At 39.9% G+C, this 72,089-nt stretch overlaps 3 pseudogenes across 3 annotated transcripts in view; 2 read left to right on the top strand and 1 right to left on the bottom strand.

Moving 5' to 3' along the window:
- The window catches only part of LOC306642697 (calumenin-like), a 26,544-nt pseudogene extending 21,715 nt beyond the window's left edge, over positions 1-4,829 (top strand). The window contains exon 4 of the transcript XR_013766866.1: positions 3,936-4,829. The product of XR_013766866.1 is annotated as a calumenin-like (transcript). The remainder of the gene's footprint in view (positions 1-3,935) is intronic.
- A 26,841-nt stretch (positions 4,830-31,670) lies between these two features.
- On the top strand, positions 31,671-32,045 carry LOC306642726 (eukaryotic translation initiation factor 1-like; annotated as a pseudogene). The gene has a single exon. The product of its transcript is annotated as a eukaryotic translation initiation factor 1-like (transcript).
- Positions 32,046-41,393: 9,348 nt separating this feature from the next.
- On the bottom strand, positions 41,394-43,576 carry LOC306642714 (SREBP regulating gene protein-like; annotated as a pseudogene). Its single transcript has one exon. The product of its transcript is annotated as an SREBP regulating gene protein-like (transcript).
- Positions 43,577-72,089: the final 28,513 nt, after the last annotated feature.

Consider the following 72,089-nt stretch of genomic DNA (forward strand, 5'->3'; position numbering starts at 1 on the left):
GAGTACCGTCCAATCAGTGCATACTTCCATCAGGTTTACCTCTTAAGTATGAAGAAGAGTTGTTCCAAATAGTGCAATGGTAGAAATTACCTAACTGGCAAAGTGAGATATTATATCAAGAGGTCTTTTAAAAATAATAGCTGAGAAAATCCCCCTGCTTTTTTTTGCCATAGTCTGAAAAACTTCATCAGAGATATTTAGGAGCAATGCCTCTTTGTTTGGATTTCTCCTCATGTTGCTTAAGAAATCACCTAAGATGTTAGATATGAATTCCTCAGATCTCACCCAGATCTTTGATCGGAAATCGGTAGGGAACCTAGCCATGTACATGTTTCAAAACTTCTGAAATGATTCTTAAACTCTATATCCCAGAATAGATTAAACAGAATGACACAATTAGTATGTATTATTTATTAAACCACTTCATTCAGGAAAAATTGTATGTTTACTAAATGAGAACCTGAGGATGTCAGGATCCCTACTCTCTCTTAAGCCCCCTCCCCCAGTCTTGATTACATTTCAAGGGCCACATGAATATCACCTCCCATATCCACATTCAGTTTACTGCACTCTTTGCTCATTGTTGAAACCTTAGAAATATTGACACTTCTAGCAAGCATGTGAAATTTATTATGTATTCTTACTTTTTGATAAGATAGTGAATGGCAAATTTGAAGGCATAGAAAAGGCCCTAAAGAGGTTTTTAATCAGTTAGTACTTTCTTTAGGAAGATGTCATATCCTTTCTCCCATACAATTAGTTTTTAGAAGCAAAGTAGGAGCTAAACTGTGACCAAAAGCACAAAGTCTAGAAGAAAATTTAAAGGACAAAGTAGGTAGTGATTTTAATGCTTCAAATCAAATTGTTGGAAATGTCCACTCTTAACTAAATCATTCTCAAAAGTCATTAATTTCAGAAGCAGGTGCTCAGATTCCCTTAACTGATTATTCACTTTATAGAAAAGGTACACACAGTTGATAGCTTAGTATTGACAAGTTGTTTCCTCATTTCATTTCTTGACCAAGGTGTGAGAAATTCAAATGGAAAAGAAAGTGTTTCATCAGAATAGTAATAGCAATAATAATTCTCTTGGAACTTTTAATGTCCAGATAGCAAGTGATAAGCCTTTGATAGATCATCTTATTCATAGGGTGTCAGCCACATCAGTAAATGAAAATAATGACTGTCATGAAATTAGAACAAAAACAAAAGATCAATTTTTAGAGAGGATATTTATATCAAACAATTCATCCTTTCATTGTTATGTGAGAAGGTATATTTCTGATAATTACTTATAAGCCATACTTGACTATGACCTACAGTGGAAATAAGGGTGAAAGGAAGAGTTATAAATTCAGAAATATAAACAGGTTACAAATAGTACATGAAGTGTGAATATAGTTTATTCCAGGAATTGTTATTGACTTTACATTCTCAGGAAGAAAAAAAAATGATGTGTAATTTAAATGAGATTGTCTTGAAAATCATCTGTGATCATGTGTAATGTTAAGGTACAGCTGAATAACATGACATGAATGAAATGTTTCATAATGTTTAAAACCAGAAGGCTGCTGTTTTTAAAATAAAGAGAAAGACCTCTGCAAAGAGAAAAGGGTAAAAGTAAAATTATGAAAATTAATTAAAATAGATGACTAACTGCATACATTCATAAAAATGCTGCTACAAATTGGTGAAGGACTTCTCAGTTGAAATATTAGAGTATCTGTAGGGGCCAGTGGTGTTTGAAACACTTGGAGAAGCTGCATTCTTCCATGCATCCACAGATTACATTTTATTCTTTTTTCTTCTTCCTTCCTCTCATCAGGTTTCTTAATCTTTGTTTATTCTTTTCGGTAGTTCCCTTTGTTCCTGCGCCACCTCCTCTTTCTCTCTCAAGCACCAGGAGTGGTATTGTGACCCCTGGTCTGTCATTCCTTAGGCACGTAGTGAGAACCATGTAATTTGTTGCTTGGGTTTCATTCAAACACTGAACCCAAACACGCTTATTCCCAGGAGGAAGCCATTCACTTGGTCCAACAGACAGCACTGCCCATCCCCTAGTCCCTGAGGCAGTGAGACCCAGGCACCATCTGTGGGTGTTCCCACCTGTGTGTAGCTGGTTGTGGGCCCAACAAGTCCCTTAGTCCCAGGCACCCTCTCACCTTAGAAGTTGTAAATTTCTGGTCTGATGGGGCAGTGGCCTTCCCACTACGTCCTGAATTCCCTTCTTATCCTTCCTCAGTGAGCCTGTGGATCCTGTGGATTCTCCTCAATGCATAACCCCGTTGTTCTTTGAGGTTCCCCATTTATTAAATTTAATACAGACTGTTCTTTCCAGTGGGAAAAGCCCATCTCACCATTAAGCCCAAGTTCCAAGTCTACTCCTCCACTACTCTCAGACCTGTACCTAGGCTTCTAAAAGCAAAGCTAGTGTATAACCACAGAGACTTTTCTGTGTGGTCTTATTGGGCATCCTTTCCACCATTTTGTGGAAATCCTACAAACTCACTCATTATTGTAACCTCTGTCAAGAAGCCTTTCCAAATTCTCAAGTTTCACTTGACTCTGTAGCTCATCTCTGACACTTTGAAGGCTTCTTCTGTTGCATTTGGTGGCCTGCTCCTTGTAACATGGAAGTGCAGACTTCTTTCTCCCTAATTGCCCCACAGAGCCTAGTTATGATACCTGAAGCATGTGAGGAACTTAATACAGGGTGTTCCTTTGAAGACTGTGTCACATGAACAGGTTTGCTGTATATAAGTCAGTACTCTGACTCTTGTATGTAGGTGGTAATGGGTAACGTGGATGTTCTAGGATGTGTCTCTACTACTGAAATGGCCACTGGTCAAATCCCTCCCACCACTGGAATGCAACTCCAAGTAGGTCTCACACTCTGACTCTTTTTCCTTCCTTGTCTTTCACCCTGTTGTGAGGCATGAATACAGGTCAAAGAACTTCTGGAGAAGCCGCAGCCCCTGTCCTCAGCCCTCATGTCTGTCTCACTGTCAAATCTGAGGACATCAAGATAAACCTCACTGTGCCCTTTTCTCAAGAATCAACAGCCCACCTCTCATTTTACCCCATCTCTCTGTTCCCTTACCACATATAAACCCTGACTCTTTTCTCTGTCCTTCCTAAACCCTTCTTCTTTGTCCTCTGAACTCAAGGTCACCACCTATAATTCCACACCTTCCAGCCTCTAGCCTTGCACATTCACCCCTGGCTGTTCAGACCACTCTTCCAACATGTCTCCTCCCCTCTTGAATTTTCCTGCACCGCTTTACCTCCCATCTCCCCTCATCTTCTTGCTGCTTTTCCACTATGACAATGAAAACATCAGGGGATCATTGGAATGCTCTGTTCGTAGACAATTATGTCAACTTGCCTTCAAGCCTTTGTGCCTATGAGCTGTCCTTGCTGCTGCTCATCTACATGAAGTGTCTGCCCTGGCCAGGCCATTTCCTCTACCTGCCTGCATGCTGGGGCCCACCTTCCTGCCTCTTCTTGGATCTTGCTCCTATAGGCATCTCCTTTTTCTTCCTGTATGGTCAACAAACCCCTCTATGTTGGATCATTCGCATTTACATTCAAAGATGCTCTGACATCTCCCATTTTAATTTAAAAAAAATCTCTCGATCCCTGCATCCCTCCTGGATGCTCTACATGGAGGGCCCTTCTTTGTCTATGTTCACCTCCTCCTGGCCAGTTTCTCTCCTTCCTCAGCTGGCTGGCCCCTCCTCATGACTCACCAGTTAAGGGATATTAATTGAAACAAAATAGCAGTACATCTCTTGACTTTGTCTGAAATGAAAATGATGGTCTGAGCTTTTGATCTGAACAAACAGGGCAAGGGAACCTGGGCTGTGAGGCTGTGGAGAAGGAGCTGATTGTCATGGACCTGTGACAGTTCCATATGTGCTTGTCCCTGTGCCCAGACTTTACCTTGAGCAAGCCCACAGAAAAGAAGAACCATGTACATCATGAACCTCAACTCAGCGACAAAGTTCACAATGATGCTCAGAGTTTTGATTGTGATCATGGTGCCTTGGGTGCTGAAGAAGACTTTGATCAGCTGACACCAGAAGAGAGCATGGAAAGGCTTGGAAAGATTGTAAGTAAAATATATGGCAACAAGTACAGGTTTCTCACTGTGGATGAGCTCAAAACTGGATTAAATTTGCACAAAAGTGCCAGATATACGAGGATGTAGAGCAACAGTGGAAGGGGCATGACCTCAATGAGGACAGCTTCATTTCCTGGGAAGAATAGAAAAATGCCACCTATGGCTACATTTTAATGATCCAGACCCTGATGGTGGATTTAACTATAAACAAATGATGGTTAGAGATGAGTTGCGGTTTTAGGTGGCAGACAGAGATGGGGACCTTATTGCCTCAAAGGAAGAATTCAAAGCTTTCCTGCACCCTGAGGAATATGACCATATGAAGAACTCAGTAGCGCGGGAAACAATGGAGGATACAGATTAGAATGCTCATGGTTTCATTGATCTAGAAGAGTATATTGGTGACATGTACAGCCATGATGGAAATGCGACTGAGCCAAAATGGGTGAAGACAGAGCAAGAGCAGTTTGTTCAGTTTCGAGATAAGAACCATGATGGGAAGATGGACAAGGAAGAAACCAAAGACTGGATACTTCTCTCCGACTATGACCATACAGAGGCAGAAACTAGGCACCTAGTCTATGAGTGGGATCAAAACAAGGATGGCAAGCTTACTAAGGAGGAGATTGTCAACAAGTATGATTTGTTTTTGGGCAGCCAGGCCACAGATTTTCAGGAGACTTTAGTATGACATGATGAATTCTAAGCTGCAGAAAGAGGAACCCATGTTTCTTCAAAAGTAATTTATTTTTAGAGCTTTTGTTTTCACATGAAGTTGCACTACTGAGGCTGTTATTACAAACATTTTAAGACATGAAAAGGCGTATGACATAATGAAAATCATCCCATCCACATTCCTCCTCCTCTCTAAGGGACTGGAGGGAACTGTGCTTCTGAGGAACAACTCTAATTAGTATGCCTGTGTTTGTAGATTTACACTTTGTATAATGTATAACATGGTGTGTTTGTTTTTGTATTTGTTCTCTAGTTGGGAGTATGATATGAAGGGTCAAGATCCTCAACCCACACTCGTAGGCAAAAATTAGCTCTTTAGTCTTTCTCAATATCTTATATAATTTTTGTGATTCTCACGTGTTTTAAGCCTGAGATCAATTAGAACTGTTGAGAGAAAGAAAAATTACATGCTGGATGGTTTATATTTACAAAGATAACACTTAATATTGCCTATGAAAAGTCTGACATTTTATATTGCATTCAGTTTCTATGGGTCCAGTAACTGGTCCTGAGATTATCTGCTCAGGGACAGAATCCCTGTGCTCTAAGAAAGCTTCGTTCAACTTGACTTCATTCTTTTTCCCCTGTGGAACTAGCTATTTGCTAATTTTGTCAAGCACAGCTGTAATTGGAAGTTAGGGCTAGTGTCATGACAATCAATCAAATAGTGAATGTGATCTCTTTACAGAGTTATTTCTAGATTTTTATAAGCCAGTTTCAAGCTAGAAACAGCTGGAAAACTAAAGGAAGAATACAAGTATGTTCAGGGCATACATTTATTTCTGGGTGTACATCTGTTGAAATGCTCACAACATAATTAGTTGCCTGTTGAAATCACTGGAAGTGCTCCATGAGGCTTCTCTTTCCCAGGAATTAATCTTGATGTCACTGCAGTGTTAAAATTCACTCCTTCTGGCATGGTGGCACATGCCTGTAATCCCAGCAACTTGGGAGGCTGTGGCAAGAAGTTCTCAAGTTTGAGGCCAGCCTCAGCAACTTAGCAAGACCGTGTCTTTAAAAAAAAATAATAAAAAAATAATAAAAAGTTATAAAAATATAACTCAATGGTAGAGAATCCTCAGTTCAATTCCTGGTATTAAAAAAAAAAATCACTCCTTTCCAATCATGTCATCAAAAGTGCCTTTAACAAGAGGCATGATCATTGAATGGGAATTTGGTTAAAGAACCCTAAGATCAAATGAAGAAATTATTTAGATCATCTTATATGAAAGCTTAAAACCTACCAATATAGTACAGATTTTCCCTGATTTTCTCTTTTGGTTGGTAGTTAAATAGCAGTATTAGTTATAAGCTTGGTTGCAGTGTTCTTATCTTGTGGGCTGGTTTCTAAAAACCAGGTGTTGCTGACTTTACCAGGGATCTTCATACCTCAGAATGCAAACCACTCACTATTAAGTCGGTGTTCACCCTAGAACTTGAGCTCAGATGCAAGGGTAGGAGACCTTACAGATAGAGGACTCTGGTTTGAGGACCATTGCTCACGCTTCCTGCCTTTGACCATCACACCCCATTCCCTCATTTCCTCCTCCTCTGCTGCCAAAAAACCAAAAAAGGTTCATCCTGGATCAGCAGGTGTTCTATTGTTACTAAAGATAAGAAACCTATAGAAGGTGCTGCCAGCTCCATTTTAACCATATTTTATGTAACCATCTGTCCATTTTAGTCCCTTTCTTACTGATGGACCTCTTATGAGAAGAACTATTGTATTCCAAATCTTTAACCCTCAGGTTACTAAGATAAACACACACACACAAACACATAAAAGCTTTATTGTTTCCTACATCTCTGGATAATACATTCAGGAGGTGCTGGGTGATGATTATTATCTGAACCTAGGTATATCCTTTTGTCTTCCACAATCCTGTTCAGGTGGGCTGCTTGGTGTGGTAAAGAGCCAGGTGTCATGTAAATTCACCCCTTTGCATCAAGCTCTTGATAGAGGATCCACTATTTACATTTAACCCCAGTATAGGATAATGAACATTCTCCACCTGCAGATTCCCCCATTTTATTATGACAAGAGCTAATGAGAAATGCCATCACCCTAGCTTAAATAGGACACATCATGATCTGTATGAGCCTCAAGTTTCATTAGGTGCAGAGAGCACAGGCGTGACATGAAAGTCATGCACTTAGCAAACCATAACCTGCTAGGTTGGCAGCTTTTGGATGTGGGGACTCACCAGCAAGCATTGTACTCTCATCTCTGTGAAACCCTTGGAGTGTTTTGTGGGGTTATTTGGGGGGGGTTAGATTTTGGGGGTATTTTTTGGGGGGTATTTGTTTAAATCATCCTGAGACTGTGAACCGTAGCTACACACCCAGAGTATGTGTTCTGTGAGTGCTAGTTCTCTTAAATTTGGATATTGGTTATTTTTTATAGAGTGTAAACCAAGTTTTATATTCAATAATGCAAACAGGTACCTATGTTTCTGAATGAAACCATTTACATTCAAACTGAGCCATAAACCCAGCTCCTGATTCAATCTTAATTGTGTTTTTACCAACAGAATTACAAAGAAAAGTCTAAGGGAGATGTTTGGACATAAAATACTTTTGTCTACCTAGTATGGGTTGGCATGGTAGCTCAGACACCAAGCACTGTTCCATCTTGGTCCAAAAAGGAGAAGCCCTGAAAAAAAATGATTTGTGTTTAGTGAACTGAACATTACATCCCTAATATTTTCATTGTGAATTCATTTAGCAGAGGAAGCGACTGTGTTGTGAAACATGGGTTTGACATTGCATCACATTATACCTTAATCAGGACAGTGTGTTAGAAATGGGAAGCCAGGAGAGCTGAGACGTGGCTGCCACTCTTATGTCCCTGGTTATCTCATTTAAACAGATACTAAATGTGCATCCCAGTGGTGTGGTCACCACCTGCTTCCCACTTTGTGAATAAATTGCTTAGAAGGAGTCTTTTGCATACCAGATGTGACCTAGATTTGATTTCCAGAGGCAAGGAGGAAAAAACTCTATTGTGTTAAAAAAAATTATTTCTGGTAAAATGCATGGTAAATAAGCTAATCTTACTTTTATGTGTGTTTGGGCTAATATGTTATGGAATTATTGCTTCATTTATGAAAAATAATGAGGAAATTATTCCAACAGAATTAAACTTAAATAAAGGCTTAGGGAAAGCTATTGTGTTGTCAGCAAGTAATTAAATGGTAGACAGACCAACAGCAAAGACAATAAAAATATTTTAAAATTATATTTGAGATGAGTCTGATAAAAGAGTGAGACATGGGTATGCTGTGATTTAGCTAAACATTGAAGAACAATGTGAACAATTACAGTCCTTTCAGTGCATATGAAAGCTTTCAAAAAAAAAATCAAAGCTCATCTGTCTGCTGGGTCGGATAAGTCTTACTACTCTGTTAAATGCAGAAAACAAAACTTAAATGTAACATCTTCATTACCTTATCCACTCTCTTTCCTGTTTCATTTCCTTTCACCTTCAGGAGCTGCCACTCCAAAACCAGTCCCAGAACCTGAGAAACAGACCACACAGTTAAAATTGCTGGAGTCATAGCCAGCAGCTTGCCGTTCATTATTATATCTCTTGGAGTTGTGTTGGTAATGAAGAAAAGGTGAGTTCCCAGCTGTTGCCCAAAATGTAATTTTTGTCTCATTGTTTGTCAGGTTGCTTCATGTGTGAAAGTATTTGATTACTGAATTGGCATTGATAACCAGGACACATCTGTGACTCTGTGATTGCCTACAATTTTCATTATGTAATATTCACAGCTATGGAAAAGAAATTTAGAGTAAATGATGGTGGTTTTGTTTGAATATACAAAACATATCATGCCAAAATCGTATAAGAATTATGTGCCTTATAATGCATAAAACCCTGAAAATCTTAAAAGCTATTTCCCTGCTAGGGAATTAGTAGTAATTGTTCATAAAATCCTAGTATATTTGAGACTTTCAAGAGTATGAGAAAGGACTTTTCATCATTATTTTATAAGGAAGATGAGCCCATGTTATGTGCAGGCCCCATGCCAGGGTGTTTGCTCCAAAAAAGAAAAAAATAGCAGAACATCAACACATATTAAGGACAAGTTAGTATGCTAGTTAAATGTTACAATCTGGCCCTGTCTAGCCAAGGGGTCATCTGGGGAAAGAGATCAATCTATCTGGTTATAGAAAGCTATTCTTACTTTCCATATTGAACCATTTTGCTCTGTAAAGACAAGTAAACCCATGCTTAGCAACGAAATCTTCAATCTGTATAAAAATGACAAACTTAAAATATAGAAGATACAAAAATGATAGGATAATCTCCCAAACAGAGGAAACACATGGGTCTTGTTACTTTTCTCTGTGGTTTATATACAATTCCTGTCATGGAGTAGGAGTGAGGTCATGAATGGTAAGGGGTGAAGGAGGAGAAGGTTGCCCAGGAAGGTCTTGAAAGTTGAAGGCTGGACTGGGTCCTGAAATCTTCCAGTGTCCTTTAAGCAGATAGGAACATGATCAGATTTTATGGTAGGAAGTTGAACTGAGTGAGGAGGGGAAGTCCTCTAGTCAGGAAGACCAGTTGAGTGAAGAGAAGAGGCAACCTGAAAAACAGTTGAGATGTAAATTTTATTAGCCATTTGGAGGGAGAACAAATAGTACAGAGAGAGCCTGTCTCCTGGGGTGGACAAGTTAGTAGAGACAGCACCTTTCACCAAAATGTGGAGTGGAGGAGGAACTGGAGCCCATGTGAGGAGTAAAGATTGTGAATTCAACTGTGCACATGCCAAGTTCAGGGTTCCATTAAGGGAGGTGTGCCCTGGTAGGTGGGCATGCTCCTGTGGAGGAATCTTAATTCCATAGTCCACCTTCAATTTTTCTGGAGCTGAAGCTATGGGTTCACATGAGGGAGTTATAGAGTGAGGAGCAACATCATCAAGAATGAAGGTAAAGCCTGGGGTGATAGCAGTATAGAAGGGGTGAATTGATATCCAAATATGTGCACATGTGCTGATTTCTTCTTTCTCCATGTGTATTAAAGTTCAGCTCCAGAATGAAGTATGGACCTTCGATAGCTGTACACACCACTGGTTTAGGGTCTTTGTCATTTCATGTTCTTTATACCTTGTCATATGCGCTTTATCCTTTTTTTTCCCTCATTTTTCACCCTTCATTTAATTGCTCTCATCACTTTGAATGCTTTTTTCCTTTTTATTCTAGTTCTCTGTACCTCTCTTGAAATTTTCATAACCTCCTTTTTCTCTTTTCTTCCTCCATATTTCTTATATTTAATTTTTTTCTCTCCACTTCCTTATCTCTCATCTCTTAAGATTTTTCCCTAGATGTTCTTCATCTTGATGTTTATGTAGATACCTGATTTTTGCTACCAATGATCTATCTTTATTTTTGTAGTAGTAGTATATCTCAAAACTTAAACCTAAGAAACAATAAGGTCTCTCATGCCTGGATATTCAACTGAAGATTTTAGAGTGATTTATTGTGAATTCTGGGAATGTACTGGATCTTTGTGTCATGTAGCAAGCTCTCTGTGAGGAATTATTTGAAGCTAGTAATGCAGTTGCCATTGTGACTTTAGCTAAATATTAACTAATCCTCTCAGGGTCTATTTCTGATGGATTAATTCATCTTTTCTACGTAGGTCTCTCAGGTAGTCACAGAGGTCATTTTATAAATTAGACACTTGAAGGGATTACCTACGGTAACATATGGCCTTGATACAACATTAGTCTTAGTACCCATAAGTCCAGTCAGATTTTACTTATTTACTACTCAGTATTCTTTAAAGGGCTGTCTTCACACCATGCCCCATTTCTGTATTTGCATTTTTTAAAATATAGACTATATTTTCCATAAGGCAAATTAGCTAATATCTCATTCTTAGAATATATAAAACTTAAACCTGAATAATCATGTGGTAGAAATTGTCATATTTAACAGAAATTCTTAAAACTTCTAATAGTTCAGGACTTCTCACCCAATTTCATATCTATATGTTAAAAGTATGCTTTTAAACAGAATAGTTAAAACGTGACATTGTTCACAGATAAGTTGTTGGAGTGTTACTGATGTGTAGCAAGCATATTTCATTATTTAATCCTTCCCAGAAGGTCTGTCAAATGCTCTTTTGTTCAGTCACTTCAGGCCCAGAAATGTTCATTGGTGAGTAGATGATCTTTCAGCTGTATCTCCCCCTATCCCACAATGCCCCCTGTGCCCTCAATTAAAAAGAAGCAGTGGAAAAGTGAAAAAAGGGAATGAGAGGGAAATGCAAGTACAGGCTCAGGTTATATTTCTAGACATAATTAATCATTTTTGCTGGTAGAACCTATTTCTACCAAACTGAGCTCATTCCTCTGTGGGCCTTCTTTTCCTCTACCCACAGCATTCTGAGTCAGCCAACTCAAATATATGCATTGACCATAAAGAAGTTAGAGAGAGAGAGAGAGAGAGAGAGAGAGAAAGAAGGAGGAGGAGGAGGAGGAGGGAGGGGGGGAGGAGGAGGAGGAGGAGGAGGAGGAGGAAAGGAAGGGAGAGAGGAGAGAAGTGTGTGGGGGGTGCCTTCAAAAATAGTTGGAGAAGGCAGAAAATTAAAATCTGTTTATCTCATACTAAATCCTGGAATTATTTTGCATATAGGCAATACTGACTAAAAACTGACATGATCTTCAGTTTTAATGTCCTATAAAACTCTCACGAATCAATGACAGTTTTTTTTGTTTCTGAGTATTAACTCATTTGACCCTTGCCTGGACTAATAAAATCTGCAAAACTCTTTTCTTTAAAAAGTTTTATAAGACCTGTACATTTATTTTCTTCTATAAGCAAAGCAATTTCTTATTTTCCCTATCCTAAAATATGTTGGTGAAACATTTTGATGCAGCAACTATTAAGAAAGGATGGGAGATAAAGATCTGTAATATTAAGTTTTCATGCAGAGCCCCATGGCAATATACTCTCAAAATTAATGTATATTAACTTGAGTAGTAGACATTTCTTACCATATTTTACCCATGGGTAATTAAATATATAAATGAAAATACCTGCATTTTCAACACTTTTCAAAGGAATAATTTATCTCAATTACATGTTCCACAGAAATTAGCATATAAGCATCAACAATATTACCATGATTAATTGTATTTACTATTGTTTCTAAAATTGCTATAAATCTTTCATAAGGTTGAGAACATTTGTATTACAATAACATTCCTGTCAGCCATTTTGATACATTGAAATCCTGAAACACTGTGCCCCCATCTCAACTCATTAACCAACATACATTTTACAAATGAAGCATAAATTATTAAATATTTAGTGCCCATTCTATTATATTTAAATAATACTAGTGTTATCATGAAGAAAATTGCACTAAAGATGGAATATATTTCTGAAGTTATCATGAAACAAAAAGACAAGAGGGAAAATAAGATGAGAGCATTATTTTCAATGAGATGCCTGTGGTGTGTGGCTAGAGGCAAGTTGACATTAACTCTAGTTCCCCTCCTCTGCCTGTTTACAAAGGAGACAGAATTTCACCCACTATGGCTAAGTGTGACTTGTTTGCAGAAAAAAAAAAATTTAAGTTCTGAATGCTTAATTCAAAGTCCTTTTTCAAAATCACAGTTGTTGAAACTACAAGGAGGAAGTTATGCAGACATTTCTTCCTGAATATTATTTTAAATATGTGAATTTAACATTAGTCTCCTTTGCAAAGGAGTAAGATTTATCAAACTGCTATCACCTGAGACTAAGGCAATAGTCTGTTTCCCTATGCAGTCACCTCTTCATTTCCACAGGTTCTAATTTTATGAATTCCACCAACTGAAGACAAAACCTTAGGAAAAAGATTGCATCTGTCCTAAATATGTACAGTTTTCTTGTCATTATTCCCTAAACGAACTAGTAACAACTAACCACATCATATTAGGTATTCTAAGTCATCTGAGATCATTTAAAATATACAGGAAGATGTATATTACATGCTAGTACTATGCAATGTTACATAAAGGACTTGAACATACACAGAGACTTCTGGAACCAATCCCCATAAATACCAAGGGAAAATTATGCCCAGCCCCATCTTTATGACCCATTTTTAAAGAAGATAATTAAAACAGTCTCCAGGGCTGTGAAATTTCTGAGTTGTCCAGTGTCTGTTCCATCCACAGCATTGTGACCCTACTTGGTCTTCTGCTGCTTTTGGCTGAAGCACACCAGGGGCCAGCACGGTACACGTAACACACATAGTACCACAGGCCTGCCACCCTCCCTCAGAGTTGCAGCACCTTCCAGCTGCCTGAGGGCTGCCCCAGCCCGCTCCTGAGGCCAGACCAACACACACCTGCTTGGGAGCCTGAGGGGACAGGCTTAGTTTCTGGATATCCTAATTGCTTACTGGTGCTTAGACTTCACTGACCTTATTTATATGAGCAATTGGGATTAAAAGCATACAACACAGTTCCCAGCACTATATTTACCTTATCATATAAAAATATCTAGATATTTGTGGGCAGAAGATACCTGGACAGGTTTTGAGCTCTGGGCACTGCCCTGTCTGTCATAATAGGTGGTCAGCCTCAGAGTACTGGACCACTCCATGGTCACTGAACAGCAGACTTGTCACCAAGTGTTTTCTCATTGTACTGATAGGTCTGGCATGGATGGGAGAGTTATGTTGTTCAGCTGACAGCAAGAAAATATTTATGTAATACCTGAGGCCATGGAGTGTACTGTGCTGCATTGAGCCATGCCACCTGGAGTCTTGTAGAATTGCTGCTGTCAGTGGTTATAGTAAGAAAACAAAACTGCCTTGGAAAAGCACCTCCTGCATTGTTAGCATCATACCCTGACGGTAGGCAGGATGGCCATCAACGTGGAACTAGTCAGAATTTGTGCTCAGATTATGATGATGATGCCCTGATTATTGCAATCTCATGTGAAGAAAACAGTATGTTCTCCTGCATTATTTTTCATTGCTAGAGAGCGAAATACAGATACTGTTAAACTGATGGCTTACACAGCTGTCAATTGTCTCCTTTACTAGTAACAGTAACAATGGCACAGATAATCCACAAACAGAATATGAATGTGTCCAGCATTCTAAAGTCTCACTGTGCTTCAAATCAAATCCCCAGGTCTCCCACATGCAGGCTCTGACATTGTGAAGTTTCAGTTTTATGGGTTTGATCAAAAGAAAGAAAACAAATTCAGTGCCTGCTGCCTAAAACTTAGGGCTGCTGCTCCTCTCATTTGAATGAAGTACTTGTGGATCTCAAATTATTCTCTAGTTGCCCTATTTCTTGTGCCTTTCTCTGCAGACTAGACTTGTTGGCTCTCAGTTGACTAGAAACTGTTTGAGGACTACCTATGGCTTAATCATCTTTGGTTCTTCCATTCCTAACACAGACTGGGCACTTGATAAACATTTGATCTCTTGTATTTAAGAGTGAACTAGCGGGTGCTCATGTTGTTCTGCCCATTGAGAGGTCCCTCACCCCAGCTACAAAAAGAGGCTTGACTGACTCTGACCTATTTGCTTCATCTCATTACTGAGGCAAGTCATGAGACCTTGTGTGTGTGTGTGTGTTGCTGCTGGGGTCTGACCCCAGGGCCTTGCTCATACTGCGTTAGGCCACTCCTCCACCACTGATTATATTCTCAGCCCACAATTCCAGTTCTTGCTTTCCCTGTCTACTTCATGAAATCTCTATTCCCTGGACTTCAGTCTTCTGTGAAGAAGATAGCATTGTGATAAGATTTCTTCTGCCTCCTCTGTTATGGGACACTGTGTGATTGTATATGTTACCCATGACACCAGAACAAATCTTTTTACAGAGCCCATCATTTTTTCAAATAAGTTTATTGACCACATGATCAGCAAAAAGATTAAAACAAGATTTACCTTGGGTAATTTTAGTTACTTATAACACATCTATGAATGAACATGAATAGACTTTAAAAATAGTCTTTCCATTTGTATTGCTTATTACTTCTTTGATGATAACAATGATGATAACAATGGCAGCAGCCAATACGTATTAACTGTTAAGTGTCTGCCTCATACAGGGCAGAACTGTTAAATTCTTTAATGAGAATTTTCAAACTCAGGCCTTGTAACAACTCTGTGATATATGTCCAGTTAATCTGTTTTAACTCCAAGGAATCCAAGAAGGAGAGGGAAGAGTTTAAGGTCACATGGTCAGTAAGTCACAGAACCAAGAATTAAATCTGTGTCCCCTGTCTCCAGAGCCTCCATTCTGACCCATTATGGTCTTTTGGTTAAAATGAAATAGCCATAGAAAAAGATAGATGCAGTATCTGACTAGTGAACTGGAAAGAAACCACCAGAAATGTCCATGACCTGAATGGTGACTAGTATTCCATGTTTCTCACCACAGGCATTTATAGAAAGAACAAAATTATACCCCAGATCCTGGTGCACTGTCTTGCTTAGTGATGGCCCAGTTCAAGGGCCCTACTCACTGAAGGCCAGAACACAGAGAGGATCCCTGGGTACCTCTGGATCTTTTAAAAGCCTAGGCTTGAAATATGGCACAAATTAATGGAAAGAAAGATACAGTTGATGTTTACAATCCTCGCCTTTTCATTTTTAGATGCATAAGTAGTTTTCAAGTCCCATGATGTTCACACCATAAATTCCAAATTGGTCCAGTAGCCCCTGTTAGCCAATATAACAAATCCTAGGTACCTGGAAATCATGACAGCATCCCTCCTCCTGCTTTCTAGCACTATATGGGATTAGGCCCAAGACTCCTCAAACAAAGCCTGTTCTGCTCTGGGTGCACTGCATTGTCCAAGGGGACCTGACTTGATGCTTCCCAGCATTGCCCTTACCAGCCTGGCTCACCTTGCTGACTCAAAACAGAGCAGAACTGGAATTTGCTGCTGTGTTGTCTTATTCTTTACGTGCTCACTTGATGGCTTCTGAGAGGAAAAGGGGAATGTTGCCAGTTTCAATGTGGAGTCAACTCCAGCACTGCTTCCATCATCTCTGCTCCTCCACAGACTGATGAGGAGGAGTTGCCCACCTGCGTGGATCACAACATCTGTGATCCAGAGGCAAGAAGTCTCCTGTCTGTAGTGAAAAGTTGCCATGCAGGGTGAGGGCTGAACTTCAGCAAGCCAGATACAGGTTCCTAAAGTGGGTTTGGGAGCCCTTTATTGAGAGGCACAGAGGGTTAGGATGTGGCTGTTACATGAAAAGCCAGGTGAGCTGAAAGTGGTACAGCAGCTTTTAGGTTTTTGCCCCAGATGACATAGTATGGCATTTGATAACAGCCATATGATTATCTTCCAGTGATGTACAGAAATGGCATGTATAAACCTTTGCAGTGAGTTGCACCTCTCCATTTGACTGCTGCTAGGTCTCTGTAAAGTGTGCTTCCAAGCTTTATATCTTAAAATTTGTATACTAGAAGAACATAAGAATACTCTATGAAAAACTAATAATGTCACCAATACACAGATGTCCTTTTATTAACTAGGTTTAATTTTCACAGTAAAATCCAGAATCCACAGATATTTACAGACTTGCAGAATTTAGCAGTACTAGTAAAAATCAAGGAGAGCCTTAAACCTCTTATACACTTAAGGAATACTGTTAATAACCAGAATTAGACTAAGTCAAAGTAGACAGATTCAAGTCTTTAAATGACAGTGTTTCCCTTTTATGCCAGATGAAATATATAAAAGACAGCACTTATTGCTTAAACTGAAATGAATTTTCATTTTAGAAACTTTTACAGAACATTTATATGAGACTGACAAACATTTAGTTTCAGATCTATCTATATCTCTAGTCATGTATTTCAGGTTATTCATGAAAATCAAGCTTGGTCAAGATCTTAAGTCATCTGTTTCTCTGACAAAGAAAAATCCTAAAAGCAATGCACATCACACTTTAATATTTTATAGCTCTCAAATCCTGCACAAATTGGTGCTCATCAGTGTGAATTTTTTTTAATAGGCAGAAGAGGCAGAGTAGGATATCTGGCAAAGCTGACTCAGTGTGCAATTTAAACATCTGTCCAGAAGAGAATGAATGCTTGTGTCTTAAGGGGTTATGTTCCCCTTCCCCGGGCAAGTTATTTCCTCCTAAAACAAATCTTGGTTAAGATAACATTGATCACCTTTCTCAAGGTCCTTTGGCTTTAAACATAAAGGCAACCCTATGAAGTTAAGCATTCCAATCCACTCCTTTGTCCCTGAGTGGCAGGGAAAATCGAAATGGGGGTGAACTCAAATGCAGGTTACAAAAATTTAGACTTAAGGACTAAAAGTACACAGCCAAGTAGAAAGTCATGGGACAAGCCAAGAGCCTTGGTACATTCCCAATATCTGTACAACATAGATTCCAACAACTGGCCTTAACACTTTTAATGTTCTTCAGCATGGACTCTGATCAATACTTTTATCCAGAAGCCAACATCCCTGAACTGGTATATTCAAGTGGAAAAGTTTTTCACCAGTTTCCCCCTCACATCACAGGGCATTCCACCTTTTCCCTCTCATTCAAAGCTAATTTTATTTCTTTTACTTTTGTCCTCTGCCAACATCCATGGATTTCATTCTTTGAACCCTTGAGACAAGAACCCAGAAAGAAAATCAGTGAGGCCTATAGCTCACATATGACAGGACACATGCAAAATCCAAACAGAATCCAAGCACCATGCCACACACCAGAATCTCACACAAGGGATTTATTGTCAGTAGCACACAGGCTAACCAACAAGGCTGCCCCCGTGGGGAGAGCAGCAACGTATTGGTTCTTGCAGAGCAGTTTTATAGCCTGCAATAGGAATTTTTATGCATGCTTAGTGCTTGTATCATGGGCTGGGTTGGGGTTGAACTCTTAGTGGTAGTCACGTTTTACAGGAAGCTAAGTGGCATTGGCTCAGCATCAAAAGTTAGGAACCCCCTATGTAAAATGGCTTCTGACCTAAAATGGCAGATCTGATGCCAATAACATAGATTTCATTTATCTGCAGAAGCGGCAAACTGAGCTCTGTTCTGAAACTCTGGTTTTATTCCCATGGGCACAGAGTGGCTGTAAAGCAGTACAGAGGCCAGGTCCTGTTTGTCCATATCTCTGTATAGACCAGGTAGTTTTCCTGTGGTTTTTTTTTTTTTTTTTTTTCTCCTTTATCTTAGGACTGGTGTCCCTGACCCACAGTAGGATGATTTGCAGCTGCCTGGGCCCAGGCTGAGAAGTAGTACTCAGACTGTTAGCACTGGGTTGAAAAGAAAAAAAAAGTTAAACCCTCCTTTGCTGTCTTACTATACTCACATATTAAAGGGAGCACTTTTTTGCATCTAACTTAGTATTTGCCTGTTAAGATTCATTATGTAATTGCCTACATTCTTTCACTTATTTTATCTCTGACAGACCAACTCCCAACTGTGAGATTATAAAATAATTCAGAAAAAAACTATTCAAAGACCCAATTGTTACAGGAAAACAATATTTTTTTCTTAGACATGTTTACATTTGTAGGTGGCCCATTCAGTGAAGATCTTTCCCAAGATACAATGTGTAGGATCAACACTGTTTTGCCCATGTCTTAAGGGGCCAGAAGTGATTGCGAACAAAGAACAGAGATAGACAGAGAGAATCCTCAAACCATGGCCAACAGATGAAAATCTTTAAAACATTTAGATACATGTCAAATCAGTGTATGTGGCAATATTACACATTTTTATCCATATTTTGGCCACTTCTTCAATAGAAACCAATTCTCAATTGTGAGCCAGACTCAGTGACTATACCACAATCTCACCCAGGATTAGTTTTCTAGCAAGTTAGGGAAGAGACCTCAGGATATAGTGTTCAAGGGGCATGGGCAGATAAAGAACTGCAACAGGCAGTTAGCTCAATTTTTCTATTCCAGACCTTTCTGCTTTAAATACTTTAGTAGCTATGGATAGACCTGGGAAGGCTTACACTGGGCCACTGCAAGAGAAATATTTACTCTGTGGTATTTATTTATCCAGGATATAACTTACCTGTGTTAACATTACCCCTTTGTTAGCACAAGTAATTAAGAGTTGGTTATATTATTTCAAGAAGTTGAGCATGAAACCAAGAAGCACAAGGAGGAATGCAAGCAGTCAATATTGGATTATATAATGATATGATGCCTTTACAATATTCATGCCCTATAATGTCACCACAATAAAGGGGGAATACCCTATGAGTGTTACACAATTGTATCAGAGTATTAAACTGTACAGTAATATGGAGAAGTTTATTTAGTTCACACAAATAGTTTCTCAGATCTGTACTGTAAAAAGCTAGACTGACCTAGGGGTAAAAATCCTTACATTGATAATAAAATATCTTATAGTCCCATAAATCATATATAATCAATTGTTAGGGAAAAACAGCCCATAACCATGTGGGTTTTGCAGATTTTTTAAATGCCATTTGTATTACTTTTTTTTCCAAACTGGCCAAAAAAAATGTAATCTTTTCTTTTATTATGCATTTCAAAATTCACTTATATCAATGTTTCTTTCCACTCCATTCCATCCCATTACCAAACAGGAATGAGGTAAGGGGTTAGAAAAGCATTCTTGTTTCTCATTTTCCCCCTTTTCCCTTGGAATAAACCAAGGCTTCATTAATTTTTTTGAAGTTGGAAGGATAAAAAAAATCTCAAAATTTTCTTCAAATAAAATGAAGTAAATAATAGGCATTCAAATGTCAGTAAGCTAGTAATCCCCAATATAGATTTAAGATAGTTTCACTTTAACAGGGAAGTGTTGGACCAGAAGAGAGGCTTCCTGAGATGCAATCATTTACAAAAAAAAATTATATATATATATATTTTTTTTTTAACCTTTCTTTATTTTATTTTATTTTTTTTTATTGGAAACAAATGGGATACATGTTGTTTGTTTGTACATGGGTTAAAGGCATACCGTTTGTATAATCATAAATTTACATACGGTAATGTTGTTTGATTCATTCTATTATTTTTTCCCTTCCCCCCACTCCTCCCACCCCTCTTTTCCCTCTATATATTCCTTCCTTCCTCCATTCTTGCCCCCTCCCTAACCCTAACTCTAACCCTAACACTAACCCCTCCCACCCCCCCTTATGTGTCATCATCCACTTAGAGCGAGATCATTCTTCCTTTAGTTTTTTGAGACTGACTTATCTCACTTAGTATGATATTCTCCAGTTTCATCCATTTGCCTGCAAATGCCATAATTTTATCATTCTTTATGGCAGAGTAATATTCCATTGTATATATATATACCACAATTTCTTTATCCATTCATCAACTGAAGGGCATCTAGGTTGGTTCCACAATCTGGCTATTGTGAATTGAGCAGCTATGAACATTGATGTGGCTGTATCTCTGTAGTATGCTGATTTTAAGTTCTTTGGGTATAGACCAATGAGTGGGATAGCTGGGTCAACTGGTGGTTCAATTCCAAGTTTTCTAAGGAATCTCCACACTGCTTTCCAGATTGGCTGCACTAATTTGCAGCCCCACCAGCAATGTATGAGTGTACCTTTCTCCCTACATCCTCGCCGACACCTGTTGTTGCTTGTATTTTTGATAATTGCCATTCTATTTTTTTATGTATATATATATTTTTTATTGTAAACAAATGGGATACATGTTGTTTCTCTATTTGTACATGGTGTAAAGGCATACCATTTGTGTAATCATAAATTTATATAGGGTAATGTTGTTTGATTCATTCTGTTATTTTTTCCCTTCCCCCCACCCCTCCCACCCCTCTTTTCCCTCTATACAGTCCTTCCTTCCTCCATTCTTGACCCCCTCCCTAACCCTAACTCTAACCCTAACACTCACCTGTCCCTTCCCCCATTATGTGTCCTCATCGACTTATTAGCGATATCATTCGACCTTTCATCTGGTATTGCGATACCCCCTGTTTCACTCTTTCTGCTCAGGATTACTTTAGCTATTCTGGGTTTCTTATTCTTTGAGATGAATTTCATAATTGCTTGCTCTATTTCTGTAAGGTTCGTCATTGAGATTTTAATTGGAATTGCATTGAATCTGTATAGCACTTTAGGTAGTATGGCCATTTTGACAATATTAATTCTTCCTATCCAAGAACATGGGAGAGCTTTCCATCTTCTAAGGTTTTCTTTAATTTCTTTCTTTAGTGTACTGTAGTTCTCATTGTAGAGGTCTTTCACCTCTTTTGGGAGATTGATTCCCAAGTATTTTATTTTTTTCGAGGCAATTGTGAATGGGGTAGTTTTCCTGATTATTCTTTCCAAGGATTCATCACTTATGTATAAAAATGCATTAGATTTATGTGCATTGATCTTATATTCTGCTACTGTACTGAATTCACCTATGAGTTCTAAAAGTTTTCTGTGGAATTTCCTGGTTCCTCTAAGTATATAATCATATCATCAGCAAATAGGGATAGTTTGAGTTCTTCTTTTCCTATTCGTATCCCTTTAATTTCTTTGGTCTGTCTAATTGCTGTGGCTAGAGTTTCAAGGACGATGTTGAATAGAAGTGGTGAAAGCGGGCATCCCTGCCTTGTTCCAGATTTTAGGGGGAATGCTTTCAGTTTTTCACCATCTAGAATGATATTAGCCATGGGCTTAGCATAAATGGCCTTTACAATGTTAAGGAATGTTCCCACTATCCCTATTATTTCTAGTGTTTTGAGCATGAAGGGGTGCTGTATTTTATCAAATGCTTTTTCTGCATCTATTGAAATAATCATGTGATTCTTGACTTTAAGTCTATTGATATGGTAAATGACATTTATTGATTTCCGGATGTTGAACCAACCTTGCATCCCTGGGATGAAACCCACTTGATCATGGTGCACTATCTTTTTAATATGTTTTTGTATGCGATTTGCTAAAATTTTGTTGAGAATTTTTGCGTCGATGTTCATTAAGGATATTGGTCTGAAGTTTTCTTTCCTCGATGTATCTCTGTCTGGTTTAGGTATCAGGGTGATATTGGCTTCATAGAATGAGTTTGGGAGGGTTCCCTTCTCTTCTATTTTATGGAATACTTTGAGAAGTATTGGAATGAGCTCTTCTTTAAAGGTTTTGTAGAACTCGGCTGAGAACCCATCTGGTCCCGGACTTTTCTTTGTTGGTAGGCTTTTTTTTTTTTCAAATGTGTCATTTTTTAATTTTATGGTTCCATTCTGTATGTATAGAACATTGCCATACACCGGAAACAAAACCATGCCCCAAAGGAGATTTCTTTTAAATAAGTAAGAGTAGTTACAGAAAAATTTTAGTAATAAACTCAGAGGTAGCAGCTACTCTCTTTCTGACTGAAGTATGATGTTTTCAAGTCTCTTTTGCTAACTCAAACCATGGACCACCTAATAACTGCCTATGAATGATCAAGAGTTTTCAAATTTAGGCATAGTCTTTGAATTTGAGTGTATGTCAAAACCCAACATAAAGCACTTATTGAAAAATTCTAGAATAACAATGAGAAAATTTTATAACCACAGCATAAAGAAGCTTGATATTATGGCCAATTAACACAAAATCTGGAAAGCTGCTATGTTCCCCAGACCCACCTCTCAGGGAAATTTGTTTGCCTTGAATTTTTCTGGGCCTCATGAGCTGGGAGAAGAGTTCTCCAGCAAATGCATGTCAATACCTAAAGATAGTTCAAAGAGAAAGGCCTGGGTTTCTTTCTCCTTGGCTCTTTTTCTCCCCCATCCCTGGCGCCACCACAGTGCAGAACACTGAAGCAACTGGGAGAAAAGCCCTGCAGCTCATCAAGATCAAGGCAGGCATTATATTTCAAGTTGAAGTTCAAAACAGCTTGCTTTTTGCTAAGACTTCTTACTTCCTGAAATCAGATGGCGGCTTTAGTACTTCAGTGTGCTGAGTCACAAGACAGCCAGCTACACACTTGCTCTTTCATTTGAGGCCACCCAACTGACAAGCCATCTTCCTCCATGGCAAAGTGAATACAAGGACCATGTCGAGAGCACCTTCAGGAGAGATTCCTATGAGGTGTCAAGACATAGAACAAATAGAATGCTTTTGGTTTTTTTTTTTTTTTTTTTTTTTGTACTTTTTTTTTTAATAATTTTTTTTTTAATTTGGTACATAGGGCAATGTTGTTTAATTCATTCTGTTATTTTTTCCCTTCGCCCCTCCCCTCCCACCCCTCTTTTCCCTCTATACATTCCTTTCTTCCTCCATTCTTACCACCCTCCCTATCCCTAACCCTAAACCTAACCCTAACCTTAACACTAACCCCTCCTACCCCCCCATATGTCCTCATCCACTTATCAGCGAGATCATATGTCCTTTAGTTTTTTGGGATTGACTTATCTCACTTAGCATGATATCCTCCAATTTCATCCATTTGCCTGCGAATGCCATAATTTTGTCATTCCTCATGGCGGAGTAATATTCCATTGTATATATATGCCACAGCTTCTTTATCCATTCATCAACTGAAGGGCATCTGGGTTGGTTCCACAGTCTGGCTATAGTGAATTGAGCAGCTATGAACATTGATGTGGCTGTATCTCTGTAGTATGCTGATTTTAAGTCCTTTGGGTATAGGCCAAGGAGTGGGATAGCTGGGTCAAATGGTGGTTCCATTCCAAGCTTTCTGAGGAATCTCCATACTGCTTTCCATAGTGGCTGCACTAGTTTGCAACCCCACCAGCAATGTATGAGTGTACCTTTTTCCCCACATCCTCGCCAACACCTATTGTTGCTTATGTTCTTGATAATCGCCATTCTAATTGGGGTGAGATGAAATCTTAGGGTAGTTTTGATTTGCATTTCTCTAATTACTAGAGATGTTGAACATTTTTTCATATATCTGTTGATTGCATGTAGATCTTCTTCTGTGAAGTGTCTGTTCATTTCCTTAGCCCATTTGTTGATTGGATTATTTGTATTCTTGGTGTGGAGTTTTTTGAGTTCTTTATAGATTCGGGATATTAGCGCTCTATCTGAAGTATGATTGGCAAAGATATTCTCCCACTCTGTAGGCTCTCTCTTCACATTACTGATAGTTTCCTTTGCTGAGAGAAAGCTTTTTAGTTTGAATCTATCCCGGTTATTGATTCTTGCTTTTATTTCTTGTGCTATGGGAGTCCTGTTAAGGAAGACTGCTCCTAAGCCAACAAGTTGAAGATTTGGACCTACTTTTTCTTCTATAAGATTCAGGGTCTCTAGTCTGATTCCGAGGTCCTTGATCCATTGTGAGTTGAGTTTTGTGCATGGTGAGAGATAGGGGTTTAATTTCATTCTGTTGCATATGGTTTTCCAGTTTTCCCAGCACCATTTGTTGAAGAGGCTATCTTTTCTCCATTGCATATTTTTGGCCCCTTTGTCTAGTATGAGAAAATTGTATTTATTTGGGTTTGTGTCCGTGTCCTCTATTCTGTACCATTGATCTACCTGTCTATTTTGGTACCAATACCATGCTGCTTTTGTTACTATTGCTTTGTAATAGAGTTGAAGATCTGGTATTGCGATACCCCCTGCTTCGTTCTTCCTACTGAGGATTGCTTTAGCTATTCTGGGTTTCTTATTCTTCCAGATGAATTTCATAATTGCTTGCTCTATTTCTGTAAGGTACATCATTGGGATTTTAATTGGAATTGCATCGAATCTATATAGCACTTTTGTTAGTATGGCCATTTTGACAATATTAATTCTTCCTATCCATGAACATGGGAGAGCTTTCCATCTTCTAAGGTTTTCTTTAATTTCTTTCTTTAGTGTTCTGTAGTTCTCATTGTAGAGGTCTTTCACGTCTTTTGTGAGATTGATTCCTAAGTATTTTATTTTTTTTGATGCTATTGTGAATGGGGTAGTTTTCTAATATCTCTTTCTGAAGATTCATCACTTATGTATAAAAATGCATTGGATTTATGAGCATTGATCTTGTAACCTGCTACATTACTGAATTCACTTATGAGTTCTAAGAGTTTTCTGGTGGAATTTCCAGGTTCCTCTAAATGTAAGATCATGTCATTAGTGAACAGGGATAGTTTGAGTTCTTCTTTTCCAATTCGTATCCCTTTAATTTCTTTGATTTGTCTAATTGCTCTGGCTAGATTCTCAAGAACAATGTTGAATAGAAGTGGTGAAAGAGAGCATCCATGCCTTGTTCCAGATTTTAGGGGGAATGCTTTCAGTTTTTCACCATTTAGAATGATATTAGCCATGGGCTTAGCATAGATGGCCTTCACAATGTTAAGGAATGATCCCACTACCCCAATTTTTTCTAGTGTTTTGAGCATGAATGGATGCTGTATTTTATTGAATGCTTTTTCTGCATCTATTGAAATAATCATGTGATTCTTAACTTTTAGTCTGTTGATATGGTGAATTACATTTATTGATTTCCGGATGTTGAACCAACCTTGCATCCTGGGATAAAACCCACTTGATCATGGTGCACTTTATCTTTTTAATATATTTTTGTATGCGATTTGCTAAAATTTTGTTGAGAATTTTTGCGTCGATGTTCATTAAGGATATTGGTCTGAAGTTTTCTTTCCTCGATGTATCTCTGTCTGGTTTAGGTATCAGGGTGATATTGGCTTCATAGAATGAGTTTGTGAGGGTTCCCTCCTCTTCTATTTTATGGAATACTTTGAGAAGTATTGGAATGAGCTCTTCTTTAAAGGTTTTGTAGAACTCGGCTGAGAACCCATCTGGTCCCGGACCTTTCTTTGTTGGTAGGCTTTTGATGACCTCTTCTACTTCATTACTTGAAATTGGTGTATTTAAATTGTGTATGTCCTCCTCGTTCAGTTTAGGCAATTCATATGCCTCTAGAAACCTGTTGATGTCTTCAAAATTTTCTGTTTTGTTGGAGTATAGATTTTTAAAATAGCTTCTAATTATGTTTTGTATTTCAATCGTGTCTGTTGTGATATTTCCTTCTTCATTCTGAATTTTAGTGATTTGGGTTTTCTCCCTCTTTTTCTTTGTTAGTGTGGCTAAGGGTTTATTAATTTTGTTTATTTTTTCAAAGAACCAACTATTTATTTTGTCAATTTTTTGTATTGTTTCTTTTGTTTCAATTATGTTGATTTCAGATCTTAGTTTATTTCCTGTCTTTTACTACTTTTGGTGCTGGTCTCTTCTTTTTCTAGGGCTTTGACCTGTAGTGTTAGGTAGTTTATTTGTTGATTTTTGCTTCTTTTATTGAATGCGCTCCATGAAATAAATTTCCCTCTAAGTAATGCTTTCATAGTGTCCCCAGGAAAAATTACCTTCAAATTTGACAATGAAATAAAATCCTTCCATGATAAACAAAAGTTAAAAGAATTTACAAAAAGAAAGCCAGCATTACAGAACATTCTCAACAAAAGATTCCATGAGGAAGAGATGAAAAACAAAGAAGCAAATCAGCAAAGGGAGGAATTATCCTAAAGGAATTGTCAAATAAAGGAGAAACCAAGTTACGTCAAATAAATAAGTAAATAAATAAATAAAATTTAAAAAATGAACCAAATAGCTGGGAAACCAAATCATATCTCAATAATAACACTAAATGTTAATGGCCTGAATTCATCAATCAAAAGACACAGACTGGCAGATTAGATTAAAAAGAAAGATCCAACAATATGTTGTCTGCAAGAGACTCACCTCATAGAAAAAGATACCCATAGACTAAAGGTGAATGGATGCGGGAAAACATACCATGCACATGGATTCTGCAAAAAAGATGGAGTATCCATCCTCATTTCAGATAATGTGGACTTCAAGCCAAAGTTAGTCACAAGGGATAAAGAAGGACATTTCATACTCCTTAAGGGAAGCATAAATCAGCAAGACATAACAATCATAAACATCTATGCCCCAAAGAGTGGCTCATCCATGTATGTCAAACAACTCCTTCTCAATTTCAGAAACCAAATAGACCATAACACGATAATACTAGGTGATTTTAACACACCTCTCTCACCACTGGACAGATCTTCCAAACAAAAATTGAACAAAGAAACCATAGATCTCAATAACACAATCGATAATTTAGACTTAACAGACATTTATAGAATATACCATCCAACCAAGAGCGAATACACTTTCTTCTCAGCAGCACATGGATCCTTCTCTAAAATAGACCATATATTGTGCCACAAAGCTAATGTTAGCAAATACAAGAAGATAGAGACACTATCTTGTATTCTATCAGATCATAATGGATTGAAGTTAGAAATAAATGAAAGAGTAAAACACAGAAACTATTCCAACACCTAGAGATTAAACAATATGGTCTTATTTGATGAATGGATAACAGAAGTTATTAGGAAGGAAATTAAAATTCTTAGAGGTAAATGAGAGCAAAGAAACTTCATATCAAAATCTCTGGGACACTATAATAATCACCATTCTAATTGGGGTGAGATGGAATCTTAGGGTGGATTTGATTTGCATTTCTCTTATTACTAGAGATGTTAAACATTTTTTCATGTTTGCTGATGCTTGTACATCTTCTTCTGTGAAGTGTGTGTTCATTTACTTAGCCCATTTGTCGACTGGATTATTTGTATTCTTGGTGTAGACTTTTTTGAGTTGTTTATAGATTCTGGAGATTAGTGCTCTATCTGTAGTATGATTGGCAAAGCTATTCTCCCACTCTGTAGGCTCTTTCTTCGCATTGCTGATAGTTTCCTTTGCTGAGAGAAAGCTTTTTAGTTTGAATCTATCCCAGTTATTGACTTTTGCTTTTATTTCTTGTGCTATGGGAGTCCTGTTGAGGAAGTCAGGTCCTAGGCCTACATATTGAAGAACTGGACCTGCTTTTCCTTCTATAATCTGCAGGGACTCTGGTCTGATTCCAAGGTCCTTAATCCATTTTGAGTTGAGTTTTGTGCCGGGTGAGAGATAGGGGTTTTGTTTCATTCTGTTGCATATGGATTTCCAGTTTTCCCAGCACTATTTGTTGAAGAGGCTATCTTTTCTCCATTGCATATTTTTGGCCCCTCTGTCTAGTATGAGAAAATTGTATTTATTTGGATTTGTGTCCATGTCCTCTATTCTGTACCATTGAACTACCTGTCTATTTTGGTACCAATATCATGCCGTCTTTGTTACTATTGCTTTGTAGTAAAGTTAAAGTTCGCATATTGTGATACCCCCAGCTTCATTTTTCCTGGGAAGGATTGCTTTAGCTATTTTGGGTTTCTTATTCGTCCAGATGAATTTCATGATTGCTTGCACTATTTCTGTAAGTACATCATTGGGATTTTAATTGGAATTGCATTGAATCTGTATAGCACTTTTGGTAGTATGGCCATTTTGACAATATTAATTCTTCCTATCCAAGAACATGGGAGATCTTTCCATCTTCTAAGGTTTTCTTTAATTTATTCCTTTCTTTAGTGTTCTGTAGTTCTTTTTTTTATTTCATTGTAAACAAATGGAATACTTGTTGTTTCTCTGTATATGACGTAAAGGCATACCATTTGTGTAATCATAAATTTACATAGAGTAATGTTGTTTGATTCATTCTGTTATTTTTTGCCTTCCCCCCACCCCTCCCACCCCTCTTTTCCCTCTATACAGTCCTTCCTTCCTCCATTCTTACCCCCTCCCTAACCCTAACTCTAACCCTATCACTAACCCTTCCCTCCCCCCATTATGTGTCATCATCCACTTATTAGCGATATCATTCGTCCTTTGGCTTTTTGAGATTGGCTTATCTCACTTAGCATGACATCCTCCAATTTCATCCATTTGACTGCAAATGCCATAATTTTATCATTCTTTATGGCTGAGTAATATTCCATTGTATATATATACCACAGTTTCTTTATCCACTCATCAATTAAAGGGCATCCAGGTTGGTTCCACAGTCTGGCTATTGTGAATTGAGCAGCTATGAACATTGATGTGGCTGTATCTTTGTAGTATGCTGATTTTAAGTCCTTTGGGTATAGGCCAAGGAGTGGGATAGCTGGGTCAACTGGTGGTTCAATTCCAAGTTTTCTAAGGAATCTCCACACTGCTTTCCAGAGTGGCTGCACTAATTTGCAGCCCCACCAGCAATGTATGAGTGTACCTTTCTCTCCACATCCTCGACAACACCTGTCGTTGCTCGTATTCTTGATGATCGCCATTTTAATTGGGGTGAGATGGATTCTTAGGGTAGTTTTGATTTGTATTTCTCTTATTACTAAAGATGTTGAACATTTTTCCATATGTTTGTTGATTGCTTGTAGATCTTCTTCTGTGAACTGTCTATTCATTTCCTTAGCCCATTTGTCAACTGGATTATTTGAATTCTTGGAGTAGAGTTTTTTGAGTTCTTTATAGATTCGGGATATTAGCGCTCTATCTGAAGTATGATTGGTAAAGATATTCTCCCACTCTGTAGGCTCTTTTTTTGCATTGCTCATAGTTTCCTTTGCTGAGAGAAAGCTTTTTAGTTGGAATCTATCCCAGTTATTGATTCCTGCTTTTATTTCTTGTGCTATGGGAGTCCTGTTGAGGAAGTCTGGTCCTAAGCCAACATGTTGAAGATCTGGACCTACTTTTTCTTCTATAATCTGGAGGTTCTCTGTTCTAATTCCGAGGTCTTTAATACATTTTCAGTTTAGTTTCATGCATGGTGAGAGATTTGGGTTTAGTTTCATTCTGTTGCATGTGGATTTCCAATTCTCCCAGCACCATTTGTTGAAGAGGCTATCTTTTCTCCAGTGCATATTTTTGGCCCCTTTGTCTAGTATGAGAAAATTGTATTTATTTGGGTTTGTGTCCATGTGCTCTATTCTGAACCATTGATCTACCTTTCTATTTTGGTACCAATACCATGCCATTTTTGTTACTATTTCTTTGTAGTAGAGTTGAAGATCTGGTATTGCGATACCCCCTGCTTCGTTCTTCCTACTGAGGATTGCTTTAGCTATTCTGGGTTTCTTATTCTTCCAGATGAATTTCATAATTGCTTGCTCTATTTCTGTAAGGTACATCATTGGGATTTTAATTGGAATTGCATCGAATCTATATAGCACTTTTGTTAGTATGGCCATTTTGACAATATTATTTCTTCCTATCCATGAACATGGGAGAGCTTTCCATCTTCTAAGGTTTTCTTTAATTTCTTTCTTTAGTGTTCTGTAGTTCTCATTGTAGAGGACTTTCATGTCTTTTGTGAGATTGATTCCCAAGTATTTTATTTTTTTTTTTGATGCTATTGTGAATGGGGTAGTTTTCCTAATTTCTCTTTCTGAAGATTCATCACTTATGTATAAAAATGCATTGGATTTATGAGCATTGATCCTGTAACCTGCTACTTTACTGAATTCACTTATGAGTTCTAAGAGTTTTCTGGTGGAATTTCCAGGTTCCTCTAACTATATAATCATGTCATCAGCGAACAGGGATAGTTTGAGTTCTTCTTTTCCAATTCGTATCCCTTTAATTTCTTTGGTTTGTCTAATTGCTCTGGCTAGAGTCTCAAGTACGATGTTGAATAGAAGTGGTGAAAGAGGTCATCCATGCCTTGTTCCAGTTTTTAGGGGGAATGCTTTCAGTTTTTCACCATTTAGAATGATATTAGCCATTGGCTTAGCATAGATGGCCTTTACAATGTTAAGCAATGTTCCCACTATCCCTATTTTTTCTAGTGTTTTGAACATGAAGGGGTGCTATATTTTATCAAATGCTTTTTCTGCATCTATTGAAATAATCATGTGATTCTTGACTTTAAGTCTATTGATATATTTCAGTACTTGAAATTGATCTATTTAAATTGTGTATGTCCTCCTCGTTCAGTTTAGGCAATTCATATGTCTCTAGAAACCTGTTGATGTCTTCAAAATTTTCTATTTTTTTTGTTATATAGATTTTCAAAATAGCTTCTAATTATGTTTTGTATTTCAATCCTGTCTTTTGTGGTATTTCCTTGTTCATTCTGAATTTTAGCGATTTGGGTTTTCTCTCATCTTCTCTTTGTTAGTGTGGCTAAAGGTTTATCAATTTCATTTATTTTTTCGAAGAACCAACTATTTATTTTGTCAATTTTTTGTATTCTTTCTTTTGTTTCAATTTCATTGATTTCAGCTTTGAGTTTAACTATTTCCTGTCTTTTACTACTTTTGGTGCTGGCCTCTTCTTCTTTTTCTAGGACTTTGAGCTGTAGTGTTAGGTCGATTATTTGTTGAGTTTTACTTCTTTTATTAAATGCGCTCCATGAAATAAATTTCCCTCTAAGTACTGCTTTCATAGTGTCCCAGAGATTTTGATATGATGTTTCTTTGTTCTCATTTACCTCTAAGAATTTTTTTAATTTCCTTCCTAATAACTTCTGTTATCCATTCATCATATAAGACCATATTGTTTAATCTCCAGATGTTGGAATAGTTTCTGTGTTTTACTCTTTCATTTATTTCTAACTTCAATCCATTATGATCTGATAGAATACAAGATAGTGTCTCTATCTTCTTGTATTTGCTAACATTAGCTTTGTGGCATAATATATGGTCTATTTTAGAGAAGGATCCATGTGCTGCTGAGAAGAAAGTGTATTCGCTCTTGGTTGGATGGTATATTCTATAAATGTCCGTTAAATCTAAATTATTGATTGTGTTATGCACTAAGACCTGGGTTCAATGCCCAGCAGTAGAAACAGCAAAACATTCTTAGCATTAGACATTTTTAGTGGAAGTAAAAAAGATTATTAAAATAACATTCACTGCCCCAGTCACTGAGCCACCATCGGGTACTCAGCAGCTTCCCCCGCGAGCCCCCTCACTTCCCCACCCTCTGTCCCCCCACCCTCCACCTGCCTTCTCCCGCAGCCACCTTCCACAGACCGTTTCCACAGAGGAAACGGAATCGTGTCCTATGTCCACTATCCAGAACCTCCACTCTTTGGACCCCTTTGCTGATGCAAGTAAGGGTGATGACCTGCTTCCTGCTGGCACTGAGGATTATATCCATATAAGAATTCAACAGAGAAATGGCAGGAAGACCCTTACCACTGTCCAAGGGATCACTGATTATTACGATAAAAAGAAACTAGTGAAGGTGTTTAAGAAGAAATTTGCCTGCAATGGTACTGTAAATGAGCATCCAGAATATTGAGAAGTAATTCAGCTACAAGGTGACCAGTGCAAGAACATATGCCAGTTCCTGGTAGAGATTGGACTGGCTAAGGACAGTCAGCTGAAGGTTCATGGGTTTTAAGTGTTTGTGGCTCAGTGAAGCTTAAGTGAGGATTTCCTTGCAATGAGTAGAATTTCCCTTCTGTCCCTTGTCACAAGTTTAAAAACCTTACAGTTTGTATAATGTAACCATTTGGGGTCCACTTTTAACTTGGGCTAGTGTAACTCCTTCATGAAATAAATTGAAATTAGCCAAAAAATAATAACATTCACTTCTCCTAGCCACATAAGGTTGCTGCAATAAGTGATACAGATTTCAGCCCTAATTTGTAAAATATTCCAAGAGTTGCTAACGTCCCAAGAACTAGAGAAAGCTGCCACCAACTAATAAACTACCAATGTAAATGTAAAAACAGTGTGGTTCTCATCTTCTTTCATATAATCCCAGATAACCCCAAAGAACTTCATAAATATCTTATGAAGACAAAAACCTTAAAAACCTATCAAAACCATTTATAATATTTAAATGCAGAAAACTCAAATTTCTTTCAACAAGGTCACAAATCACCCAAAAATTGTAGTCACGCAAACAGAATGAGTGGAATGTTTAAAGTTTAGGACAACCAAAGAAGCCTCATGTAATTTTTTAAATATAATCATTTATTCAAATATACTGTAAATGGGAATGGTGATAACACAGGAAGCAAAAATAAGTATGCAAGTAAAATTTGTAGAAGATCATGAAGACAGTACCATCCCATATTGCAGATGCAAAATGAGAAACAGTTCTAATGGGATTAAAAGTTCTTTTGGTCTTGCAAGGTGCTAACTATTTCCACTTCCTGTGTCACAAAGTTAGTCCACAGGAGGAGCTGGTGGATCTTGTCCATTATGAGGACTGGTTGGCTTTCCAAATAAATTGGATCCTTTTCAATCAGGATGTCTCAACAAGAACAAGATAACCGCAATAACCATTCAGGCCTTCAAGATCATAGTAATGCTGATGCCACTGTCACCAGCATTGACCAGTCTTCTCCTTGCATGTTCATGACAGCAAACACATTCATTAGGGTCAAATCCACCTTCTTCCATGGTTCCCCAGTTTGAGTTACTTGGTTGTTTAAATCCACCCAGACAACAACCCACAGGGCTGGAGGGTGGGGGCCAGACTCAGACTCCACTGAAGGTCCGCCCTGGGCTTCCTGACTGCTGCGGCTACTCGGGACTCAGCTGCTGCCAGTGCTCCTGGCCACCTGTCCTCCCCGTCCACTCTTTGAATTTGTTGGTCCACATCAGTCTTAGTCACCAGACCCGGACCTGCTGGCTCCTGTGGAGCTTGGTGCAACATGTTGCAGCCCGAGATCCTTCAGGCCTCAGCTGCCCAATGTGCATGCCCCCCCCCCCCCACTGTGGTGGGCAGCTTTAGGCCTCTTCACACATCAGGTTCTAGGCCACAGTTTGCATTGACCTTCTGCACAATCCTGGGGTTCTGGAGGAGAGAGAAAAGAGAAAGAATGTTGTGTAATAAGGAACCAACCTGGGATATCACTTTTTTTTAAATTGGGACATTATATTATATATAATACTATAATTCTGGGATTCCTCCTTACCTTTGTGTACATGTGCATGATAGAACAACACAAAAATTGGGAAATTTTGTTCCCTAGTTCCTCCTCTTGCCCTCCCTGTCCTCCCCCTGGTGCCCAGAGTAAACATAGGACACATCTTTTACTGATTCTGGTTTATTTTATTCAACGTATGCTCTCATATTCCATGCATTTTCCTGCAAATGCCACAATTTCACTTTTGATGACTGAATAAAATTCCATTGTGTATATATACACCATATTTTCTTTAACCATTCATCTGTTGATGGATACAGGCTGGTTCCATAACTTGGCTATTGTGAACTGTGGTGCTAAATGTGGGCCTGCAGTACTGCTGTAGTAATTTTAATTCTCTTGAGAACTGGCTGGGTCATACTGGCTTATAAAGCTCTCAAATTTCAATTTATTATGATAATAATATGTTAAATGTAACTATGAATATTATTATGTATTAAATTATATTATACTGTATGCATCATAACATTATGAATCTCAGGTAGTGAACTCAGGTTTATAAGCCATCTGAATGATTAGTTATCCAGGAAGCCTAGGCAAGGATCCGGCAGTCATGTAAATGATCACTGCCCAGGGATGTGGCCAGCTCTCACTATCACCTGGACAATGACTGTATCCCACATGATGGGCCCTTCTGCATTTCTTCTCTCCTCATTCAGAGGAGGGTGTGATAGCCAGATGGCCACAGTGATTCAATGATTCCCATCTCCTGGAATCTGACTCTCCTTTGTGTAATCTCCACCCTCACTTTACCAAGATGGTCAGTGTGACCAATACAATACAGCATATGGTAAAGTGACTATGTCACTTTCCAGATCAGGTTATAAAGGCCACCGTGACCCACACCTTTGCCCCACAATTTGGTCATTAGCTCTGTGTTTAGCCGGTTACACTGTCTTGAGGACACTCAGCCAACCCTGTGGAGAGGCCAGTGTGCAGTGGAGTCCTGCCCACGCCACTCAAGGGAGGGCTCAGTTGACTGCAGCCTCATGAGAAAATTTGGGGCAGAATCAGCCAGTTACACCACCCCTATTCCTGACCCTCAGGCAACTGTGTGAATGAACATGTTGGTTGCTTGTTGTGGTTTGGATCTGGCATGTCCCCGAAGTCTCTTGTGTTGCAGTCTTTTCCCCAGTGCAGCAGTGTTCAGAGATGGGGTTTTTGAAAAGTGATTGAATCATGAAGGCTCCCATCTCATCAATGGATTAATTAGTCCAGAGCTGAATGAACTACTGGGAGGTGGTGGGACTTTGTTGGAGGAAGTAGGTCACTGGGGGTGAGCCCTGAGTGTTATTCCTTGTCACCTTTTTCTACTTCTCTCTTTCTGCTTCCTGGCAGCCATGAGCTGAGCAGCTTTCCTCTGATATGCCCTTCTGTGATACTGTTTCTGCTTTGGTGCCTGCTGACTGAAATCTTGTTCTAAGCAGTTAATCAGGCAGTAAATTGACACAAAACAATAGATAACTAATACAGAGTGATGTTCATCTGTGAAAAGCTCTGCCCTTTCCTCTGTGTGCCCTCTCCACTCTGTCTAGGTTACTTTGAGCATTCTCAGGCACAAAACTCATAACCAAAAATGTGTCCTCTGCTCACTAAGTACTCTTCCCACTAAGGTCTCTGAGAGCTCCTAGGAGGCTGTGGCCTTCCCCTGTCACCAGACTCTCTCTCTACTAGCACAGAGCCCGCCCTCAGTAAATGTTCCATAAGTGTTTCCTTAGTAGATCTGGCTATTTGTTTCTTTACCAAAGCCTGAAAAATTATGCTTTGCTCATAGTGAGTACCCAGTAGGTTTTTGTTGATCAAGTAAAAAACTACAAATCTTATTGCCAGTTCAAAATTATCACTCACCCCTTCAATACTAACATTGATCAAACATTCTTCATCTGATAATCTGAGTATAAAAGCACTATAAAATGTACACTTGTTGTCATGCAAATTAATACTTATAGTTAATTAAAAATCAGAACAACTGTAGTTGGAATTCTACAAGGAAAATCTTCATCTTGTCCAGGGAATTATACAAATTTTAATATACTTTATAAGGCAGAGTCACCTAAGTGAAGGGTTTCCAAATTACAATAATCAAGATAGATCTGGCTTCTGCCCTTTTGAGAGCAGTATCAGAAAAAATGTGTGTGCTATTTCTAAAGTCTGTCACTGGGAGAAGCTCAAATGATGTGTGTGTGTGTGTGTGTGTGTGTGTGTGTGTGTGTGTGTGTGTAGTGACTACAGGCATGGAAAGGGTCTAATCAATGCACTTCAGTGTCTTCTGCCTGCCCGCTCTGTGACAGATGCCCTGACAGTTGCTGAGGTACAGAGAAGCACATAGCATGACAGATTCCACAGATACACACTAAGCCTGCTTCCTACCAGGCCCTGTGCTGGTATTTTCAGAGCTCACTATGCAGTGGGAGAAATAGACATGGATGCAAAACCCTGAGGTCACAGCCATTTGAGTAAGGAGCCTCTTCTGTGGGATGCTGAACAGTGTGACTGACCACTGAAAGAAGCACTTCCTCAAGAGGCTGATTGTGACCCCTCACATGCTCACTCAACTGACAGTTGCTGTGCATTGGCTATCCAACACTGTCCCTGGAACATACCAAGTGGACACTCAGAGGTGGTTCAAGACAAATCTGCCCACATAGAGCCCATGGTGTAGCCAGCAAGACAATGCGTCATGTGATTGGATCTTAGAGAATAAGGATGGGGTGCACAGGTTTTATTAGATGGGGTCAAAGAGGCATTTTGGATCTCAAGAACAGGATCTAAACAAGCAATGAGTGGTAAAAGACAGCAAGAAATGGCCTGTCAAAGTAGGTGACAGCAGAGATTAGGTGTATACAACCCGGAACAGGCAAGTTTGAGATCACCTCTGAAGTAGTAGCAAGGCTGCCACAAGAAGTCAGCAGTGTGTTTCCAACAGGGCCAGCAAGGAAGCTGAGACATTGCTAGAGTTCAGCAACAGGGGTGCCAGGGCCATGCCCATGTTGTTCCTCTGAGCTTAGGACTGAGCCTCGCACAAAGTAGGCACTCACTCACTGGACAAGCACAGGAGTTGAGTTTATAGAGTGGGCTGGGGCCTGTGGAGGTCCAAAGGCAGTCTAGAAAAACAGGTCTGGCTCTTACAATGCCACCCGTATTCTCCTCTTTGAGCAGGACTCTGTGTTTGATATGCAATCCCTAACCAAAGTCAAGATAGGGTTTTCTATGCAGAATATCAGTCCTAATGCAGGTGAAAAATATTGAGCATTAATGTTTTCATAACACCTCTCTAAGGAAGGAGGCTCCCAGGTCCATATCAGTTGTCCCAACAGTTCTGCCAGCAACCTGCTTCCATGGCAAGGACATCTCAGAGCCTTCTTATGAGGGTAGCAGGACAAGTGTTGACCCATTGACCGCTGGTGTTAGGTAACCATTCTTAGAAAGAGTTAAGCTACTTTTTTGTTCCTTTGTTCATTTCTTCCTTCTTTCCCTAGCCCTTTCCCCAAAGGATTTGAAGAGACGTATAATCCTGTTTCATGGGATGGCCCCAAAGTTATCTCATTGTTTCTTTTCTGTTTTCTTCTAGGAACCCTGGAGCCAGAAAAAGATGCAGGTTCCTGCAGATAGGCAAACCAGCAGTGACAAAGAGTGTATTTTCCCCATGAATTGGTTCAGGTAGGTGTTCACAGGGCCTTTCACAACCTCCATCATCTCTGTCACTACAGGTTGTAAGCATGTCCCTCATCATCTCTTTCACCACAGGTCATGAACAGCCCTGCCAGGTCCACAACTGTGCAAGGGGGCTTAGCCACTGACACCACCACACTTTTAGTAACAGAAAAAAACTGGAAGCTATTTCAAACACCATAGGAAACCTGATGCTGCCCAAGGAAGGCCAGGCCAGGTGGAGAGAGGTCTTGCATGTGCCAGACTCAGGCCTGGCAGCAAAGGCAGGGATGCAGAGGCAGCCCTGTCATCTGCCTGCAGGGACCTCTGAAGACATAGCTGTGACAGAGCCAGATGGTTGCCTGGGTCACTGGGCCAGCTTGCATTTTTCAGTGGGGAGGCATTCAGAGAGGGTTGATGAAGTATCTCCCTGCTACCCTGACTGAGCTCTTCCTCAGAGGAAGGCCCAGGACTCACTGACACTGCCCATAGAGTCACTGAGGGAGTCAGGATCACCAAGGAGGGTTGGTGGCCTCAGTGACTCAACACAGTGACTGCAGGAGATGGAGAAAGGAGGAATCAAGAAGATGAGGTAGTCTAGCATGGAGAATGTGTTGGGACAGCCAAGGATGGCAAAAGGGCCCTGCCTCGACCCTGGTGTCCTCATAATCATGATAATGATTACCTTCTGAGCATGTGTGCACTTGTCCCTTGACCTAACCCTCCAACTGGGGAGGCAGTCATTTCTCCTCCCTGGGGAAACTGAGACCCAGTGTGTGGGCAAAGAACAAAAGAGGTTGGGTGTACCATAAGGAGACCGTGCCTCTTTGGGGTTGAGGGGCTATATAAGAAAGGGCCTCTCAGAGTATAGTTCTCCCAGATCCTAAGCATTCCAGCCTCCCTCACACTTCTCTTCATTCCCCCTTTGGAGGGTGACAAGTCGAGACCTGCCCTCAAGACCTAGGTCTTCATATAGGTTTTTCTTATGGAGCCTTCAGCAAGTCGCTGAAGCCCTTGGTAGTTTCTGAATTTGTTTCTACTTCTGTAAAATGAGATAACTCCAGACTGTTTTCAGGACAGAGGAGCTCAGAGGGGCTTGGCTACCCACCCATCAGGCCTGGCCTAGCCTAGAATTTTAGTCTCACTGCAGAGTTGAAGATGACTGCAGGGGCCTGGCTGCTATCTGGAAGGTTCCTCTGCTTGGTCCCACCTCATCCCTCTCTGCAGTGGTGGAGGTGGAAACTCCCTGGGGTTGGTCACTGGTGTCTGTTACTGTACATCACATAGACACCTTTGGGAAATTCCTACAGGAAGGTATTCTATAGCACATTGGTGGCTTTCAAGAGCCAAGAGGATCAGCATCAAGCAACTTGGGAAAGAAGAGCAAATGGTTAATAACCCTCACAAAGAGATGCATCAGATACTCCACTGCAGAGCAGGGAGTAGGAATGGGGGACCACCACATATACAGTTAGGTGTACTGAAGACACACAGCAGGCAACTGGGGAATCCATGAATTAGACATAAAACAGAGACTTGCTTTTCCTTATGGCATGGAAAAGAAAAACAAAATACCAACAACATAGTCAGGTATGATTCAGTCTGTACCAACAGCAAATGTGTACACAAGGAACACACAGGTGCTGGTTTCCAGCCAGGAGCCACCCACAACCACAAATGGGCTCTGGCCAAGACACTCCCTCCAATGTGACAGCCTGTCAGATATTCTTCCCCATTGTTATCTTCTGTCCGTGTTAGCAGGCACCTCTGTGAAACCCAAGGGAACTTTTCACAGTGTCCTGTGCCACTCTTAAAGGCAGAAAACACCACTGAGGGATGAAATTTCAGCAGTGCCCAAGACCACCTCAGCATGGCTTGTTCCAGTATGCCATTCCAGGGATGGAGAAGCTGCCTGTCTCCTCTAGGATCACTTGCATTCAGAAAGGCTCCACCCTCAGTGGCCCCATAGAGCCAAACTGCAGCCAGTTCATGGTTATGTCTGACCCATGATTGGTGCAGCACCAATCATGTCCTGCACTGAATTAGCTGCTTTGATGCTCATTTCTAGTTCATGGTAAATGATTTTGTTGCTAGATCAAGAGAGGACTGTAATCTCCTATTACAAAGCCTTGACCTGCAATTTATTTCTCAATGATTCTGCCAGATAAACAACAATAATAGACTTCTGCCATTGCCCTGATCAGTCTGGACCACTGCCTTAATTCAGGCATTGTGGGACCAAAACTCGGAAAGAACACAGAATAGCACAGTTCCTGTGTCACTTGGAGCCACTGAGAGGTCAATGGGCAATCTGGCAGCAAGGATAAGAACCTAATAAAAGCATAAGTATAAACCTGTCCTGAGGCAGGGAACATCTGGCCTGGGAAATGCTGGGTTCATCTAGCCATGGTGACTGATGATCACCTCAGGTTATCCAAGGCCTGAATAGATTTAATGACTTTGGGTGTTACTCTTAGAAAAAGTAGTACCAGTACCAGTTGCAAATTTTGGAGAAAAAAACAAACAAGAACAAACTGAAATCAATCCTTTCCAGTTGTACAAAGGAACCTGTATTTAGTAGACAGTATCCAAGTTAAGAGAAATATTGTTAGAAGAGTGCTGAAATTTTGAGCTCTACCCCTGATGTGCAGTCGTGCTCCTGTTTCCAAGCCTGTGAATTGTTAAGGAAGGGCTAAATCTATTTCTTTGGGCCAAGTCTAACCCTCACCTGATTATTTCCTCCAGACTCACTAGGACGGGATAAACCTCTGGTCTACCCAGACCACACTAGTTTTACTCACACTGCTGACAGTGCATCCTATTCTTTTGCTCTGCTCTTAACCTTCCTCACTTACAAGAATAAAAGTCAGAAGCCCAGTTCACCAGCTTGTTCCCTTAACAGTTGCTGAGAAATTTCTGAACCATGCAGATTCACATGGCAGTAGGGTGGTTGTTGATATCCCTGACACCTGATGGAGTTGAACTCTTCAACATAGCAGCTCATGGGTTCTTTCTTCCTTGGAATATGCTCATGTTTTCTTTCTCCTTTCTGGGTCTGGCCCACCTGACTCCTCCTCTGCTTTAGAGGCATAAAAGGAGAATGAAATTTGGCTCCAGTTCCTGGGGAGTTGAAAGTAGCATCTGGGGCTCAGGTGTCAGAAAGTCAGTTCTGGCTTCTGAAAGTTGAAATTATTATTGTCCACCAACAGTGGCTCCTGCTTCTGGAGAACTGAAATTTCTGTAGTTGGGTCACCAAAACCTGCTTCATGTGTGAGAACTCTCATCTCTTCAGCAGCTATCCAGGGATGCCTGACCCTGGTTCCGGCTTCTGGGGAGCTGAGAGAAACTCCCATAGCCCACCAGCAGCAATTTCCAGTAACTCTACTGCTGTGATTCCAGCATCTGGGAAATTGAGAAAATTCCTGTAGCTGAACCACTGGATCAGGAGTACTTAGTTGGAGCCCACATGCTGAAACCTGTGTTTTTGGTCTTTTCCTTGCACTTGGGGTGTGCCATCCAGGCTCTTTACTCCGATAGGCTCATCCATTTCATCTCATACCTTTCCTTCTGGCCCTGCATATATGCCAGACTCCTATGGCCACACTGGCAATAGGAAGACTGATTGCCCCTACTTTAGAAGACCTGGGCCCCTCTTGTACTACCTGGAACATAATTCCTCCATGAAGTGACAGGGTCCAAATGCCCACAGGGGTCCAGGAACCCAGATTGTTATCACACTGGAGCAGTCACGTCATGTGTGGCATGGTGGGTGATTGACATGCCTACTTTAAAGCATTTCTTATAAAGAATTTTAAAATAATAATATAATTCTTTACATTTCTTATAAAGAATTTTAAAATAATCCTCCACTTACAATTATAGGGAGCACCTATAAGTTTTGGTAATATTTTCTCTTCTGAATCTCCACTTGTACTAAAAATAAAGGTGTTTTCAGAATTGTTAGCGCACGTTTTTGCCTGGGTGACTGGCTGACCAAAGCTGTATTTTTCTTTGTTGGGTTTTTGAGGCATGTAATGTCTTCAGTTTTCTGTATTTTAGGTATGATGACTCTTACTGTATTCTCTCAATGAAGCAACTGAAAATGACTGATATCTTGATTTCCATGGGTAATCTACAATCAACTATTAAAAATACATTAAATGTAAGTGAGATAAATATTTGTAATACTACTTATCATATAGTTTAAAATCTGACAACTATATAAGGGGTAAACAACTGAGTCATTTGTAAGTTAAAATATATTTTCAAAATTTCCTTGAATATATTCAACTAGAATGGTAAGGCATTTTCCTGCATACACATTGTTTTCCTACTATTCCAAAGGAATCTAAAAAAACATTTTACACTGAGGAGCCCAGATCAAAATAGCAGTGAACACATGGCACCTAACAAACACAAGTTCCTGGTCCCTATGTGGGTGCCAAGACTGAGTCTCCCAGGGATGAAAACAACACTCCCAGCTCAGCCTGCAGATCTTTCCTGCCTGAGCCCAGCCAGAGGTTCCAGTTCACTTTATAGAAGAGCTTCACCAGTCCAGTTTATAGTAGAGTTGTAGCCCAGGTGGTGGGTGAAGCCAGTGGACAGCATGGAAGTGGTCACAGGCAAATCGTCCACACACCACCTTGTCCAGGACTGGCCTGGACCCTCAAGTCTGGTTCCAGGTGGTGCATCCTCTGGCAGTGTCTCAGTGCTCAGGCTGCAGCAGGCCATTACATGGGGAAGAGCTTGTGTGGGCTCTCTCCTCAGCAGTGCTTGCCTATGAGGTCCCATTAGGTGTTCTCATGCTGCATACTCTGGGAAGACTTCCTGCACTTAGCCAAGCACAATTGAAAGTGATTTTCCATAGTCATGAAGAGGATCTGGAATGCCACAACTGCCCTGTTGAGCGCTTCAGGAAGAATTCTTGTTGGGCTGCTGACCCAGGACATGCAGTACTCATAGGTGCTGCAGCAGCCATTGGCCAGGCAGCTATTGCAGCAGTACTGCTTTGTGCTGGGGATGCTTGACATCACAGCAGCCATTGGTCAGTAGATTCTTCCTTTCACAGACAATCCCTAGATCATTCATGATGAGGTGCTTCCCTTGAAAGAAGTTCCGGCACTGAATGCTTGGCTGGCTGCTGTTGCCCAAGTTAAATTGCACTTTCCATGGAATGGATTGATTGTGGTCCTGAGCCTGGAGGAGCTATCTTTCATTGTACTGTCCTCCTGCTTCAAGTTGTTGCTGAGGATGTAGACCAGCCAGAGCCTGAAGACCAGGACCAGTATGGACCTCTTCTCCAGGAGGCAGTGCCACACCATGGCAGCCAGGTTCACCATCCTGGTTGAGATGGGGGTACTGCATCCAGAGAGTGGAGCAAAACCAGAGGCTGAGACCCAGTAGCATGGCCCCTTCATGCCCAGCAGCCCCACTACTTGCTGCTACACTGGCCTTGCAGTCCTCAGCCCAGGTTGTAAGTTAAAATATTGAAACATTCATTGCTAATTATAAATTCAAGTATTGGCTTCTTACTGTCTATAAAAGACAATATATTTGGGTCTCTTAAATGTGGTTTTATAAATTGTTGTATGTAAAAAGAGGTAAAAATATTTATATGTGAAAAAGTTAAAAGGATAGAGTCCTTCCTGGGTGTTCATTCAAATATAAGATTACTAAGAATTAAAATCTTATTCATTTGTAATTGAAGAACCTAAAAAGTAACTGCTGAGGAGCCTTGACTGACCTTCACAGTAGAAAAGCACCATCTGCTCAGTCTTGAATGTCCAAAAGGAAAGTATACCCAAAGACAAACATGCCATCATATGGATAAATGAAAAGTCATATGCAAAAGACTGGGTTTAACGTTAGGGGTCTAAACCCCAAATGTGGAGGCCATCCAAGACTACTAACTCATTTCTCCAAACAGCTAGATCCTATGCATCAGGGGTTACCAAACTGTTTAAAAACAATGGCCATGTCTACTTTGGTAGCTAACAAGACCTCCCAATTAACCTTGGGACAGCATGTGGAGGTCCAGGTCCTCCCACCAACTCCAGACAACTTTAGAAGTCAAGAATCATCCCTGGTTCATAATCATCATTGTTAGACACTCATGACATCAAACATTTGCAGGGATGTCAAACTTTAAATCTAGCTACTTTATTCCTGAACTGAAAATACCAATGTGTGGACATTATTGAACAAACTTTATAGCCAGCTAAAACGAAAGAATGTGCCTTTAGATAACACTGTGGCTAAATGATTCACAGGTGGAAGCAGTTTTATTAAAATTATGCCATAAAAGCTGGGAATGGAATAGTTACTGTTATAATATCATAGAAGCAAATGTCCTCCCCACTCACACTTGTGTCCCAAATCAAACTCATCATTTTTATTCAGACCTACAGTTAAAACAAACAAAAAATCCATACAGATTCCTCATATGGGTTTCTATTACTTCCTGCTGCTATTCAGAAGGAAAGAAAGATATTAAGAGCTAAACATACCCACTCTGTCTTCTATCACCAAATTGCTCTTTACTTCCCAGAATCTTGCAGGGCTTTAACTTCTATCCAAGGAATAAACGTTTGGGGTTCTTCCCAGAAACATAGACAGGGCTTAAGATGGTGCATTAAATTGGGAGTGCATTTATAACCAAAACACATTGGAGGAGACTGGTTTGTCTTTTGACATGTTGTCCCTGAACAAATGACAATCTTTTAGAAGAAAAAATGACCCCAGGACACATTGGCATAAACATACTAGAGGATGAATTCCCATGGGAGTAATAGGTGCAGTCACATCTCTTGTTCCCTGGATTAGTGTTTCAGTAAGATTTTCCATCACTGTGACCAAAAGAACTGACAACAATTTTATAGGAGGATCATTAGCTTTACTTGATGCTGATGGTTTTGGAGGTCTCAGTTCATAGACAGTCTCCTATATTAACTCAGAGTCTAAGGAGAGGCAGAATATCAGGGTGGAAAGATGTGATGGAGGAAGGTAGCTCAGGCCATGACAACTAGGAAGCAGAAAGAGCTCCACTTGTCAAGGTACACCCCCAATGAACCACCTCCTCCAGCCATACCCTACCTGCCTATAGTTAGTCCAGTTTATCCCTAGCAAGGGAATAAATCCTTGATTATCTTATAACCAAATCATGTCACCTATAAATTTTCTTGCATGGTCTCACATATGAACTTTTGAGGAATACCCAATATCTAAACCATCATAACAAACAGCTTTACCTACCTTGAGGTAACACTAATACTGTGAAAATAGAAGGGCATTCAATTTCTTATGATCTGAGCAGGGAGGAGTTTGTGCACACTTAAACTCCACCAGTTGCCCTGGGGTAAACTCCTCAAGATAAGTAGTGGTTGATATTAGCTGAGTATGTCAGTTGTCCTATGTATTTGTTTTTAGAGGTGTTTCATACATTAAATTGAGCAAATAATTGACCACTTGTGGTTAATTTTGAAGTAAATATTATATTTGTACAGTGTTATTCTTTTGAGAAAGGTAATTGGTGAGTGATGAGATCATTTGAAATATTTAAAAAAATTATTGTGAAAATGACAAGCTACTGCAAAAGTCACTTTTACTAAATGTACAATGGAACACCAGTATGTACATAAGGGGCATGTAATTTAAGAAATACATTCATGAAAGTATTTTCTTGAAGTAGTTTTTCATTTTATATTTAGGAATGTGCTACACTTCAAATAACTGTCCTATAAACAGGACACCTGGATTATGTGTATTGCTTAGAAATGTGGAATGTGACACACTGCTGCCTGGCAGTGTCTAACAGGTTGCCCCTTGTGTTGGACTGTGGCAAAAGTACCCAAGAAATTTCTAACAATGATCTTTAGCAAATAAGGTAGTACTCCAAATGCTTTAAGTGGTAGAGAACCCATTGTTCACTGGTTATGACTTGTTTACATACCTTCCAGATAGTAGTTTTGGGGAGGATCTTGTACATAAGCAACAAAAGAGGCCACACAGGTATTATCTGAAATGACAATAATGATGATAATAGAAAGGCATATGATTAGATTTGATGCAAATAATAAAATTGTCTTTGTAAAGTGGTAAGATTATAAATACTTTCTTGGTCCATAAGACTATGATAGAGTGGAATAACCTGGCAACATCTCGGCATGAATAAAAGGAGTGGAACCAACATGCTTCAACCAGAAGTAGTGGGTACTTATAATAATCTCAATGGATAAACATGGATAAACATGGTTGGTTGGTTTCCAAAGGGTATTAACCTTTGTTCACTCATATAACTGGCATGGGTATTGTAAATGCAGAGATTGTTCACAAACTTGAGAACAAAAACAAATATCTCATAAATTGAAATGATTTCAAAAGAGACATCTACTTAGCCTACCTAGAACAAAGCAATGAGAAAACATTGGGAGAAAGAAAGTGTAATACTCCTGAACCTACTATTGTGCAAGATGATATCAGATTTGACATGAGAAATCCTACTGTTGTCAAACAGCAAGAAAGATGAAGGTGTCACAATTTCATGTAAAACAGGCAACACTTGGCTTCCTTGTATGTCTCCTTAATGCATTAACTCTCAAGTTTTCCCCTTACTAATGATAAGGATAAAATCTCTCAGGAGGAATGAGAGTGTAAGAGACCACAATGGGGTACAAAATGGCAGATAAACTCTAAAGCCTTAATTTATAATGTTACTATAAATCTTTTCCTACTCTTCTACCTTAACAATGCATGGAATATGTCATTTTATACCCTTCATTCTTCATCAGATCAACCATAAATAGGTGTTGATCAACTGGACTTAGGATGGCCCAGGAGATATCACAAGAACCTTCCACATGGAGGATACTCCTTTAAAGTATTACAATGAAAATGCCAGCCCTTCCAACCAGCCACGCACTGGAAGCCTGGCTCATTCTGTCTCTCTCAATCAGGGCTGTTCTCTTTCTCATCAATGTAAATGCCCCCCAGTCTATTAAAATCTTGCATATATGTTTGTGCTCTTCTGAGTCAACCCATTTGACCTGAATGAGGTAAAACTTCTGGTGAATCAGAAATTTTCATCTTCACTCTCACCACAACAAAGGCCCCTAAGCCATCCAGGTTCTTCCTGCTTACCCTGAGGTCACAGTTGAAAAATACCATTTGTTGCTAGATGAGGTGTCTCCCTGTTTTTATTACCAACAAGAACATACAGATCAGTAAAACAGAGCTTCTCTGGGTATCCAAGGCCAAGTACTAAGCAGAAAAATACCCATGAGACAAGCAGGGAAGTGGGCCAGCAAAGTACAGAGCTGAGGATGCCCTGGAGGGCCTCTCACACAGACCAGGGGGCCAGGGACAGCTTCTCAGACTAGGTGACATCTAAGTAAAGCTTTCTGCTTGGAGGTCATCACATGCTGAATTATTACTCCCAAATCACTGCAATAAGCACTATTTCCCCCTTATTGGGCATGTACAATGTACCAGGCCTCAAGCTAAGTGTCTCTTACTTCCAAATATTACCACTCACTACCTAGTAGTGATAACAGCATTTCCACAGATGAAGCATGAGTGGCATAGAATAGCTAGAGTCTGCCATAATCCTGCAGCCACAGTGGCTGGGCTGGAGTTGAAGACAACACAAGTGGTTCTGGATAGAAGAGTCTCAGTGGCAGAGCTCAGACTCTTAGCTTTATCAGGAGAGGCATAAGCTTTGACCACTTATTTGCACCATGAAAGGAGAAACTAGCTCATCTTAATGATAAACAATAAAAGGATAATTGAGAAAGTGTTAATGGTTAATGTTTGAAAATCTTCCTTTGATGTGAAAGTGTTCAAGGCAGTGGACACTGGAGCACACACAGGAAGTAGGTCATAAAAGGGATCTGTCATATTCTCCTTGTCCTCTGTCTTCAAACTCTTAGCCAACCTCGTCAATAATGACTTTTCTAACAGTCTCTACCCAGCTGACCATCTGGGATATTTTATTTAGAGCCAGCAAGAACCTCCTAAAGAACAGATGGACTTGGACCTGCTTTTGCATAAAAGGGCACAGTCCTCTTGGTGGCATGAACTATGCCACACCTGAGTTTCACCCTGTGCTGAGTCAGCCAGGTGAGGAGAAGCACTCTGGGGAAGTCTGACAAAAAGGCAAAGTAGCAGTGGTGACACCTTAAGAAGGGACAAACACAGGCCCAGAAGAAGGGTAAGGGACAAGAGGGGGCCCACAGAAACAAAGAGCTATCCCTAAGGGCAGAGTTCTGAACAGGCCTTGATGACCACCTCCCGTGGGACCCAGAATCCAGTGAACATCCACAGACCTCTGAAGGTAATTGGCCTGGAAGCCTTTTCCAAAGTCTGGGTGATTTCCAGTTGCTTACTAAAATGTTGGACAGCTCTGGGACCCTGTCAGCAGTTATTTCCTTCACAGACCCACTCCAACCCAGGTGTGGCCCAGCAGGGAGTCCTCAGCAAGGCTGTCAGTTCAGCAGTTCAGCAGAACACAGGGGCTAAGCCTGAGCTCTGACTCTGTCCTTCAGCAGCCTTCTTTTGAATGCCAAAGCCAGCATATTTTCAACCCATTGAAGGTGACATCATGTGTTCACTTCTATCAGTGTATATGCAGTATTACATCAAACATTAAGAATCTCTATTAAGAACGTGACACCTTGGACAGTTGAGAAACTGAATACTGTCCCCCATTGATATTGTCTAAAACTGACAAGGGACCAATATCTGGTATCTTCCAGGATGTCCTATGTATCTACAGGAGAAACACAGTCATTGAAGGAGGTTTGGCAAAGAATATTGACTTGCAATTTTAGGACATAGGTAGTTCTTTGTCCCTGGAGAGTGGGAAATGCCTAGTGTGGGGTACAGGTGAACAGGTAGGCCTCACTGTAGAAACAGGAGAAAGTCCTCCTACCACCAACCAGGTGGCAATTAGGTCAGTAAGCCCACATGGGGCCTATGACCACATAGCTATTTTGCTACAGACTTCTATCCCCACAGAGATACTATCTTGTGTTCCAGGGAAGGCAAGGGACTATGCCCTGGGTAAAGCACATTTTACTTTGTGGCCCAGCACTACAATGGTACAAGGATGTACAACCTGGGTAGACACATTGCAAGTTGAACAGAATCAAGATGGCATGGGATGCAACATCATGTAGATTAAACAGGGATGCCATTTACAAGGTCAGTTGCCAATAAAATCCAAAATATTGGAGGAGGGGAGTAGTTATGAATGGGAAAAACAGAATGGGGATGAGGGACTTGCCTCTGCCAAGTTCTCTCTTCCAGAATTTGGAGGCCAGCTGGTTGTCTCTCTTTTGGGAAATGTTGCACCAATTCATACCAGACCACCAAGGGTGTTCCCCTTCCGGGGGATTGGTAGACAGGCGGAACTTTTCCACACCCCACACAAGATCCTCCTCACACTCCATTTTGGGGGCCACTTCAGCCCGCCCAAAACAAGATCCCATAGTCACAGATTCTGTTGAAGCTAAATCAAACCCTCTACACCATAGTGCTCAGCTAGAGTAAAAGCCTTTTGGCAACAGGTGCCACACATTGTGTCATCATCAGCCACATCATAATATAGTATTGCTGAGTTTTGTCAGGCAGGCTGTCTACAGCTCTACCTGTGTCACCCCATATCATATTATGACAATCCCAGTCAGTGAGTAACATGAGTGCCTCTATTTTGCAGAAAAGGAAACAGGTTTGAAAATGTACAGTCACCAATGACTCTTCCAGAAACCCCCAGAAAGAGGCAGAAACCCCCTGTAATGGCTCCATCAGGCCAATATCAGAGAGGATATAGACCTGAATCACAGTATCCCAGTGTCATTCCTCTTTCTGCTGTATGCTGACCAGGTCTATCCCAGGAACCCCAGTCCTGTACACTACTGGGAGCACACCATGATGCCCTGGATTTTACCCTCAGAATGGCCGGGTCCTTTACCCTTGACCCCGAAAGCAAAGGTGCCCTTCTACACCCTCCTGAGAAAAGTTCAGAGTGAGCCAGTCATGACACACCAGCCATCAGAAGAAAAGGTTCCTGACAGTCTTTTCTAACAAGCCCACACACTCAATCTAATGTTTTACCAAAAGCTGATAAAAGATGCCAAGAAGTTCCAACACCTTCCTCAATAGCTTGGAAGACAAGAATGAAGGATAACCCTTTTGAGATTTCTTAATTACAGCCCTAGAGATGCAATGAAATGAGCTAAATGAGATTCTGATATCTCATTAAATCCATGGGACATCCCAGACCTCTTTAATGAGGATGCCCACCACTGATTCCCATAAGAGGAGCTGCATATAAGTGACTCTGAACCAAATATGTTGGACCTTGTACAAGTCTCTTGTCTTCACATTTCTGTCCCTTCAGCTGTAAGGTGGCGATGAAAGCTGAGCATTTAAAAGCCACATACACTCAGTATGGTGGACTTGCTTGCACTGCTGGCCAGATCTCTTCACCATCAGCAAGCTCTTGGCCTTCCTGTGACAAGATCCTAAATCTTGCTGGCTATTTCTTCATCTTTTCCATGCAAAGAGGGAAGGAGAGAGGCTTATATGAATCTTCAAAGATCCTACACAGTTCCAGGATCGGAAACTGAGATACCTCTGTCAGCACTGCCAGCTGGCCTTTCCCCACTGAAACTTCCCTCTCAACCTCTGAGACTCCAGCAATACCTTTCTACCACTTATGAATACTACTGTGTACCAAGGGTATGTGAGCCACAGGGATGTAATGCTGAACAAACTGAAAGTCCCCTCCTGAGACTTATGGCCAGGTAAGTAACACACTTATCTGGAACCGAGAAGCCTTGAGCTCCATACAATGCCTCCCCTGTGGAGCCTTCCCCTGCAGTCCATCTCACCTTGATAACTTTGAGTGGACTCTGCTTCCACACAATAAAGTGTTACAATATAATAGATTTTGAGGCTGAGAATAGTGCCTTTATTCTTTGCCATTCTCCATCCTAGCACACACAGGGGACTTCAGAACATCCACCCAAAACCCAAATGTGCTGGGAGCTGGGATCCCTACTCCACATGAAGAGGGGGAGACTGAGGAGTTGCTGAGAGTCCAGAAGCACAGACAACAAAATAAGTTGTGGTCTTTATAAACTTTTTGTCCAGTGAGTCACACTGACTCTTCCCACAAATAGTTCCAAAGAATCAACTCTCAATATTTCTTCACATAGTGACTCCATGGCAAGCAGATGAGCAACTTCATCCCCTTCTATCATATGATTGGTGCATAGAGTAAGCACAGACCAGTGGGATCTCTCTGACCACAAGCTGCAGCCTACAAAACTTTTGGCAAAATTCAGGCCTGAGTTAGTTTATTCCCAAGTATACCCTTGTCCCAGACAGGCCAGGAGGGCTCAGGACTGAGTCTCTTCTCCCCAGAGTGTGCCCTGCAGCACCACTACCTCTCACAATTGTATCCTCTGTACCCTTGGAGAGTGTCCCCTGTTGTAAGCACAGGTTCCCTATCTCAGGCAACTTTCTTACCACACATCCCCACCCCTATTCTAAATATTCCTTTCCAAACAGGTATAACCACTGATGTTGGAGTGTCAAGTCTGTCATATGGGTGTAACGACAGCAAAGCATAATGGGCCCCTGGAGAGTCAGAGCCTGGCATTCCTCACCTGCTACTATCATTGTTTTACTTACAGCCTCAGTTTCCAGCCCACTGGAGTTCATCTGCAAGCTCTGGGCTAGCCTAACCCAACACAATGCGTGCCACTTCTCAGGGTCTCACTCAGCTTCCAGTTCCACTCCTTCAGTTCCTGCCACACTGACTATCCCCATTCTGTCCTGGATCTGATGTTAACCAAGTATAAAGGGGGAAGAAAATGAGACTCTCTACCCTGCAAAGGCATCCCTTGTTCTTTGATAGTGTAATAGTATAAATATCAGATTCAACAGCTTAAAGATAATTCATTTATCCATCTTCAATCAAAATGTTCAAAGTGTCAAACAAAAAATGTATGAAATGGAAACTCAGTTTTATGGTTTGGATGTGAGGTGTCCTCCAAAACTTTGTGTGAGACACTGTAAGAAGGTTCAGAGGAAAAATGATGGGGTTGTGATAGTGTTAAAGCAAGCAGTGAATTAATCCCCTGATAGGGATAACTGAGTGGTAACTGGAGTGGTAGGGTGTGGCAGGAGAAGGTGGGAACTGGGGGTGTGGCTCTGGGGTATATATTTATATCTGTCAAGTGGAGACCTCTCGCTCTCTGCCTCCTGATCATCACATGGGCTGCTACCTTCTATTATACTCTTCTGCCATATTATTGAGCCACCCCTTGAGCCCTAAGCAATATAGCCAGCCTTCTGTGGCTGAAGACCTCTGAAACTGAGCCCTCAAATAAACTTTTTCTCCTTTGCAGTGTTTCTGTTTGGGTTCTTCAGTCACAGAAGCAAAAAAACACTTGTCTAAAACACCCAGACACTTCAATTATTGAATTCTAGTTCAAAAGAGAACACATGAAATAAATGACATTCAGAGGAAGGATGTGTTTAAACAAAGTTATTTTGATCTGAACTCTCGCTGAGGCTATAGGCCAGGTTTGTCTTGCCCGAGACCCTCAGTGAAGGTTTGTGTGCTGTAAGCTGAGAAAGGCCCATCAATGCCCCACATGGATGCTTAAAGGCCAGTCCAGCATGCAACTGCCTCCAAGATCCCTCCAGGAGCATCAGGTCAGAAGCACACACCTCACACATTCTTCAGGCAACTGCCCAGCACCTGGCAGGAGCTTGGCCCAAGGCTGCTGTGTGCCCAGCCCTGCCCTCACCATGCTGCTCTGTTCAGGGAGGCACCTGATGAACAGCAGGCTCCTTGCTGAAAGTGGGGTGGTGAGATCCTCTTCCCACGGTTCATAAATGCTCACTGAAGATCAGCATCTCTCAGCAACAGTCCAGAGGCTCTACACTGACTAACCACAAAAGGAGGCAGGGACATTTCAAGGGTCATCCTAAATCACATCAACCCCTCAGGTACCAAGCCAAAATGACCTGGTGGGGAATCACCTGCTGGGAGAAGATGGAGTTGCAGTTCCTCCAGGAACTCCAGCCCCTGATCATTCCCAGGGATTTCCCCCTGAAATTGTCCCACCTCCACCCTGTCCTGGACCCCTGCAGTATAACTCCTCTTTGCTTCCTGACTTCCACTCCATTTCCCATCCCTGCTGAACCATACATAGCACCTCAGTCCACCCCCACCTGTTGGTCCAAACCAACATAGTCTCATGGAGCCAGGTTGCCAGTCTCATTATATCCTTTACTGAGCAGAAAGGAAAATGTGTCTCCAAAAGCATAAAAATTTACTTCCACATCACTGAAATTTAAGTAAAAAACAATTCATCTTAAGAGGATAGGTTTCAACCCAAACCTGAAGGGTTAAATTCTTTCTGGGCCAAAGCTGAGCTACTCTGTATCTGGCATTTAGAACAATGACCTCCAGATAGTGAAGAGGCATGCTTGAACTGAGAGGTTCTGCTTTCTGCACCTTTTCTGTCCCTGTGTGTGTGAGGTTCACACACGCTCCTGAGGAACTGGTTAAGTGAAGTGTTGACTCTACAGAGATCACTTGGGCTTGGGACTCAACTTGGGTCCTGGCCCTGCCCTGCTCTGTCATATGGCCTTGGGGACACATGTTAGTGCTCTCACTCATCAGTGTCACTGGCCTAGCACCAGCATGTGTGATGCCTGGACAGTCTTGCCTGACTTGTAATGATTCACCCTAAATTCTGCTTTTTCTTCCCCACCCCCAAGAGCATGACTTGACTTTTCTCCCCATCAGCAAAGAATGATGTACAGGTTCTGGCTTGCTGAGGCAGTGACCCACTTGGTGAACAGCCTCAGCCTGACCCTAACCATCTTCTACTGTCAGGACTTCCAGTTTCTTTCCCTAATAGTTTCTTCTGGTTCCAAAGTGGTCAAGGTCCTCTGCACTCTGCAAGACCACATTCACTCCAGCCTCCAGACTTTGCTCCAGCCTGGAATGCCCTCCCTTCTCCTTGTTCCATGTTCAATGCCAAGATCCACCTCTCACACCCACAGGCCTCCTCTGCTAACTGGCCAGAAGTCCATCTTCCCCTAAAGGACCATTCACCAAGAGGGAGAACTGTGGCTTGGCTCCCTTACTCACTAATCCATGGTGACCACTGTCCTTCCTTCTCCAAGCTTCACCAAGGCAACCTCATAGCAAGAATCAGAACCCTCCTAGTCCCATTTCTCTTCCCTTTTCTAAACTCCTTACTACAGGATTGAGCAATATAGGAAGAACCCTTCTGAACACCCACTAAGTGCTTCTACTCAGTACACTCCCTGTGGTCAGTGTTTGTTCATACATCTGGCAAATACCTGAGAGTCTAGAGAGTACTAACACTTTTCATCCTGCCCCCTATCCAAGGAAGCCCCGCTTTGCCCATGAGTCCCACTACACCTTCAGCACCCTTGCACATACATCTCCAAAGAGACTGTCTTTTACCTCTAAGTGGCACAGTCAAAGGCTCCTGGAGGACAGGGTGGCATCCTTCCTATGTTGGAAATGATTAGCATGCAGAAGATAGTTTAGAAACAACCTTTTCCATTTAGTACTTTTTGTGGGAAAGAATAAAATTAAGCACAGAAATTTTTCCACCTAGAAAACACCAGGATCTTTTTGGGTAGAGAAGCCTTCTGTAGGGAACTGGAACCTGCTGGGGACCTGAAGAGAAGTACAGCTGGCAGTCTCTACTTAAGTCTCTCAGAATCTATCAGGCCCAGTTCCTTACTGATCACTCCTTTGTCAAAGAACATCAGTGTTGAGAGAGGGCAAAGATACTGCTGTTGTTATACATGCCTAAGATGCACAGTGTCACCACTAAGCAGAGCTGACCTCAGCATTCCCTCTTCAGGGAAAGGAGGTGCTCCCACCCACTGACATGATAACAGCTAAGAATTTAACATGGAGTCCAGGAGTTTCAATCAATGACTGGACTTGGTAGATGCACTTGATTTACTGTATGCCAACAATATATTCTGACAATGTTCATCTGAAATTTTTTCACCTAACTTTTTAAATATCAAGCTGCCCAATACTTGTATAATAGCATTCTGTATACCTACAAAATTTCCCAGCAGTTTTTGCCACCAAGGGGTTGCCAAAGCTACAGTACCAGAGGCACTGCAGGAGTGTTGTAGCTGTGATGTGCTGGTCCCTCTGGTTCCCATGTCTCAGGGATGGAGCACCTGTCCAGGCCTGGGCTAACCCCCACACCACTCCATGAATTCAATCTTTCAACCCTCACAGCAACCCCAGATGTGGGTACATTATTATCTCCATTTTACAGACTGGGAGTTTAAACAAAGATAAATTGGGAGCTTTCTCAAAGCCAAACCAAGGAAAAGAGTGACAAGACCAGTCCCCTGAGCTGCAAGGCAATGTCTGCAGCTGTTGTCATTTCCTCCCAGCACTATCACTCACAAGGCCCTTGGGAATGGGCTTACCCTTTGATCCTGGCCATGCTGGCAGCGCATACTGACTGCTGCTACTGGCAACCTCAGTACACATGATTAAAGAGAGTTTCCCTGTGGCTCTGGAATTTCGTTCCTCTACTTTTTGTCAATGTCAGGAAGAGCGAGCATTGCATTTCTACGGTTCTGTACACAGGAAGGCTCTGTACAGCCATCTGTGCCCCTGGAGCAGTGCTGTGGTGCTGGCGAGGTCAAGCCTCTCCAGGGCCAACAGGTGGGACTACCTGCCTATGCACCTGAGTCAGCAGATGGGGCTGAGGAGAGATCCTGAAACCTAGACTTGTCCCTATGCAACTCCAAAAGATATGTGACTGTTGCTTCTAATGCATCTTTGTCAAGTTTTGTATCAAGCCTCCTACCACACTGGAGAGAAGATGAAAATCAGGTTCTACCTCGTTCTAAAATCCAAGTTCTTATTATAGTACATTACATATAGTTAGCAATTCATAGATTTTATGAATAAAATACTAGAAAAATATCAAGAGAGCAAGAGTCCTTTCCTCTATAGGGCACAGGAAAAGCTGGAAAGGGGCGTATGATTGCATCTGCTCAAGTGCACAGGAAAAAGAACTTTTGTCTATAAAATAGCTAAATGGGTTATGGGAGACCAGGGAAATCTCATCTGCCTCTGGAAATTCATGAGAGTGTCCCTCCCACACACTCTTCTGCCATAATGTTCTGTCTTACCTGAAACCCTGAGAAATGAAGCTGGATTTCTGTGGATTGATACCTCTGAAACAGTGAGCCCCCAAATAAACTTTTGCTCCTTTAAAATTGTTCTTGTCAGGGTATTTTTAGTCACAGCAGCAAAAATCTGACTAAAACGCAAGCACAGTGGTCTAGGATGGTGTCTCTATAGAAGTTGGACCTGTTGATTTATTTCTCAGTGGAAAGATCTCAGTGACGACATGCATTTGGAAGACAGCAGCATAAATATAATCCTTTGGGGGAACTTAAACAATCATCTGGGAAGAAGACATGGGAAGAAAAGAGAAGATGGTTTCAGACTGCCTGATCCTTGAGGAGCCCCAACATAAGACAGTTGGGGAGAGAAGACAGACCCTGATCCTTCTGTCCTTTTAGCACTTCCCAAGGATGATCGACAAAGCCACAAAAACCCTGTTAAGGCTTAAATGACTTAAGTTTTCCCTCTAGTTGTGAAGCATATCAGCTAGGAGAAAAAGAAAGCAAATATTGGCAAAAAGCCAGTCTGAATTCAATCAGGTAATTATTGTCTGTGAGGACAGTGACCCCATGACATTGAGAGAATCACTCTAAATCCAATGGATAAGGTTTGTTAAAGAAATACACTCTCTGTTTACTAGACATTGGGATGTGGTGGAGAGGGTAAAGGAGGCTGGATTTGATCATTGCATGTGTGTACATGTACTGAATTATCTTACTATACCCCCTTCATATCTACAACTAAGACATAACAATCAAAAATATTTTTAATTTAAAAATAACTTTGGAAACTGAAGATATAATTATCTATGGTTTGATATTTAATAGTTCAATGATGGAAAACAATTTTTTTTGAATGGAGGAATGGAGGAAGCTACCTGTGGCTCCATAACTCTTCAGGTGGTCCCAAACACATGGCAAGTTTACCCACATACAACTAAAAGTCCAGAATGTAGATCAAACCAGTGAGCCCAAACAATAGGGCTCAACACATCCAAATTAAGTAATTCATACAAGAGGCAATTCGCTATCATTCTTTAAAATATAAAATTGAGTAGCTTCCCCAATTCCTTTTTCTTGTCAAGATAAGCAAGTTTTCTGCCCCATTTGGTATCAGGCTAGTATTCAGCTTCTTTGTATATTAAAATTAAATTTGGAAGCTATAATCATATTAAAATTAAGACATAGTGTTTACTGATAAATTTTCATCTTAAACTATTTAGATTCCAAAACTGCTACCTAAATGAAAATCAACAGGGTCATTTTTATTTCCAAATTATGTGTTTCTAAAAAACATAACCCAGTAGCTTCTGGACCAGTAAAGTCCTCAAACTATGAGAATTAACTAATCACTTGTGACTGTGAGAAATGAAGCTTTCAAATTGGGATTTTTTTCCAGACTCTAATAAATTCTGCTGTTATTCATTGTTCCAAAACAACGTTGGTTGCATTATGTTCATCATAGTGATGCATAGTCTCCATCTAAAGAATGAGGCTTATCAGATCTTCCAATAGTCTCAGAAACAAGTACATATTACAGTGTAATTTTCATGCAAATAGTTGAGAATTTGAAAACATAACATTCAACTTTCATTGCATAGCATTTTTCAAACATTAGCCTATTGTAAATCAGAATATCATGCTATACAAAAATTATTAGTCTAATAGAAATAATTTGGTTAGCTTTATCAATTGGAGTGGAAGATATGTTCCATGATCATTGTAAAATAAAATTTGAGCAATATGGAAATGTACAAAAAAATAAAAACCATGTATAATTGTGTTACCAACTAGGGACAGCCATGGTTAATGTTTTATATGCATATTTCATGGTATTTTTCTCTGTGGATGCTCATAGGGATGCTGTTTGTTGGCAACATCTTGAGAGGACCTACTTCAAAGGAGAGTAATGCCTCCTAGAGACTGTTACTTTAGTGGTGATAAATCACCTCCTGGTTGGCATTGGGAAACATTTGTCTTGGGAGATGAAGGCTGTCAGTGCATGACCTTCCTTTTCACTCCCTTTCCCAGGCCACATTATCTTGAGAATATTTTTTTCCATATCTATTAGGAACAACCACCAAGTGGTCTTGAGCTCTTCTGCAGACACGTAAGCAAAATGGAAATAAGGGTAAGAAAAATTAACACCAAGTTTCTTAAAAAAATTAGAAGTGCTAATTTATTAGGACACAGAGATCCAAATGGTGGGGATTGTATATTTATTAAATTTTCTCCATAGGACTATGATGCAAAAGTTCGTTTTCATGACTTTGAGTTTGGTGGAAGATCCATCTGTTTCCCTCTTGCTTATTTCCCAGACACACACCATAGCTGAGCATAAATCATGTAAGAGAAATGTTTATCCAAGCAGAGCTGGAGAAATCATGGCTTCAGGCAGTCCCAGACCTAAGGGGAGGCTCCTTTTTTCAAAGATTTCTGCTGCAGGGACCCAGGGGGTAGGTGGGAAGGATCACAGAGTAGGGCAATGAAACTATTCCTCCAACCCCTGAAGGAAAAGAGCAAAGACTTGTGATTATCTAGACAGACTAGGAGATAGGGAGAGATGAGAAAGTGGGAAATGTAACAGGTGTATGGAAGACATGGAGAATGTCCCTACTGTTGGGTATTTCTTATCCTAAGGAGCTGGAAACCCTGAGGTAGAGGATGTGTGTTTCACTCACTGGAACCTGGAGACCACAGGGATAATTTTTGTTAGTAATAACGAACAAGTTCCGAAGAGTGAAAGGGAAACTAACACTATATGAAATATGTGGAATCTAGGGCAAAGTCAACAAAGTGCATCAGGGAAAGAAGTGAGTATCAATTAGTCTCCACTGTAAAGAATCATATTTCTGAAATGACAGATTGACTTCCATCATGAAGGTTGTACATCTGTGTCCTTGGTGGGCAAAAAGGGACTGGACTTGAGCTCCCATTACATCCACACCCAAGTATCTTCCTGCAGCACCAAAACTGTGATCCAAACCTGACAGCCCCACCCTCATGTCCTACATTCCCCCCAACTCAGGGAATGTGGAGGTTTGGACAAGGAAGGTATTCCTCTTTGCACAGGCATTTATTTCTGAGGTCTTCTTCAATCTCATCTCTCCTCCCTCAGTCTGCCTGCAAGAAACACAAAACAGATAACAGACTGAGAGACAAAACATGACTCCACTCATTTTTATTGTACTATTTCATTTCAAGTTAGTCAGGCACCACAGTCCTGAAGTTGCTTAGCCAAAACCTGACACATACCTCCTGAATCTTTGAAATAGATGTAGAAACAGAGGCAAAAGTTTCCTATTTTGTGGGTACACCTGACAGAGTATTATTTATTAACACTGGATAATATATTTCATCCAAAATGGAGCACTTGGTGACCCAAGGATGGACCTAGAACTTTCTGACAAGGAGACATTTAAAGATATAATACAGGAAGTGTCATGATGCCTTATGAAGAGTGGTACCATTATTAGTCTGATATTCCAGGAGAAAAATGCTTCTGGCCAAATAAGTTAAACTTTTCTCCATCAGAGATTACATTTCTGCATCAAAAGACAATTAATTCTTCGGAGAGAAGAGTGAGTGAGGAGCATAGACTACAGCTCCCTATAATCAGGACAAAACTAAAATGATGGAGGTGAAAGAACAGGTTGAAATCTATCATGAAAGCACTCACAACTTTCCTTTGTTAAACTTTCCTTCTTGATGAAAAATAAGAAATTTTCATGTGCCAGAATAAAATCCACAGTCTCCTGTGTCATAAGGTTATTGCTAGTCTACACTACTCATCAAATAGAAGCTTACCATATTCGATCATTTTTTGATGGTCATGCATTTTCCCTCTTCCATAGTGATAGTTGGATTCTTGATATTAGGGGCATAATGTGGCTTCTCTCTTTAAGCTTCTGACCTTGTGTGTCAAGCAGATATCTCCAGTGAGATGGATGGGGAAAAAGCATTGTGGACACATTGAAATTGAATCAGATAGGAGGGTGTGAGTTACTTCCTTAGCCACACTGATGAAGGGGTTTTAAAAGTTCTTTAGTGAGGAGGAACTTGAACCTGATATCAAAACCCACTGTATGTCCTTTATAGTTTATTGTACATAATTATGTACCATAAATCATGCGTGGTTTGTGTTCCAGGGTGTGGGATTATTCATTCTCAACAAATCCTTTTGTTGACTTCTGTAAGTCCCAACTAAGATCAGAGGGCTGATCTGAACTGGGAAGACCTGAACATTGAGACAGAGCTCCAGGAACCAGGGAGAGCAGCAGGCCCCACAGAACTCTGCCTGGTACATCTCATGGTACTTACTCAGGTGAGCATCAGGTATCAGCTATACTTAGTGCCAATACCAAGCAATGCCACTATGTGACAACAGGGCTTTAGGAATGCATATAGGTTGAATACTCATTATCTGAAATACTCAAAACGAGAAGTATTTCAGATATTTTCAGATGTTAGAATATTTACATATACATAAATTGTTCTGTTTCCTTCCTGAGCTTGGGCTTCTTCTTGCATGTGGGCCTTGTTCCATGAAGAACCCAAAGGAAGGGGAGCTTCCAGATACTGAAGACCTAGTATCCTTGCCTCATGTGCATGCCAGGAAAGCACTGCTAGAACTTGAGTCAATGAAGACAAAGTCAATGAAGAGCATTTACAAACATGATTTAATACAGTGGGTAAATTCCTGGCTTTAAATAGCCACTGAGCAGGGAGGCAAAACAGGCCTTCACTGACAGTACACCTTGATGTCTTAAAAAATACATTTCTTGATTTCTAGGAGACCATGATTTGTCTTTCCATCTTAGGAATGCCAGAAATAATATTTGTCAAATTTATAATATGCATATTATATGTGGATTTTTGCATATACATAATGGAATCCTAATATCAAGAAACTAAAATATCCCTTTAAACTGCTTTTTATAAGTTTTTTTAAGTTGTCAATGGACCTTTATTTTTTCTATTTATATGTGCTGAGAACTGAACCCAGTGCCTCCTCACACATGCTAGGCAAGCACTCTACCACTAAGTTACAACCCCAGCACCTAAACTGTTTTGAAATGCATGTATTTTTTCCCACAAGTTTGCACAAATGTTAACCTGTGAGCATATCTAATGCTACAAATATGGCCTATAATTTTGATAATGTCATTCAAGAAATAAGCCACATGGAGGCTATGATCTCACCCCAGAAAAACGCCCACAGATACACATTTGGTTGTGATTTCAGGAGAACCATGAGCTCCAGGATCTGCCCCTAGATCTGAGGTTCAGAACTTTCAATGCTAGTCCTCTCATCTGAATTTATAAATGCTAATATGTTTTCTGGTTGCCTGTGATACCAACATCCTTCGGATGCCCCACAGATGGAGTGACTCCATTTACGATTATCTCTTTTCTCATCTTTCTGCCCCATTCCTTCTTTGGTTGCCTGGCCCCAGCAATTCTTTTAGACCCTGGTTCCAGTAACTAATTCATCATAGCAACACATTAGGCATTGTGAGTGCAGACCATGGATGTCTGTGCAGCTAGTTGAGACAACTCAGTGCAAAAATGCAGCAAAGGACAGAACCATTCAAGAGAAAGGATGCAGGATGCAGATGCTGGGCAAGCTGGGGAAAGTTCACTGTTAAAACCAACAAGTACAATGTCTCCAGTAGAGGCCCAGATATCCCACTAAGAAATGTCCCACTTAATAGTCTCAAAAGTTGGCAACTGTGCTAGTGGGAACCAACAGCAAGAGGAGCAACTGTAGTGAATGAATCCAGAGGGTCCTTTCTCACATCTGGATTCATTTTGGCCAATTTCCTCTTCTGCTCAGACTTCTCAGGGAGCTTCCCATCTCACTGAAAGAGCTGAGATCCATGTGATTCTAAACTGCCTCCCTCTGACTCTGACCTTATCTACTTAATCCTCACCACTTCTATTCCAGCTAACCTGCACCTTGAACAGCCATACAGGTTTCCCAGGGCCTTTGCACTTATGCTACCCTCTCTCTAGCCCTGGATTCTTCCCTTCACACCCTTATGGTTTGCCCCCTCATTTTTTTCAGATTTTTACTCAAAGATCACCTTCTCAGAAAGGCTTTCCCTGATTATTCTTTTGAAAAATGCAACCCCCGAGCCCTGTTCTCCACCTCCCTTTCCTATTTTTCTTTTCTCAGTAACACTTAACACCTCCTGACCTCCCACAACAATGCAAATTCCATGCAGGGAAGGATTCTTGCTGATTGCACTCACCCACATACACCCAGAGGATACTATACAGTTAGAACAGTACCTGCCTCACAGTGTTGTTGAGATTAAATTAGTTAAAACATGTAAAGCCCCTCTGCACAGCATATAGCAATATGCTGAAAACTATGTTTGCTATTGTTTGGGTTTTGTTTTAAACTTTGTGGTAAATCTAATGGGTGGTTATCATTTACCATTTTACAGGTTAGAAAACTGAGGCTCATTTACTTGAAACTCAACATTTGTGGACAGCAGAGTTGGGATTCCAATCCAGATTTGATTCCGTGTTCTGTGCACTCATTGCCCTGGCTCTGCTACAGAAGTCCTGGGAGAGAAGTGAGGCAGATACCCATTCTTTCTGGATCAAGCTCAAAACCTGAGGATGGTCCAGCCTTGGGAGTGGGAGGTGGGGAATGGAGTCTGCAGAAGCCAGAGAGTGTTTAATTCCAGGCCTGTGTGAATCTGAAATGGCAGGTGCCGCTCTGTTTGCTTTCTACCTTCATCAAAAACATCAGCAAGCCTGGCAATTAAAAAATGTTTCCTGACCCCAGAAAATCCATGGATTGGAGACATTTACTTTAAACAGTCATTCACACTTCAGTATTTTATAAAACCCTATACTTTAGAATTAGCGACTCTTTCCTCAAAAACTAGGCTGAATGTCAGCAGAACATCTGTGGCTAGGTCACTCAAATTCACATTATGCTATTTTATTATATTAGCCAAAGTTGAGAAAGATAAAGAGATAAAGTGTCTTGATATCTCATTCAATGCTATACTAGAAATTTCATCAGAAATATCTTGAGAATTCTCTTGAGAATTCTTATATTTGATATTTCTACTCACCACTCAGATATTTGGTTGGTTTAAAGTAAATATTACTACAAAAGCAGCGAAGGGTTAATACATTAGCATCAATTTACAAAAATTGAGTTCTGGAAATCTTGTTGGCATTTTATAAAGGATCAGTTTGACACAATTCTGTGCTCATTTGAATTAAGGAAATATATGATGATGGATTAAAAATAATCTGAGGGTTAGCAACAGTTGAAGTTTTCTGTAAAAACACTTCCCAGAGTTCTTTCTAAAGTAAAAATAGTCCTGTATTTCTCCTCATCTGAACTGGCTATCCCCATTGACTTCTCAAAGGGGAGAGGTTAGTAGTGATAATAAAGAGTTTAAACTTAGGACTATTTTAAGTAACTATATATTTTCTATGTTCTGCTATCAGTTTTTAAAATATTGAATTTGAAAGAAGTAAACACAATGTAGAGTAATAAAGAAAATTTTGTTTTAGAACAAAGAAAAGGACTCCAAAAATTATTTAGTATAGTTGAAAATACTACTTAGTATAATAAAAGATTCAGTGTAAAACCTATGCTACAGTTTGTAAAGTCTTAAAATGATAATTTGAAATGTACGTGAATTATTAAACATAGCCTTCAGAAAGCTTGTATGGCTACAGATTTTAAATGCCAGTGACATAATTCATTAATAATGGGTCTAAAGTAAATGAATAATTTGTGAATTTTGTGTAATCATCTGTAAAAATGTATTGACCACTTGTTTGGAATCTTCATATTTCTAGATATTTACCTTGTCCCTTTTTTTCCTTTTGCTCCTTAATGTTAACTATGTATAGTTTTTATAAAAGTCATGAAGGGCCTGCAATAAATGTATCATAGGTATTTACTTTTTGATTCTCCATTAAAACTATTTTTAAATTTTTGTTCTACTTTGTTTTATCTGACAGTAGAATTCATTTATACATTTTGATAGCTCATGCATGAGTGTAATTTCTCATTTTTCTGATTATGCATATTGCAGGATCACATCAGTCATGCAGTCATATATGTACATGAGGTAACAACATCTGTTTTATTCTACTATCCTTCCTACCCCCATACTCCTTCCCTTCCCTTCATTCCCCTCTACTTGCTTATAAATAGCTAAAATATGGACCCAACATGGATGCCCTTCAACAGATGAATGGATTAAGAAAGTGTGGTACATGTGATAGAATATTACTCAGCTTCAAAGACTGAAATTATGACATTTGCTGGTAAATGGATGAAGTTAGAGAATATCATTAAAACTGTATTATTAAGATAGTTTTTCTTGTCTATAAAAAGCAGTAAACTGCAGTTTACATGTTTTGATGGTAATATTATGGTTATAACATTCCTGTAACTTAAAAAAATTATTTCACAGAAACAGTACTAACTAAATAGAATACTGGTGAATGCTTCTGTTATTTATCCACTGATCCCATTCTAACACATATAACCAGTTGATATCTTCAACCACAGTAGTTTTTTCTTTTTGTGCTTTAGAAGGTATGTTTTAAATATGGGAATAAACCACAAAGTTATACATTTATCAAGTGTTTCTGTACATAAGGTATCTGCTAATATTTTAATGATGAAATACATTTTTTTGTGTGTCAAACTGAGATCACTTAGTCCTGATTATATTTTAAGGAATAGTGTTGAAAAATATATTGACTTCATGTAATTTTCCAGCAAGTTTTGTATATCTTAAGTATGTTAGGTGGCTGTGAACTTTATTTCCGGCACACTGAAATGTGAAAAGTTATCATGTATTTTTTATTTCTATGTTACTTCAAGTAGTTAGAATCTATCAAGATTTATAATTCCATAAATTAATCCCAAATTATTTGAGAGCAAAAGTATAAGCTTATTAATCTCTTACCAAATTTATTATACTTTACTATAAAGCAAAAACTTAGAAGAAGAAAGTGACCAGTTTAATTCCCAAAACCTCAATAGAAAGAAACAAAGATCTACCAGATCCTCAAAGAGAAGAAACAGATACTATGAATGTAGTTTTATCTATTCTGCTTGGATAGAAAAGTGGTTTACTGTGTAACACTGGGATCTTGGGAGAGGAGGGTTTAAGCTAGGATGTTGGTGGGATTTGGGGGAGGTTTAAGCGGCATGCAGGAATCTGCCTAAAAATGAAATGATCTCTGGGGGTGGAGGTAGAGGTGTGAGGTTGGGGAGGTTTGATGGATTTTATATATAATATGTTATTCTTAAGATGGACAAATGAGTCTGAATTTAGTCACTGTTTTTAAAAATTCACTCCTCTTTTTTTTTTTTTTTTTCTGAACATTCTGATCTTTCTAACTCTTTCCATTCTTTTACAGACCTTTATCTTCCAGTCTCCTAGACAGGAAAGGTAGAGAAGATATTGCTGATTTTGAGAAAAAAAATGTACTTTAGCAAAGGGAAAGCAAATTGATGTCAAAAGCAATTAATTATTTAGGCCAGAATCAAAAATTCTTCATGTTAATAAACCCATATCATCCCTGTAGTCTATTTTCCAATCTAGTTTCTCCTTGTAATTTCTTCATCTTTTGTTGGACTTAGTGTGTTTTATTAGTATATCACTGGTGTTATGTTTGTTATGTTTTGTCTGCTTGCATTGTAAAAGGAAACTTTAAATTTTTTGTTCCTTTTAAAAAATACTGTCATTTAACTGACAAGTTGCATTTATAGAAATGACTCAAATATAAAAGCTTATTTTATTTTGAGTGTGATGTAACATAACCAGTCTTAATTTAATGTTCCATCTCCAAATTAGAATTCTAACATACAATTTCCTGCTGAGTTTTGGAAGCTGTGAATTTAAAAACCAGAAGCTGAACATTTAGAGTTTTGTATACAAAATGGGAAGCAATAAAGTCTTAGAATAATGACTGTTAAATAGTACTTCTTCCCCTGAAAAAATGGTTTTCAGTTCTAAAGTCTTAACAGAATTGCATTTACAGTTTGACTGGCAGGTACATTTTAATAGTGGTCAATAAAATGTAAGATCACAAATCTCTTGAAACTTGAATTAAGTACTCTAAAAATACAATAAAATATATTACCAATAAACACTGGATTTCTGCTATAGCAAAACTTCTGACATCCAAACATATCAGTCTCACCTTGAGCCCTTAGGAATGGAGTCAACCTTCTATAGATTAAGACCTCTGAGCACAAGAGTCAATAAGTGACAAATATTGTGCTGGCTTACCCTTGCTTTGTTAATGTTTGATGGAACCCACCTTTGAAATTCCACAGCATGCTTCAGAAGACGTTGAACTTCTGTTAGATGGAAATGAGGAGGATTGTGAAAGGGACAGAGAAATCACTAGATAGCAAAGTGAAAAAGTAAGAGAATGAGGATCCCCAGAGAAGCTGTGGTTCCCACATTCTGCATCTTACTGTCTTTTCATAAGTTGCATTCCCTTCCACCATCTGTGAGTGTCACTTGGGCCTCAGGCAGAACTGGCAATGAACAGGGCTCATAGATTTTAGAAAGAACTTTGGTAATAGACTTAAGAACCCCCATGCTCTTGGTCTTTGACTTAACATTCTGAAGATTCTGTCTTAAGGAAATGATTCGAAAAGTAGGCTATACTTAAAATGGCATCAAATGAAAAGGCCTAAAGATCAAAAAAAATGGATTAAGAATGAAATAAAACACAGTTACTTAAAAAAAGAAATAAAACCCTATGCTTTGGAAGACAAAGGAAGGTCTTCAAGAAAGAATACTTAGTGAAGTAAGGAGAATGTAAAACGAAATGGATTGACTCCAGAATTTTAAGGTTATCTTTGTGCTTTTCTTGATTTTCCAAATTTTGTTAACAAGGTATCATTAATTTATAATCAGGAAAGAAAACTCAAGTTGCATTTGTAAACTTTCTAAAATATATGTAGGCACAGCAGACTATCTCTCTTTTAAAAGGTTAAATATTTAGTAACTCATTTGAATTCATTATTTTCAAAAATTATTTGAAACAGACTTCATCAAAAGACATCTGAATTGTGTGGCCTTGGCAAATTGCTTGACCAAGCAAGGTGTCAATGCTTGGCACAAGGTGAGCACCCAAGGAATGATAGCCCATATACAATGATAAAATGCAAGATTCACTGCTAGAGAGCTCCCTCACACATGCAAGACCATGAGTTCAATCTGCTGCATGCACGCACACACAGGAAGATTTATGTTTGCTTAGGCAATTTGCCGAGCTCTTGTCTCAAGGCAATCTAAGGAAGAATGAAGTTAAGAAAGTTAAAGATCCTATAAACCCTGCACTATGCCTGAGTGTCCTGGTCTACAGTGAACAGTTGCTGAATAATTTAGAAAAAGAGAGATGAAAGGGGACAAAGACATACTTTCTCTAGAGAGCATGATTTTGGGCTACATCTACTAACAAACGAGTAAGAAAATGAACCAGTAGAACCCTTGAGAAGGAGAGGGCAATGTGCAGCTCCAGTGATCTCAAGGACTCCACCAACCTCGGAGACCTCAGGCAACCTCATATATAGGTGGTGCTCTGCAGTTGGATGGTTTCTGCTACCCCTTGTTTCCTTTCTCCTTTAGGTACTTTCATTCTTGTTAATCAATGTAAACATCTTTTTGTAACATACTCAAAATTACAAATGCTCAGATTATAGCTGTATATTTTTAATCAATGTAACAAATACTTAAGACAATGCTCAAATGAGAAGAAGGGAGGAGAAGTGAGGGATATATATATATATATATATATATATATATATCCACACACACAAAGGGATATATATATACAAAGGGAGAAATATAGAGTGAGGAGGAGAGTGAGACAGAGGAGAAAATACAGAGTGGGACAAGGAAAGATGTAGAGAGGGAGAAAGGAAGTGGTTGATTTGTCATTTAGAATTTCTGAATTCACTGGCTATATGCAAACCACTATGGTCAGACATCTAGTCCTCCTGAGCCCTCTGAAGGATTTTGTCTGCATTTCTCTGCTGCTAGCTATTTGTGATTCTGATTAGATTCATGAATGGAAGGGAGTTGTCAGTGGAGAAAAAGGGTAAAATTAGAAAGCAATGTGAAAGTCATGAGGCAGGTGGGAAGTGGGATGGGACATGGAATAAGGGAGCCCTTAGGGACTGTGAATTTGGGATAAGATGGAATGAAGGCTCTGGCAGTTGCCTTGAAGTTTGGGACTTCAGGGATATACATGGGTAAAAGAGTTTCTCGGAGATGTTCCTGTCATGTTTTGTAGTTTCAAGTTTTTCTTTGAGGTTAGGCTTATGTTTTTTTTGATGTGGCATTGTGCTGAGATAGGCACTTTGGTAGATTGCAAGCTTTGTAACAGATTCTTTGCATTCATGTTGAAACCCCTTGCAACATAAGTTTTGCAACTTCCTGGTCAAGAAATGAAGTCTAGGGGAGGCTGTGACAGGAGGATTATAACTTCAAAGCCAGCCTCAGCAAAGGCAAGGTGCTAAGAAACTCAGTGAGAACCTGTCTCTAAATAAAATACAAAACATAGGGCTGATGATGAGGCTAAGTGGTGAAGGGCCCCTGAGTTCAATCCCCAGTACCAAGAAAAAAAAGGAGATCTATGCATTTTTCCCTCTCAAATCTGGGTGTGGCCATGTGACTTGGCCAGTGTGGTGTTGGTAAATGCCAATCAAGCAGAGGCTTTAGAAGTAAGTAGAAATTGGCACTTGCCTCTCGCTGCTTCACTACCATGAAGGATCCACAGGAACCATGCTGGATGAGAGTGACATGACCTGGTTTTCTCCATTGGCTCTGCCACCTACCAGACATGAATGAGACCACTGAATGCTGATTGCAAATACACAAGCAAGTGTCCCTACCATCATATGGAATAGAGACCAGCCTCTGTGAGCTTAGCTCAAAACAGGAATCTATGGACTGAAAAAGAAATACATTTTTTCTTTTGTATTGGGGATTGAACCCAGAAGCACATAACCACTTGGTCTATCTCCAGCCCTTAAATTTTATTTTGAGATAGGGTCTCATTAAGTTGCTTAGGATCTCACTAAGATGCTGAGGCTGGTTTGAACTTGCATCCACCTGCCTCAGCCTCCTGAGCCAGTGGGATTACAGGCATGTACCACTGATAGTGCCCAGCATGGTTGTTGTTTTAAGCTGCTAAATTCTGGGATGGTTAGTTGTGCATCAAAAGCTAGCTGATATTAAAAAAAAAAGCTAGCTGATAAAGGCAGGAAAGAGTTTGCTATTATGCTATTATGTGATGATGATGGGGCTGTGTTAATACTCAACAATTAGTAGCCTATAAAGTAGCATCTGCAGCCAATTCCCCAGAGAGCTAACACTGGTGCATTTTAGCAATATGAGTGCCTCTGGAGTTCATGTTTTGCCACCTGCCTAATGCAGGAATCCTTTAACACCACTCTGCCTCATGTCTTCCTGGGACAGATAATCCCCTAGCTCTCCTTGGCAGTCCATCTCACTCAGAGAGTTTGGGTTAGTGATATGTTCTTTCTTACATTTAGCCAAATGCAGCAGCTTTGCAAGTGAGAATAGTATTTTATTTTCAGAGGAATCTTGGGTCCAGGGGAGATGAGAAGTGAAGGAGAGAGACCAATAGTCCTTTGTTCTCCTCTCTCTGCTTCCCCTGTACTTCCCCCTGAAGACATCTGCTAGGTTCTGAAATGGGACAGCCTGTTCCTGTGGGATGACCCACTTACCTGATTGGGATGGTTTGCCTATCACCTATCCAAGGGTGTTAGGGAATCCAGGGGGCTGAGGAAGAAAGGACAAAGTCACAGCACAGGACAAGGAAGAGAACAGTCATTGTGCTGGGTGTACAAGATGGGATGTATGTGGTAGATATATGGGATAGTGTGACATACAATGTTGCATGCAGAGGAGGGATGCCATTTTCTGTAAACTTGATTTTCTATGCTCAAAGGACAATTTGTACAAGTTTTGCGTGGAGTCAACTACTGTTCATGAAATCAAATCAAGAGTTTTATCATTCATTTATTCTTTCATCAAGTATTTTCCAAATAGTCTTGGGATATAGTGACTAAAATAGGAAGAGCATGTGAATTCATGGAGCTTCCCTTCAGAGGGGAAAATACCAAGTGAACAATTGGTTATATAACAAATTTTGGATGCATGAAGATGGTGAGATGTGATGTCTTTAGATAAAGTGGTTAACAAAGACCTTGCTGAAGAGGTGAGGTTTGAAAGGAATCATGAATTAGTGCAGGAAGTGGGCTGTGACTTCTGGAGGAAACCACTCCAGGCAAAGTGCAAAGGAAGTGCACATGCCCTGGGTTCACAATGCTGGGTGGAGTATGTAGTCAGGATGTGATGAGGTTGGTTGAAGACTGGAGCTGGGGAGGAGGTTGGAAACCTGCATATTGTATGCTGGGCCTCATAGGTTATGAAAAGAACTTTCCTTTGAGTTTTGTGAAGTTTCCTGGGATGCCTTTAAAGATGGAGGGAAAGGGAGTAACTTAATTTTAAGGGAAGAAGCAAAAAAATAAAATGGTTGGTATTTACATGCAGACCGACTTCCTAGACATAAAAAAAAGCTTTATAAATATCTAAAACCTCCAGTTTTCTATGATTAATATCCATATTGTTTGAGTATCATTACTATAGAAGTGATTTTGTTGTTTGCATGATATCCTTTAATGATAATTTACATGATGGCTTAAGGCCCTGGCAGACATATGGTTTTGGGAAACAAGATTGGATAAAAATCACTGCTAAGGTGCAATAAACCTCATTTTTTTGGTCCTCCAGCATTCAAGAAAAAGGATAATTCACCGTAACATTTACTTACCATTCGCATGCCTCAATATATATTTTAAACTTTTAAAAACACTGGTTATATAACCCAACTTCATTTTTGAAAGAATATTAACAAGACATTATTTTGCCAAATTAAATCTTAAACATAACTTTTCAACAGGATTTTATAAAAATTTAATACCTGTTTTATTACATTCAGTGCCATGCTCTGTACACAACAGGAGCACAGATATTGCTTTGTCAGGGTCTTAAGCCCCCTTGCTCTTCTTGACCAGTGACAAGGGAAGGGGACACTCCCCAACAAGGTTAGACCAGGATAGGTAGGGCCGGCTGACCGACTGCTCCCAGCCCTCCGGGGAGAGGACAGATGCATCAGGGAGACCAGTCACAGCAGGAACTCATTTACTGAGGAAATCACACAGATTTTATGTAGGGTGGGGGCTAGCAGGAACCAATCAGCTTAAAGGTCAGCAAGGCATGGGAGGTTCATGCAGGTGAGAGTCCCATAGGACTATATGGCAAGCACAAGCTGATCACATTCGCAGAACTGTTGTTAACCAATCCCTGATGGTGGTCTGATTTATTGTCATTAACCTTTGAAACTGCTTTGAGGTCTTGATCTTGCTCACTCGCCAGGAAGTAAGGAGTCAGCCTGAGTTAGTTAACGTGTCATTAGTCCCAGCATTCCTTACCACATGACTTCAGCACAAACAGATTAGTTTCAGTATAATTTCTCTTAGTGATAGTTTGAAATGTCAAAAGGGCACACATTAATTCAACATTAATTTGTTCAACAAATATTTATTGATAGTCCAATTTACAGCAGCCCTATGTTAAGCACAGAAACCAGGAAGATAAAGACCCATTATATGTCCTTTGCACACTCACCCCCTCCTCACAGTAGGGATCTTCCCACCTGTAGACAATGGACACTTTGTGGTTTTCAAAATTACAGGTCATCTTTATAACCTTAGCAGGATATGGCTGCAACTGTCTTGCACATGTCTATTCTATGTTTTAAATGCATGTTGATGCTGTAGGAACTAGTGTGTATATATCCTTAAAAGAAGTATGAATTCATATTAGTTAATATTGGTCATTGTGTGTTTTCTCAATCAGCAGGTACTTATAGGGAATTTAAGCAAAGTTTATACATTAAAATACTTATATATGTTTGAAGACACTGGAAACTTTTGATGTGAAAATTTTAAAATTTGAAGAAAATACAAGCTTAATAAAAGTCAAGAAAGCATTGTGAGAAAAAGAAACCCTTTTTGAAATCTTGAAGGAGTTACTAGCACATCTAACCTGTACCTCAGGTACAAGGATATTTCCCATGTTTGCAAAGGACATAAAATGTAATTTTTACTGTTTATAAAAAGAGGATCATTAAACATGATCACATTTACAGTGAGTACAAATATTAATAAGGAACCCATTTTTGTTGTTAAGCAAGGATTTGTCAAGATTCTCTCTCCATGGATGTTGAGGGCCATCTTGGACAAGATGGCACCTGGCAGTGAGCCAAAGGGCACTGGCTACCAAAATAAGGAAGTACCCAAAAAGGCTACTTGCTTATTAGTTCCTTGGAAACTTATGATGTGTTAATGCCAAGCTCAAGGATTGGCTATTTAATATCATGCGCATGTGGACAGCTCGTGATTTATATAATGTTATGCTGCCATTCCTCTGCATGCTCTCCTGTGTGAGAGAAAGCTTTGCTATAATTGGCTGATAAGCTAGGACCCTGGGGGAGGAGGGAGGGAGAGGGAAGAAGAA

This window comes from Sciurus vulgaris, assembly GCF_902686455.1.
Source record: "Sciurus vulgaris genome assembly, chromosome: 13".
Taxonomy (NCBI): Eukaryota; Metazoa; Chordata; class Mammalia; order Rodentia; family Sciuridae; genus Sciurus; species Sciurus vulgaris.